The 72,089-nt window shown below is 41.9% G+C and overlaps 1 protein-coding gene and 3 non-coding genes across 4 annotated transcripts; 2 read left to right on the forward strand and 2 right to left on the reverse strand.

Annotated features, from left to right (window-relative positions):
* The first annotated feature begins 6,221 nt into the window (after nt 1-6,221).
* Nucleotides 6,222-29,176, forward strand: LOC133546679 (zinc finger protein 180-like). The gene is made up of 2 exons (XM_061892476.1): nt 6,222-6,746; nt 26,281-29,176. Exons 1-2 carry the CDS (start codon nt 6,572-6,574, stop codon nt 27,678-27,680), a joined length of 1,575 nt encoding a protein of 524 aa, XP_061748460.1. The 5' UTR covers nt 6,222-6,571; the 3' UTR covers nt 27,681-29,176.
* A 4,381-nt stretch (nt 29,177-33,557) lies between these two features.
* On the forward strand, nt 33,558-33,630 carry trnak-uuu (transfer RNA lysine (anticodon UUU)). The gene has a single exon. It is a non-coding gene; the product is annotated as a tRNA-Lys (tRNA).
* A 609-nt stretch (nt 33,631-34,239) lies between these two features.
* On the reverse strand, nt 34,240-34,312 carry trnaf-gaa (transfer RNA phenylalanine (anticodon GAA)). Its single transcript has one exon. It is a non-coding gene; the product is annotated as a tRNA-Phe (tRNA).
* An 824-nt stretch (nt 34,313-35,136) lies between these two features.
* trnay-gua (transfer RNA tyrosine (anticodon GUA)) lies at nt 35,137-35,223 on the reverse strand. The gene is given in 2 exon segments: nt 35,137-35,172; nt 35,187-35,223. It is a non-coding gene; the product is annotated as a tRNA-Tyr (tRNA).
* Nucleotides 35,224-72,089: the final 36,866 nt, after the last annotated feature.

A 72,089-nucleotide genomic window follows, 5' to 3' on the forward strand; every position in this document is an offset into this window, starting at 1 on the left:
CAAGATGCTTTCGACTGCCTGAAAGCATGTCTCTCCTTTCCACCAGTATTGGCCTACTAAGATGTCAAAGAGCCAGTCAGGCTGACCTGTGACGCGTCATGCTTTGGACTAGGAGCTGCCTCATGTAAAATGGAAGGCCAGTAGCCTCTGCATCCCGCGCCCTTACAGAAACAGAAACTCAATACGCTCAAATTGAGAAGGAGCTACTAGCTGTTGTGTTTGCATGCACCAAGTTCAGAGACTATGTGTATGGCAAGGCCACCATAGTAGAAACTGACCACCAACCGTTGGGGACTATCTTGAAGAAACCAATTCACAATGCCCCGGCCCGTCTTCAGCGGATGCTGCTACGCTTGCAAAGCTATGACATAAGCCTAATCTACAAAAAAGGAAAGCACATGTACTTGGCTGACACTCTTTCAAGAGCCCCTAATGCAACAGACAGTGAGAGCCCATCTGACAGTAGTTCTTTCGACGTCATGTCGGTGAGCTACATTTCTACAGCCCGCCTGGAAGAGCTCAAGAAGCACATGGAGGAGGTTGAAGTAATGCAGACTCAGTGTAGTTATCCAGCGTGGATGGCTTGCCAGAAAGACTCAGCTGCAGCCTGCCATTGAAGTTTTCTTCCCCTCCAGAGACGAACTCACTGTGGAAGATGGAATTGTCATGAAAAGGCAGAAAGCAGTCATTCCAACGTCACTACAAAAGAGTACATTAAGATTGTACACAAAGGTCACCCAGGCATTGAAGCAACCAAACGCAGAGCAAGAGGTATCATCTTTTGGCCATCAATGTCACGAGACATCACTAAAGAACTACTTTTTTGCACAGGGTGCAACAGCACAAAACCACATCAGCAGAAAGAACCACTTCATCTTCATCCAGTTCCAGACCTTCCGTGGTCACAGTTGCTACAGACATTTTTGAATGGCGGGGACAACACTACCAGGTGATAGTGGATTCCTATTCTGGATGGTTTGAAATTGACCTTCTACAAAACATCACAGCGATAGCTGTAATTTCCAAAATGAAAAGACATTTTTCATTGCACGGTACACCACACACACTGCTATCTGATAATGTAAGACAGTACAAGTGTGAGCAATTCAGGAAATTTGCTGAGGAGCGGGACTTCATCCACAACACCAGCAGCCTAGAGTTTTCCCGGTCGAATGGATTTGCGGAAAGAGCTGTCAGGAGTGCCAAGCAACTGATGGAGAAATCCCACCGGGACAAAACTGATGTCTTCCTAAACCTCCTTAACCTCAGAAACATTCCCCGAGATGCAGACCTTGGTTCCCCTGCCGAACATTTAATGTCAAGACAAACGCGTGCAGCTATCCCAGTGTGTACCAGACTACTACAGCCAACAGCAAAAGACTCAACACAAGTACACGCTCAACTAGTCGACGAGAGAACTACAGTGAAATGTCACTACGACAAATCAAGTCGCCCACTGACTCCCTTGGCAGAAGGGCAAGTGATCCGTATGCAGACTCCTGCTGGACATGACCGACTTGGAATAGTGGAAAAGTCGTGCGAAGAGCCATGTTCCTACATCATCCAGTCCGATGGGAGAAGATACAGGAGGAATCGTCGCCACATCGTCCCGGTTCAAGAACAACCACCAACACCGTTCCAGAACGGCGAAGCAGACTCTCAGGATGGTAGACATACCATGGTGGACTTGGTCCCCCCCACACCACTGAGAGAAAAGACAGTGATTAGGCAAACGGAAAGTAAATCACCAATTCGACCCAGATTCACTACGCGGACTGACACAGCTTACAAAACACATGCAGGTCGAGTTTGCAGACCCAATCCAAAGTATGTGCAGTAAGAAAAGAAAAATGCACGTGTGATTTATTTTGAGATAGTATTTTTCTAGCTGTTCTATAATTTGTTTAGATATTCCATAGAGATGGTGAATTGTTTGTACTCACCCTACACAGTTAAGAGATTTGATCTCAGTTACATATCAATCAATCAATCAATGTTTACTTATATAGCCCTAAATCACTAGTGTCTCAAAGGGCTGCACAAACCACAACACAAACCACTACGACATCCTCGGTAGGCCCACATAAGGGCAAGGAAAACTCACACCCAGTGGGACGTCGGGGACAATGATGACTATGAGAACCTTGGAGAGGACGAAAGCAATGGATGTCGAGCGGGTCTAACATGATACTGTGAAAGTTCAATCCATAATGGATCCAACACAGCAGCAAGAGTCCCGTTCACAGCAGGAAACCATCCCAAGCGGAGGCGGATCAGCAGCGCAGGGATGTCCCAAGCCGATACACAGGAGGGCGGTCCATCCTGGGTCCCGACTCTGGATGAGCGGTTCATCCTGGGTCTGGAGAGCCACTACGTCATCCATGGCCACCGGATCGGACCGGAATCCCTCCACAAGGGAGAGTGGGACATAGGAGAAAAAGAAAATAAACGGCAGATCAACTGGTCTAAAAAGGGAGTCTTTAAATTCCAGAGTATACAAATGAGTTTTAAGGTGAGACTTAAATGCTTCTACTGAGGTGGCATCTCAAACTGTTACCGGGAGGGCATTCCAGAGTACTGGAGCCCGAAATGAAAACGCTCTATAGCCCGCAGACTTTTTTTGGGCTTTGGGAATCACTAATAAGCCGGAGTCTTTCTAACGCAGATTTCTTGCCGGGACATATGGTACAATACAATCGGCAAGATAGGATGGAGGTAGACCGTGTAGTATTTTATACGTAAGTAGTAAAACCTTAAAGTCACATCTTAAGTGCACAGGAAGCCAGTGCAGGTGAGCCAGTATAGGTATATATGTATGTATATATGTATATAAAGGTATATATAGTATAGGTATATATGTATATATATATGTATATAAAGGTATATACAGTATAGGTATATATGTATGTATATATGTATATAAAGGTATATACAGTACAGGCGTAATGTGATCAAACTTTCTTGTTCTGGTCAAAAGTCTAGCAGCCGCATTTTGTACCAACTGTAATCTTTTAATGCTAGACATGGGGAGACCTGAAAATAATACGTTACAGTAGTCGAGGCGAGACGTAACAAACTCATGGATAATGATCTCAGCGTCTTTAGTGGACAGAATGGAGTGAATTTTAGCGATATTACGGACATGAAAGAAGGCCGTTTTAGTAACGCTTTTAATGTGTGCCTCAAAGGAGAGAGTTGGGTCGAAGATAATACCCAGATTCTTTACAGAGTCGCCTTGTTTAATTGTTTGGTTGTCAAATGTTAAAGTTGTATTATTAAAAAGAGGTCGGTGTCTAGCAGGACCGATAATCAGCATTTCCGTTTTTTTGGCGTTGAGTTGCAAAAAGTTAGCGGACATCCATTGTTTAATTTCATTAAGACACGCCTCCAGCTGACTACAATCCGGCGTGTTGGTCAGGTTTAGGGGCATGTGGATATTCATTTCACTTATCTTCTTTTGTTTTTTTTAAGGACGCTTAACTAAAAGGGAAGGATGTAGATGATTTGGTAAAATGACTGTTTTGTTGTTGTAATTCTAGAACACACCACCAGGGTGTGCACATCGAGGAGTCAGATACTACCACCCTCTCATGCAGTGCGTACTAGAGATGCGCGGATAGGCAATTATATCACCCGCAACCACATCACTAAAGTCGTCATCCACCCGCAATCCACCCGAACCAACATTTCATCAAAGCCACACCCACCCGCCCGTTGTTATATATCTAATATAGACGATGCAAGGCATTAGTGAGGTTAGAAAGTGTAACTCCCTCCAAATAGCACAGACACAATGGCTTTCTTGAACTGATTTATTAAAAGAATTATTTTCCATTCAAATTCACAGTGAAAACTGTAATAAATAAAGCAGGTTACAAACGTAAAAATAATAACATGCACAGCATGTGGATCAAACATTTTACTAAGTAAAAAACCAACAATTGACAAATACCTCGTTGGCCACACCCGGAAGTAGCTTCCTTACATCCGTCGACAGACCAAACGAGACACTTCAAAATAAAAGTATGCCCACATACTGTTTCAAAGAGTGCTGCTCGTTTTTCGTATGTGGGTAACAACATTTAACTATTTATAAATGGTTGATTTCTATAGGCTAGTAAGGTAAAGTGTTGTAGCTGACAAGTTTGGGCTACGTTGCTTCTGCAGCCTTCATCAGAGGTGTCACGTGATGTTAGCGTGACGTTGTCTGTGACGTGATGTATGGATTGTACCATCAAGAGTTGTCAGGTACAACACTTTACCTACTAGCCTATATAAACCAACCATTTATAAATACATGTCAGTAGGCTAAATGAACCTCTTCAACATAACATTTAACTATGTATAATGTAGCGGCTGGCTACGAGGTGTTAAACAATGACTTTGGCTGGGGGGCGGGACTTCCGGGAGAGATAGAGAAGTGACGTTATCGACAGGAAGTGAGAGTTTGCGTTGTCCAGGGAAAAGCGTTAGAGACATGAGAGCTGTTGTGTGGTTGTATTACATCTTGTGCAATAAAGACAAGACAAACGAAGAAGTTTTTTTGAGCCTACATTCCTGGGATTATTCCAATATATATTTCCGAATTGGTTCAACCGCCACCTGCCCGAATCTATTTAAAATCTATCTTTTCGTCATGTCACCCGCCCGACCCGCGGTTTATCCGCGGACTCCGCGGTTGTGACCGCAAACCGCGCATCTCTAGTGCGTACGTACAATTGCTGTCCTGCTGAAGACTTAATTAAAGCCAACTTATTCATGCAGCTCGACATAGTTCTTCCTACGAGTAACCACAAACAACAACACATGGCAACAAAAGTGGGTGACATCGTTATCACCAGGAAAGATGAGATCACCTACCTAGGTTCCATTCTAGAGGCTAATCATTCCTGTGATAAAATGGCAACCAAGGTCATCAAAAAGGTCAACCAAAGAACGAGATTCCTCTACAGAATGTCCTCTCTGGTCAACAAAAGCACCTTGAAGATTCTAGCGGGAACTCTCATTCAACCCTTTTTTGATTACGCTTGCACCTTCTGGTACTCCAGCACCTCCAAAACTCTCAAATCTAGACTCCGGACATCCCAGAACAAGCTAGTCCGGTCACTTTTAGACCTCCACCCCAGATCACACCTCACTCCAACCGACTTTTCCAAAGTGGGCTGGCTAAGGGTGGAGGACAAAGTAAAACAACTTGCACTGAGCCTAGTCTATAAAATCCGCGACACCTCCCTGATACCGAAGTACATGTCCAACTTCTTCCTTAACGTAAATGACCGCCATAACCACAACACCAGGGGGAGCTCCACAAACCACGTTAAACCCAGATTCCGATCTAACAAAGGTCTTAACTCGTTCTCTTTCTATGCCACATCAATGTGGAATGCACTCCCAACAGGTGTAAAAGTAAGTGCATCTCTATATTCCTTCAAAACCGCTCTAAAACAACACCTCCAGGCAACTTCAACCCTTTACTAATACCCTCCTCCATTCACTTCCCATGTCCCCGGATTATAAATAACCTAATGTAATTAATCAAATGTTCTTCTAATGTATATACTTGTTCTTATGCTATCTGAACTCACTATGTTCTCTGCTGGCTGTACATATCCTACTGTAAGACCTACACTGTTTCAATGTCCACATTTCTCTGTTGATGCAATTGTTGATGACTGAAGTACTGATATCAACCATAGCTCCTCATCCCACCCCCCGGATTGTAAATAATGTAAATAATTAATTGTATATACTATGATGATTAACCTGTGTGATGACTGTATTATGCTGATAGTATATATTTGTACCATGAATTGATTAACATGGACCCCGACTTAAACAAGTTGAAAACTTATTGGGGTGTTACCATTTAGTGGTCAATTGTATGGAATATGTACTGAACTGTGCAATCTACTAATAAAAGTATCAATCAATCAATCAATCAAAAATGATATTTCAAATATATAAACCGTATTTTACTTTAAATCATGTATGTATGAAAATAATTAACTAGTACTGTTTTTAATGCACTTATTGTGTTGTCTGTCTAATTGTAATAAATGCAGACGAGGCGTGTTCAACGTTGACTCACACAGCGTGCTCATAACCACATTCTAGCTGTCTGCATGGCGACATACGACACCACTTCACGGGGCTACCGCGCATGCTCGTCACCAGTGTTGCATGCTGGGTAGTGTAGTTCTGAATACTCCCTAGCCCAAAACATCACAACTATGACTCTTTGGCCCCGCCCCTACGGACGCATGCTTGGAAGACATGCGCTTTGCGGCAAAGTCCTCCTTTTCTCCACACACGCTTCTAAGCCTCGGCACATCTCCTCACATCGCTACTAACTACACTTTATTCATCCTCCGTGTCAGGATAAACTCCACTCGTCTCAGCCACATTTGGAGATTATTAGGCCCGCTTAGCTTGATAGTTGTTTGAGCGCGCTAGTTAGCTTAGCATGCTAGTTAGCTTAGCTTGTTCGCCGCTAACAAAGAGACGCGGATTTGATCAACACATCGCTTAGTTAAGATCAAGTGTGAGTGTAAAGTGTTGTGATTGTGTGAAAATGTGCGAAAGAACGATAGAAAAGTATGAGGAGGAACTTTGTTGTGTGAAAATGTGCGAAAGAACGATAGCAGAGTACAAAGAGGAACTTTCTCATACAAAAGAAGAGAACGAGAGACTACGTCAACTATTGGAGGCTGTTTTCAAGAAACCTCAAGTTGTGTTACACAGAACAGGTTTGTTTACTTCTTACTCTCACATTTTTACTAACTTTATATTTCATCATGAACATGACGTGTTTGCAGCAGTCATTTCCATTAAATCAGGGGTGTCCAAACTTTTTCCACAGAGGGCCGAACACGGAAAAATGTAAGCATGCGGGGACCATTTTGATATTTTTCATTTTCAAACCATAACAAAATATATGGATTTTTTTTTATCCTTAGGGCTCCTGGGGAGCATAGAGGGCCTCAGTCACTAAAATGTTAAAAAAAGGTCAAATTATTATTATTTTTTATTTATTTAATGCTTACAGTAAATCTCTATATCAACTTGAAGTTGATATAAAGTAAAACAAATAAGGTTTTGTGCCTTTTCATTCAAAGACAACCTTGTTTTTTATAGTAAAACTGAAATATGCAGTATTTAGATAAATAGTTAGTACTTTATTGATTCCTTCAGGAGAGTTCCTTTATTTAGCAATTAAAGCCCTCAAAGATCAATAATGCAGGACACCATTGATTTTAATTATTTAATATTTTTGAGTAATCACAGTGAAAAGTTAAATAAAATCCTACTAAATATATTTGAGATCCGAAAGGTTCCCCACTCATAAAGTGATGCATTTGTATGAGATTTTTTTTTTTACTTTTAACACTTAAATTTCAAGATAAACTTCCAATATATATTTCGATTTTAAGTTTGAACTATTATTTTGTTTATTTTATGCTCTTTTGTCCAAATTTTGATGTTTTTATATGACAACCACACAACATATGCAATATTTTTCGACATAAAACATTTTAAAGTGATTACTTTTAAGTAATAATTCATTATAACATAGATTTTTTTTGTCCTTTTTTTGAGCAATGGAAAAAAAACAAAATAAAGACACAAAAAAAAACTGCCTGCATGGCAGCTTTGTGTCAACATTGCCACGTTTTCTCATTATATTTCACTTCATTCCACTTTTTTTAAATCTTTTTTTGAATTTTTGCAATACTATCAATTTTGCAATTTTTGCATAATGTGTGGCGATTAGCTGCGGGTCGCAAATGGCTCCCGGGCCGCATTTTGGACACCCCTGCATTAGATAATGTCCAAATAGAGGTGGTTTGGCACACTTATAATTAAAAAAACAACAATAATATTGTTTTTCATCAGATATGTAGTAGTATTGTATATGTGGATGGGGGCCCTGCTTTGGTAATAATGTGTACCCCTTTCAGAGATCACATTTAGTTCCACTTCATACATTCACATGATGGACAATAAGATAAGTTGGTATAACGTGAACGGTTGTGGAACCTTTTTACTCGGGGGGGTGACGGGATCTCATTGGAAGCGCGATGTATGAGCAGACGCCGTTTGGGTATAACAAAATGGTGTCTGCCGATGTAGTTTACAATGTCACTACATCAGTAGTTGTCAAACTTTTTTCACCAAGTACCACCTCAGAAAATACTTGGATTTCCAAGTACCACCATCATGAACAGCATTAAAATATAGTAGCATAGTAGGCCTTAATTATTCATAAAAAACAAGGAAGTCACATTATTTAACAAGTATATTTAATAATTTTAAATACTGTTGCATTACACACAGTTTGAACATCAACACTATGTTTGCATGTAGGAATTGATTGATTGATACTTTTATTAGTAGATTGCACAGTTCGGTACATATTCCGTACAATTGAACACCCGAATAAGTTTTTCAACTTGTTTAAGTCGGGGTCCACGTTAATCAATTCATGTTAAAAAATGAATTGATTAGAAAATAAAAGACTGTACTTAAATATTACATAGTGCACACCAGATAGATTCCGGTGCGCACCAGATAGTTTCTAGGATGCAGCTTCCTCAGTTGACCTCTGACCTGGTCCACAGAGATGACTAATGTCTGGTGGAGGAGGAGGAGGAGGAGGAGTAGGGGGTTGCAACCATGGCTGGGGGGGAGAAGAAGAGGGGGTGGCTGTGATGAGGGTTGGGGAGGACACCCCCCACTTCAACCGGTTCTGGTTGAACCGGTTGAAGAAGTTCTTAATCTCATTGGCCCTCTCTATTGTCCCCTCTACTGCTCTGGTCTTTGTCTTGTGGCCTGTGATGGTTTTCACACCTTCCCAGACCTCCCTCACGTTGTTCTGCTCCAGCTTCTTCCTGTAGCTGTCCTTAGCCTTTTTTACGTGTCCTTTCACCTCCCGCTGTGCTGCTCTCATTGCCTCCCTGTCTCCACTCCTGAAGGCAGCTTTCTTCTTGTTGAGGACAGCTTGAACCTCCTGTGTTACCCAGGGTTTGTCATTAGGGTGGCACCGGACAGTCTTAGCAGGGCAGGTCAGAAGTTGAGGTAATCCGTAAGACAGTGAGTCAGCCCATCAATGTCCTCACCATGTGGAAACTGTGTACTATTTGTCTGTCACAAATTGACATCACACTAAGACGTTCAGTGACAGTTTTCCAATGTTTATCAGTGATGTTTCTTCAGTTATTTTGAATTTTTGTATATTATCAATCAATCAATGTTTATTCATCTAGCCCTAAATCACAAATGTCTCAAAGGGCTAAAAAGGCAGTAAAAACCTTTTAAACAAAGTGTTTGCTCGTGACATTTTCTGAAATTTGTAAGTATATTCTTGCTATCGTTTTCAGAATGTATAATATTGTGTTTCAGAGAAATTCTTTGACATTTTTGCCGATGACATCTATTAAACAAGACAGGGAGCAAAGTAATCAAACACAGACAGGATTCAATTTAGCTCATGAGGAGAAACGTCTGGGCTGCAACTTCGTACAGTTTCCCACCACGCTCTGACGAGGGAGTTCCACACGTCCTCGTCTATTTGGGCCTTTTCAGATTACATATCTGCAGATGTTTCTAAAGGGAGTGGAGTCGTAAACGGCTGTCACACTCGGTCATAAACAGTTAAAAGAAAAGGTGCCTTGAGCCGCGTCAGGTTTGCTCCCTCTCCGCTTTGTAGATCTCGGGTCAAGAAAAGGTCTTCCTGTGGCTGTCAACAGATCAAAGAAACCGACACCTCCATGTTGCATCCCATTGCAGACAGTGGAGTTTTACAAGCCTTTTGTTTGATAAGATGAAAGACAGCTTTGGTCTCGTCGCAGGGGACCTGAATTCAATGGAACACAAAGTTGTTTTATAACTTATATGCAATTATTCTGACAATTTGGTTATTATTGTTAATATTATCTGGAATCAATTATTGGTCGCAGTAAAGTGGCAACTTGGGTAGTTTTTAGCTCTAAAAGGGTATTTCAACAAGTAAACAGTACAGTAGGTAATAGCTTTATATGTATGTAATACCCATCAGGGTATTCCATTAGAATATGCCGAGAAAAGATGTGCATATATCAAAATATTACTTGAAATCCATTTTTGGCAGCAGTAAAGTGGTTGTTTTGGTATATTTTAGCTTTGTAAAGGGTATTTCTACAAGTATACAGTAGGTAATTGATTTATATATATGTCATGCCCATAAGAGTATTTAATAAAATATGCAGAGATGAGATGTGTCAGTATCAAACTATTACTTAAAATACATTTTTGGCAGCAGTAATGTGGCCATTTGGGTAGATATTTGCTCTAAAAATGGTATTTCAACAAGTAAACAGTACAGTAGGTACTTGATTTTGATATATGTAATGCTCATAAGGGTATTTTAGTAAACTATGCAGAGATGAGATTTGTCAGTATCAAAATATTACTTAAAATCAAATTTTGGCAGCAACAGAGTGGTTGTTTTGGTATATTTTAGCTTTGTAAAGGGTATTTCTACAAGTGTACAGTACAGTAGGTACTTGATTTATATATATATGTAATGTCCATAAGAGTATTCTAGTAAAATATGCAGAGATGAGATGTGTCAATATCAAAATATTACTTAAAATACATTTTTGGCAGCAACAAAGTGGCCATTTCGGCAGATATTTGCTCTAAAAAGGGTATTTCAACAAGTAAACAGTACAGTAGGTACTTGATATTGATATATGTAATGCTCATAAGGGTATTCTAGTAAAATGCGTGTGTGTAAATATGCTATGTGTAAATATCAAAATATTACGTCAAATCACTTTTTGATTCAAGATTGTTTATTGTCATATGCACAGTTAAACACACAGTTTGCCGTACAATGAAAATCTTACTTTGCTAGTCCACCCTTCAACAAGTCACACGGTACTTAGCTAAAAATATAAAATAAAAATAAAAATGTATATACAAGGCAGAGTAAGTAACATAACATTATTGCACATTCTGATTGACAGTCAACAGTATAAATATGGAGGTGACCTTGGGTCACAGCAGCAGTTAAAGTGTCTTTAGTGATCAACGGTGAAACGTGTCTACAGTGATGGTTCACAGTTCGGGGGTGGTCAAGGTAGCTATCTTTTGTTCAAAAAGACAAAAGTAAAAACGGGGAGTTGGAGGGAGCTAGCATTCAAAAGTTAGCATTCACAAGCCTGATGGCCTGTGGGTAGAAACTGTTTGTCAGTCTGGTAGTCCTGGATTTCAGGCTCCTGTATGGTCTGCCTGATGGTAGGAGGCTGAAGAGACTGTGTACTGTCCTTGATGATGTTGTGTGCTCTCCTGGTGGCCCTGGTAGACTACATGTCCTGTAGTGAGGGGAAGGCTGCTCCTGATATGTACTGAGCAGTTTTAATCACTCGCTGGAGTGCCTTCCTGGCCTTAGCAGTGCAGTTTCCATACCAGACCGTGATTGAGCTGGTAAGGACACTCTCAACCGTACTTCTATAGAGGTCGCTGAGAATTTTGGGTGGCATGCCAAATTTTCTCAGCCTTGTTAGGAAGTACAGTCGCTGCTGGGCTTTCTTTTTTGTTTGTTGGGTGTTGTGTCCCCAGGTGAGGTCCTCGCTGATGTGGGTCCCGAGGAATTTACAGGTTTTCACACTGTCCACCTTTGTCCCCCCTATGTACAGAGGAATGTACTGTGCACTCCTTCTCCATGGGTCAATAATCATCGCATTGGTCTTGTCTGTGTTCAAGGAGAGATTATTATCCTGACACCAGGCCACCAGTTCCGCTACCTCCCTTCTGTACACTGCCTCAGCTCCCCCGGTGATCAGTCCGACGACCGTAGTATCATCTGCTAACTTGATGATAGTGGTGTTGTTCTGGGAGGCCACACAGTCGTGTGTGAAGAGGGTGTACAATAGGGGGCTCAGCACGCAGCCTTGGGGGGTCCCAATGCTTAGAACCTTTGTGCCTGATGTCTTGTTGCCGATTTTGACTGACTGGGGCCGGTTTGTGAGAAAGTTCAGGACCCAGTCACAGAGAGTTGGTGTCAGACCAACAGTGAGGAGTTTAGCAGTGAGTTTTTGTGGGATGACCGTGTTAAAAGTAGAGCTGTAGTCGATGAATAATAGCCTGGCATAGGTGTCCTTGCCCTCTACGTGGGTGAGGGTGGTGTGGATGACGGGGTTGACTGCATCCTCAGTGGACCGGTTCTGCCGGTAGACAAACTGTAGAGCAGGGGTCACCAACTCGGTGACCGCGGGCACCGGTCGCCTGTAAGGACCAGATAAGTCGCCCGCTGGCCTTTTCGAAAAATAGCTCAAATAGCAGCACTTACCAGTGAGCTGCCTCTATTTTCAAAATTTTATTTATTTACTAGCAAGCTGGTCTCGCTTTGCTTGACCTTTTTAATTCTAAGAGAGACAAAACTCAAATAGAATTTAAAAAATCCAAGAAAATATGTTAAATCAATCATCAATCAATCAATGTTTATTTATATAGCCCCAAATCACAAATGTCTCAAAGGACTGCACAAATCATTACGACTACAACATCCTCGGAAGAACCCACAAAAGGGCAAGGAAAACTCACACCCAGTGGGCAGGGAGAATTCACATCCAGTGGGACGCCAGTGACAATGCTGACTATGAGAAACCTTGGAGAGGACCTCAGATGTGGGCAACCCCCCCCCCTCTAGGGGACCGAAAGCAATGGATGTCGAGCGGGTCTAACATGATACTGTGAAAGTTCAATCCATAGTGGCTCCAACACAGCAGTGAGAGTCCCGTCCACAGGAAACCATCTCAAGCGGATCAGCAGCGTAGAGATGTCCCCAACCGATACAGGCGAGCGGTCCATCCTGGGTCCCGACGAGCGGTCCATCCTGGGTCTCGACTCTGGACAGTCAGTACTTCATCCATGGTCATCGGACCGGACCCCCTCCACAAGGGAGGGGGGGACATAGGAGAAAGAAAAGAAGCGGCAGATCAACTGGTCTAAAAAGGAGGTCTATTTAAAGGCTAGAGTATACAGATGAGTTTTAAGATGAGACTTAAATGCTTCTACTGAGGTAGCATCTCGAACTGTTACCGGGAGGGCATTCCAGAGTACTGGAGCCCGAACGGAAAACGCTCTATAGCCCGCAGACTTTTTTTGAGCTCTAGGAATCACTAATAAGCCGGAGTCTTTTGAACGCAGATTTCTTGCCGGGACATACGGTACAATACAATCGGCAAGATAGGCTGGAGCTAGACCGTGTAGTATTTTATACGTAAGTAGTAAAACCTTAAAGTCACATCTTAAGTGCACAGGAAGCCAGTGCAGGTGAGCCAGTATAGGTATATATGTATGTATATATGTATATAAAGGTATATACAGTATAGGTATATATGTATGTATATATGTATATAAAGGTATATACAGTACAGGCGTAATATGATCAAACTTTCTTGTTCTTGTCAAAAGTCTAGCAGCCGCATTTTGTACCAACTGTAATCTTTTAATGCTAGACACGGGGAGGCCCCAAAATAATACGTTACAGTAATCGAGACGAGACGTAACAAACGCATGGATAATGATCTCGGCGTCTTTAGTGGACAAAATGGAGCGAATTTTAGCGATATTACGGAGATGAAAGAAGGCCGTTTTAGTAACGCTTTTAATGTGTGACTCAAAGGAGAAAGTTGGGTCGAAGATAATACCCAGATTTTTTACAGAGTCACCTTGTTTTATTATTTGGTTGTCAAATGTTAAAGTTGTATTATTAAATAGAGATCGGTGTCTAGCAGGACCGATAATCAGCATTTCCGTTTTTTTGGCATTAAGTTGCAAAAAGTTAGCGGACATCCATTGTTTAATTTCATTAAGACACGCTTCCAACTGACTACAGTCCGGCGTGTTGGTCAGCTTTAGGGGCATGTAGAGTTGGGTGTCATCAGCATAACAGTGAAAGCTAATACCGTATTTGCGTATGACGTCACCTAGCGGCAGCATGTAGATGCTGAAGAGTACAGGGCCAAGGACCGAACCCTGGGGAACTCCACACGTTACCTTAACATAGTCCGAGGTCACACTGTTATAGGAGACGCACTGCATCCTATCAGTAAGATAAGAGTTAAACCCTGACAGGGCTGAGTCTGACATACCAATTCGTATTTTGATACGCTCTAATAAAATATTATGATCGACGGTATCGAAAGCAGCGCTAAGATCGAGGAGCAGCAACATAGATGACGCATCAGAGTCCATCGTTAGCAATAGATCATTAGTCAATTTTGCGAGGGCTGTCTCAGTCGAGTGATTTGCCCTGAAACCGGATTGAAAGGTTTCACATAGATTTTTAAACGCTAAGTGTTCATTTAGCTGCTCTGCAACAATTTTTTCGAGGATTTTCGAAATAAAGGGAAGGTGAGACACCGGTCGGTAGTTTACCATGAGGTCAGGATCGAGGTTAGGTCTTTTAAGGAGAGGATGAATAACCGCTTTTTTGAATGCAACGGGAACAGTGCCCGAGGAAAGTGATAAGTTTATAATATTTAGCACTGATGGACCTAATAATACAAAAAGCTCCTTGATAAGTTTCCCAGGAAGTGGGTCAAGTAAACATGTTGTTTGTTTTATTCCATTTACACGTTGTAACAATCCTTCTAATGTTATTTCATCAAAACGAGAGAAACTATTTTGGATATTTGCAGTATCCGCCGTATATACAGTCGTATCTGTGTTTCTATAACCCCGTTGTAGCTGGGACGCATTGTCTTTAATCTCCTTTCTAATAAGTTCAATTTTCTTATTAAAGAACTTCATAAAGTCATCTGCCGAATGGGTGGAGCTACTGGAAGGAGTCCCTTGTTGGGTTAGCGATGCTACTGTACTAAACAAAAATTTTGGATCGTTTTTATTAATGCGGATGAGATTTGAGTAATAATTAGTTTTAGCTAAGGTAAGCATGCGTTTATAAGTTATTAAACTATCACTCCATGCTTGATGGTGCACCTCAAGTTTAGTCGTGCGCCATTTGCGTTCCAGCTTTCTACATAATAATTTCTGAGCTCTAGTTTCTTCAGTAAACCATGGCGTACGCCTTTTTGGAGCCTTTTTTAACTTCAGCGGTGCTATACTATCAATGGTTTCGCGCAGGGCGTTGTTAAAGTTGTTAGTGAGGTTATCAATAGAGCCCACATACTTTGGGAACGGTGCCATTACCGAGGGCAGTAGGTCCGCAAGAGTCGTCGTTGTGGCTGTATTAATGTTGCGGCTGCTATAGCAGTTATTATTATTAGCTTGCCGAACATGAGTCTGAACTTCGAATTTTATAAGGTAATGATCGGACATTACTTTAGTATACGGGAGTATCATAACTTTGGAGACGGTGATACCTCTGACAAGCACTAGGTCTATCGTATTACCGCTGCGATGCGTCGGTTCATTTATTATTTGTGTAAGACCACAGCTATCAATTATAGTCTGGAGCGCCACGCACGGTGGGTCCAATGGGGTATTCATATGGATATTAAAGTCCCCCATTATAATTATATTATCGGCGTGCGTCACTAGATCAGCAACAAACTCTGAGAATTCACTAATAAAGTCCGAATAGGGCCCTGGGGGGCGGTAGATAACGGCCAGGCACAGAGGCAGAGGTGTGGCAGACTTCATAGAAAGCACCTAAAACGATTTATATTTATTATTTAAGTTAGGACTAAAGTTAAAGTTTTCGTTGTATATTAGTGCGACACCCCCCTCCCCTTTTGAGGTGACGGGCAATATGCGCATTCGTATAGTTAGGAGGGGATGCCTCATTTATCGCAAAAAAGTCGTCTGGTTTAAGCCAGGTTTCGCTAAGACCGATGACGTTAAGGTTGTTGTCTCTAATGACCTCATTGACTAATAACGTTTTGGGAGACAAAGATCTGATGTTTAGAAAGCCCATATTATAGGTAGTGGGCTGTTTTAAGGAGTTGTTGATAAAATTATCCGTAGTAGCAATATTAATAATGTTGCGTTTATTATGCCCAGTGTACTTAAAATAATTACGACCATATCTAGGAATTGATATGACGGGAATTTTCAGATTGTCTACTTGGCGCTGCGATAAACTGAACGCATCATAATTTGCCACCTCAGTAGAACGCATGTTTAACTCTGACGTGGTCATAGACACAATAGAAAAAACATTTTGTGAGTTGTGTATTATTCTACGAAAATTGCTATGTGTACAGGGATCATCCAGCCTGGCGCTGGCTAGTTCTAACTTAACTGACTCCATACCCAGGCTAGCAGGCTCTGTAATTGCCTGTGACCGGGCTTGCTCTAGTGCAGTTAGTCAAATGTGGCTCAATGCGAAGTCTATGTTCCGAGACAAGAGGATAGCGCCTTCCTGGTTAGGGTGAAGGCCGTCTCTCCTCAGCAAGCCAGGTTTGCCCCAGAAAGAGGGCCAATTATCAATAAACGTAAATCCCTGTTGTCTGCAGAAGCTATCCAGCCACCTGTTAAGAGAGACTAATCTGCTATATCTCTCATCATTGCCTCTCCCAGGCAGGGGGCCAGAGACAATTACTCGATGCCTGGACATCTTTCTGGCGAGATTACAAGCCCTGGCTATGTTTCTCTTTGTAATCTCTGATTGTCTCATCCTAACGTCATTGGAGCCAACGTGTATTACTATATTCGCATAACTAGTGGTGCGGTTAGCCTGCCGTACGTGTTTACTAGACCTGTTGCGAGTTAGCTCCCTAAGATTAGCTTCAATGTCAGGTGCTCTGCCCCCGGGAATACACTTAATTGTGGCTGGTTTGCTAAGCTTTATGTTTCGGGTGATGGAGTCCCCTATGACTAAAGTGTGGTGCCCGGTAGACTGGGGTGTAGGACTAGCTAAAGGGCTAAATCTATTATGCGTCTCAACCGGTACACCGTAGCTTGTAGGCCGATTAGGGCTGCTACAAGCTGGGCTAGTTAGCTCGCTACAGCTAACGCTAGCAGATGTGTCCGCAACATCTAAAGTTACGAAATTACACTGCTCTAACTGGCGGACACGGCTCTCTAGCAAAGCCAACCTATCCATGAGTAAAGTGCACGAAGCGCAGGAAGCCATACTCACAGAAACTTTCCGTCGCCGAGTGGGGTGCCAGCTGTCTTCCGGAAGTTAAAGACTTGGTCTTCACTCGTTTAAATACATTCTTTTTTTTTTTTTTCTTTTTCGCTTCTTATAACTTTCAGAAAGACAATTTTAGAGAAAATATACAACCTTAAAATTGATTTTAGGATTTTTAAACACATACACCTTTTTACCTTTTAAATTCCTTCCTCTTCTTTCCTGACAATTTAAATAAATGTTCAAGTATTTTTTTTTAAATTGTAAATCATTTTGTATTGTATTGTGTTGTAAATATTCATGTTCGAAATAAACTAAAGAAAGAAAATAGGAATAATAAATACATTTTAATTTAATTCTTCATTTTAGCTTCTGTTTTTCCGACGAAGAATATTTGTGAAATATTTCTTCAAACTTATTATGATTAAAATTCAAAAAAATTATTCTGGCAAATCTAGAAAAACTTGAATCAAGTTTAAATCTTATTTCAAATTCTTTTGAATTTTTTTAAAATGTTTGTTCTGGAAAATCCAGAAGAAATAATGATTTGTCTTTGTTAGATATATAGCTTGGTCCAATTTGGTATATATTCTAACAAAGTGCAGATTGAATTTTAACCTATTCAAAACATGTCATCAAAACTCTAAAATTAATATTAATCAGGAACAATGACCAATGATGTTACATAAATTATTTTTTCAATTTTTTCAAAAATATTCAAATTAGCTTGTTTTTCTCTTCATTTCTTTCAGTTTGAATTTTGAATTTTAAAGAGTCGAAATTGAAGATAAACTATGTTTCAAAATGTAATTTTCATTTTTTTCGTGTTTTCTCCTCTTTTAAACCGTTCAATTAAGTGTTTTTTTCATCATTTATTCTCTACAAAAAAACCTTCCGTAAAAGGAAAAAAAATGTACAACGGAATGACAGACAGAAATACCCATTTTTTTATATATTCATAGATTTATTTATTAAAGGTAAATTGAGCAAATTGGCTATTTCTGGCAATTTATTTTAGTGTGTATCAAACTGGTAGCCCTTCGCATTAATCAGTACCCAAGAAGTAGCTCTTGGTTTCAAAAAGGTTGGTGACCCCTGCTGTAGAGGGTCCAGTGTGTCTGGGATGGTCTTCTTGATGTGTGACATGACTATCCTCTCGAAGCACTTCATCACTATTGGGGTGAGTGCAACAGACAGGTCACAGTGTTTTTCTTTGGCAGGGGCACGATGGTGGTGGTCTTGAAGCAGGTGGGCACAACAGCTTGTGTTAGTGACAAGTTGTATATGTCAGCAAGTACGTCAGCCAGCTCTGATGAACACACCCTGAGGGCCTGGCCAGAGGTGTTGTCTGGGCCGACTGTCTTCCGTGGGTTTGTTTTCTTCAGAACTGTACGTACCTCTGCTGTTGTCACAGTGAGCGGTGGGTCCTGCGTGGGCTCCGTGGTCAGAACCCCTCTCTGTTAGTTGGTGTTGAGGACCTCGAAGCGTGCGTAGAACTCATTCAGCTCATCTGGCAGTGATTGTTGGCTGTTTGTGACCCCCCTGCTCCCCTGCTTGTAGTCTGTGATGTGTTGCAGGCCTTGCCACATGCGCCGGGAATCTGTGTTGAAGTGGAATCCCTCCAGCTTTAGTCTGCATTGTCCCTTGGCCTCGCTGATGGATTTACACAGGTCATATCTGGCCTTCTTGTAGTCCTCAGCGTTGCCTGAGACAAATGCAGTGGAGCGGGAATGTAGCTTGGACCGAACATTAATCCAGGGTTTTTGGTTTGGGTATATCTTGTATTGTTTTTGGGGAACAATGTTTTCCACACACGTACTGATGTAGCCAGTTACACTGGAAGCATGTTCCTCCATGTTCACAGTACCATCCTCCCTCTGAGCAGCAGTTTTGAACATGTCCCAGTCTGTACTCCCAAAGCAGTCCTGAAGCACTAGTTCAGTGTCTTCATTCCAAACTTGAACAGTTTTACTCACTGGGGGGGGGCTTGCTTGAGACGCGGTCTGTACGCTGGATGTAGAAAAGCTGAGATGTGATCAGATAGTCCAAAGTGTGGTCTGGGTACAGCCTTGTAGGCTCCCCTCACGTTGCAGTACACCTGGTCCAGGGTGTTTATCTCCCTCGTAGTAAAGTTCACATATTGATGGTATTTTGGGAGGACACTCTTTAGGTGGTTCCCAGCTACCGTGAACGCAGCATCAGGGTGTGGGGTCTCTTGTTTACTGATGACGTCATGCAGCAGCTTTAGCGCTGTAGTGGAGTCCGCCCGTGGCGGGATGTAAACAGACAGTATAAACACTGCACTGAACTCCCTTGGCAGGTAAAAAGGTCTGCATTTCACCATCAACAACTCAATGTTGTCCGAGCAGTGTCTTTCAACCACCTGTACGTCCGAGCACCAGCGGTTACTCACGTAAACACAGACCCCGCCTCCGCCTTTCTTGAAGCCTTTGTCCGGCCTTCACGGTAAACTGAGTGCGTTGTTAGCTGGATAGCAGAGTCTGGGATGCTGTCCGAAAGCCAGGTTTCCGCGTAAATAAGAGCACAGCATTCTCTCAGTTCACGTTGGGATGTAGTCCTGGTTCTCAGCTCATCCAGCTTGTTGTCGAGTGAGCGCAAGTTAGCTAGCAGCAGGCTAGGTAGTGGTGGTTGTGTAGCTCTAGCCTTTAGCCTAGCATGTAGCCCCGCTGTCTTGTTGTTGTTGTTTTGTGGTTAGCTGGCTCTCGTCGTAGCAGAAAGTTGAAGTCCGTCAGACTATAAGTGAGCTCGTGGTGAGCTTTTCCGATGTCCAGAAGTGCATCTCTGTTTTATCTCACTGTTGCATGCAAAAACTTTGCATTTAGGATGCAAATTAGTACTACAAACCCCGTTTCCATATGAGTTGGGAAATTGTGTTAGATGTAAATATAAACGGAATACAATGATTTGCAAATCATTTTCAAGCCATATTCAGTTGAATATGCTACAAAGACAACATATTTGATGTTCAAACTGATAAACTTTTTTTTTTTTGCAAATAATCATTACCTTTAGAATTTGATGCCAGCAACACATGACAAAGAAGTTGGGAAAGGTGGCAATGAATACGGATTAAGTAGAGGAATGCTCATCAAACACTTATTTGGAACATCCCACAGGTGTGCAGGCTAATTGGGAACAGGTGGGTGCCATGATTGGGTATAAAAGCAGCTTCCGTGAAATGTTAAGTAATTCACAAACAAGGATTGGTAGAGTGTCATCATTTTGTAAGCAAATTGTCGAACAGTTTTAGAACAACATTTCTCAACAAGCTATTGCAAGGAATTTAGGGTTTTACCATCTACGGTCCGTAAAATCATCAAAAGGTTCAGAGAGTCTGGGGAAATCACTGCACATAAGCGATGATATTACGGACCTTTGATCCCTTAGGCCAGGGGTCAGGAACCTTTTTAGCTGAGAGAGCCATACAAGCCAAATATTTTAAAAAGTATTTCCGTGAGAGCCATATAATATTTTTTTTAAGACTGAATACAACTATTATTCTATCTTATTTCAATTATTGTGCAGAAATATTGGGAAATACATATCATATCAACATAATGCTTTTATTTCACAGAAACGAGCAATTTGTATAATTTTTAAAGTACGATATAGAGACCACACAAAACCACTTCATTAGGTCACAATTACTAAAACTAAAAGACATTGTAGAATTGAATAGTCTATTAATGCTGTTCAAAGCGAGAAATACAATTCTTCCAAAGGACGTACAAAAGTTGTGTGTTCACATCTGAAGATGAGAACCACAGAAGGCCGTATGACTTTAAACATCCAAGAGTGCCAACAAATTTGAAACAAATGTGCTTGTCTGTTGTTGCTGTGAAAGCATGATATTCTCTAAACAAAGACTTAAAAAGCTGTGAGAATACCTTTGTTTTTAAAAAGTTATAAAAAGAGAAAACTGGAATTATATCAAACTGAATTTTGATTTGATTGGACGTGTCATTGTGAAAATACTTAAAGGACAATTGAAAAGTATGTTGGAGTTCGGGTGTTGTTGGAGGGAACAGTTATAAAGTCATCGAAAATAATTGGTGTTAAAAAGGGGGGCAGATAAATATAAGAATATTATTCTTCCATCTGCTCCTTTCTGATCATGGAAATGTATAAGAAACAAAAAAAACAATGAAAGTGTCAATTGTACGTGGCTTGTATATATGCATTTTAATGAAAGGAATAACAATACATGATGATGATGCATTCATTTTTAAGTAAGTCCAACATTTTTTTGAGTATAATAAGTCTCTTATTATTTTTAATAACATTGTTATTCTGAAGCTAACCAACAATAAATAAAATACTTCTTACCATTAATGCGACTTCTTGAACAGGTGCGGTAGAAACCGGATGGATGGATTAAAATGCATGAAAATATTTTATATTTTGAACGTTATTTTTGACACTATGATTACCGGCAGAATTATTCATTACTTACCATGTTTAGCAATGTCAGCTAAGATTTATCTGAGAGCCAGGTGCAGTCATCAAAAGAGCCCCATCTGGCTCTAGAGCCATAGGTTCCCTACCCCTGCCTTAGGCGGTACTGCATCAAAAACTGACATCAGTGTGTAAAGGATATCACCACAGGGGCTCAGGAACACTTCATAAAACCACAGTCAGTAACTACAGTTGGTCGCTACATCTGTAAGTGCAAGTTAAAACTCTACTATGCAAAGCCAAACCCATTTACCAACAACACCCTGAAACACCGCCGGCTTGGCTGGGCCCGAGCTCATCTAAGATGGACTGATGCAAAGTGGAAAAGTGTTCTGTGGTCTGACGAGTCTTCATTTCAAATTATATTTGGAAACTGTGGATGTGGTGTACTCCGGAACAAAGAGGAAAATAACCATCCGGATTGTTATTGGCGCAAAGTTGAAAAGCCAGCATGTGTGATGGTATGGGGGTGTATTAGTGCCCAAGGCATGGGTAACTTACACATGTGTGATGGTATGGGGGTGTATTAGTGAACAAGACATGACTAACTTACACATGTGTGATGGTATGGGGGTGTATTAGTGCCCAAGGCATGGGTAACTTACACATGTGTGATGGTATGGGGGTGTATTAGTGCCCAAGGCATGGGTAACTTACACATGTGTGATGGTATGGGGGTGTATTAGTGCCCAAGGCATGGGTAACTTACACATGTGTGATGGTATGGGGGTGTATTAGTGCCCAAGGCATGGGTAACTTACACATGTGTGATGGTATGGGGGTGTATTAGTGCCCAAGGCATGGGTAACTTACACATGTGTGATGGTATGGGGGTGTATTAGTGTCCAAGGCATGGGTAACTTACACATGTGTGATGGTATGGGGGTGTATTAGTGCCCAAGGCATGGGTAACTTACACATGTGTGATGGTATGGGGGTGTATTAGTGCCCAAGGCATGGGTAACTTACACATGTGTGATGGTATGGGGGTGTATTAGTGCCCAAGGCATGGGTAACTTACACATGTGTGATGGTATGGGGGTGTATTAGTGCCCAAGGCATGGGTAACTTACACATGTGTGATGGTATGGGGGTGTATTAGTGAACAAGACATGGGTAACTTACACATGTGTGATGGTATGGGGGTGTATTAGTGCCCAATGCATGGGTAACTTACACATGTGTGATGGTATGGGGGTGTATTAGTGCCCAAGGCATGGGTAACTTACACATCTGTGATGGTATGGGGGTGTATTAGTGCCCAAGGCATGGGTAACTTACACATGTGTGATGGTATGGGGGTGTATTAGTGCCCAAGGCATGGGTAACTTACACATCTGTGATGGTATGAGGGTGTATTAGTGCCCAAGACATGGGTAACTTACACATGTGTGATGGTATGGGGGTGTATTAGTGCCCAAGGCATGGGTAACTTACACATGTGTGATGGTATGGGGGTGCATTAGTGCCCAAGGCATGGGTAACTTACACATGTGTGATGGTATGGGGGTGTATTAGTGCCCAAGACATGGGTAACTTACACATGTGTGATGGTATGGGGGTGTATTAGTGCCCAAGGCATGGGTAACTTACACATGTGTGATGGTATGGGGGTGTATTAGTGCCCAAGACATGGGTAACTTACACATGTGTGATGGTATGGGGGTGTATTAGTGCCCAAGGCATGGGTAACTTACACATGTGTGATGGTATGGGGGTGCATTAGTGCCCAAGGCATGGGTAACTTACACATGTGTGATGGTATGGGGGTGTATTAGTGCCCAAGACATGGGTAACTTACACATGTGTGATGGTATGGGGGTGTATTAGTGCCCAAGGCATGGGTAACTTACACATCTGTGAAGGCACCATTAATGCTGAATGGTCCATACAGGTTTTGGAGCAACATATGTTGTCATCCAAGCAACGTTATCATGGATGCCCCTGCTTATTTCAGCAAAACAATGCCAAGCCACGTGTTACAACAGCGTGGCTTTGTAGTGAAATAGTGCATGTACTAGACTGGCCTGCCTGCAGTCCAGACCTGTCTCCCATGGAAAATGTGTGGCGCATTATGAAGTGTAAAATACGACAACAAGACCCCGGACTGGGCTTCACGGTGGAAGAAGGGTTAGTGCGTCTGCCTCACAATACGAAGGTCCTGTAGTCTTGGGTTCAATCCCAGGCTCTGGATCTTTCTGTGTGGAGTTTGCATGTTCTCCCCGTGAATGCGTGGGTTCCCTCCGGGTACTCCGGCTTCCTCCCACTTCCAAAGACATGCACCTGGGGATAGGTTGATTGGCAACACTAAATGGTCCCTAGTGTGTGAATGTGAGTGTGAATGTTGTCTGTCTATCTGTGTTGGCCCTGCCATGAGGTGGAGACTTGTCCGGGATGTCCCACGCCTTCCACCCGATTGTGGCTGAGATGGGTGCCGGCGACCCCAAAAGGGAATAAGCGGTGGGAAATGGATGGATGGAAGACCCCGGACTGTTGAACGACTGAAGCTCTACATAAAACTAGAATGGGAAAGAATTCCACTTTCAAAGCTTCAACAATTAGTTTCCTCAGTTCCCAAACGTTTATTGAGTGTTGTTAAAAGAAAAGGTGATGTAACACAGTGGTGAACATGCCCTTTCCCAACTACTTTGGCACGTGTTGCAGCCATGAAATTCTAAGTTAATTATTATTTGCAACAAAAAAAAAAAGTTTATGAGTTTGAACATCAAATATTTTGTCTTTGTAGCATATTCAACTGAATAGGGCTTGAAAAGGATTTGCAAATCATTGTATTCTGTTTATATTTACATCTAACACAATTTCCCAACTCATATGGAAACGGGGTTTGCATAATAAATAAAAAACGTAAATGTTGTCAGGAGGACGACGCAAAGACGTCAGTCACGGGGGGGGGCGCCATCTTGAAAAAAAGTCATTGTTGATATAATATGCCTTATTTTTTTGATGAGTTCAGTGATTATTGACTAGATTATTACTTTGGGAAGGTGAGAGAAGAAGAGTTGTGGTCTTGTGAGTATTGTCTGCATTCACACACAATTCCTTGAACAATTGCCTCATCTACTTATTATTATTATTATTATTATTATTAAATGTATCTTACCATATTGCTGAAAGTTTTAACTTCCCCTTGGGGATTAATAAAGTACCGTATTTCCTTGAATTGCCGCCGGGGCGCTAATTAATGTAAAACCTCTTCTCACTCCGGCACTTACCAAAGGCATGCGGTGTATTTAGGCCTGCGCTTAAAAATTTGAGTGTGATGTAAGGATACATCATGAAAAGCACATTTAATAAAAAAAAGTTATTATGGTCTTACCTTTACTTATAAATGAAGTCCATGCACAGCTCCTTCTGATCAAAAGCATCGATAACTTGTTTAAAGAAGTCTTCCTTATCTTTTTTCAGTTTTAAAAGTCTCTCTGTCTCGATGGAGATCTTCCTTTATTACCTCCTTCTTCGATTGAGAGTCCGGTTAAGAAAATTGTTTTATTTTAGATATGTAATCCTCCATGTTAAAAGTGCAAGCGAGAGGAAAAAATAAACACACATTGCTCACTCATGCTGCTTGTTGTCACTTCTTCTGCAGCTCAGTAGTCGCAAGAAGGATCACAAGCGCCCTCTAACACAATGACTCATATTTGACACACACACCTATGGTATATTAATAAAACATAGCTGCTTACTATTTTTTTTAGCATATTCAATAGCTTGGACCTTAAATCCTACTGAATAGCTCTTAATCTTCTTCCCTTTATGCAATTTCAAATTATTGAAATCAGTCTCTTCCATTTTGAAAATGATGACAGGTGAAGTGTCACTCGTGACGTGACGAGTTTGACCCGGCAGAAATTCTAGGCATATGCTAATTACTTGGCGAAACAACTTTGACCCGGCGTTAATCCTGAGCCGGCGGTAATTCTAAGAACGCGCTAATTAGTTTGCAAAACGAGTTTGACCCGGCAGTAATTCTAGGCAGGCGCATACTATATACCCGGCGGCAATTCAAGGAAATACGGTCTGTCTGATTCTGATTTTGATAATGTGTGGACTGCATGAATGATGCCTTCTCAGTTCTCACTGTAACGCTATTTGAGTGTCTAGAAACGCTCTAAATTAATATAATCCAATATTACTATTATTAATAAGGTAAATAAGTTATCTTTTGAAGGTGTAGTCAGTAATCTGATTACTTCTTCCCAGTTTAACTGTGGTGACACTATCTAAATGAAAGCAAAACAGATGTCATCTTTCTTGGCCAACATGTTGACTGTGCTCATGCTTCTTTTATAACAGACATGTCTCTAAAGATGAATGTGAAAATTAAAGTAATTATTGTCCACCAGCAGGGGGAGCTCATCACTAGTACTACTGCGTGGGGGCTGGCATGTGGTACATTATTTCCTGTGTGTGTATGACTTATTCAGAGGGAGAACAGCACACTTTCACATATGGTGTCTACCATTAAGGATTGCAGGAATGACTTTTAGGATGTTTTTATATGAATAAGGTGGATTGAACGTTGGCCTGGAAAGGCATTCTGCTGAAGGTATTTTAATGTGTCAGCTGGAAGTACCCTGACTGCTGTGAGGGGAAACTGATGAGATTGTGAGATCATATGTTGGTGCAAGACAATGTCTCATGTGACTGAGCAAAGCTGGACTTTTATCAAGAATGTTTTGTTTTCTCTTGTCCCGCAGACATCGATGAAGAACATCTTCCTCATGAGCAGGAGGAGGAACCACAGTACCCCCACATACACGAGGAAGAAGAGGTACCACATTCCCAACACATCAAAGAGGCAGGAGAGGAGCCAAAGCCCCCCTACATTAAAGAGGAAGACGAGACGCCACAGACCCATAATGTTAAACTGACCCTTCACATTGAAGGGCTAGCGGAGGACCCACTGATCTTACACATCAAAAATGCAGAGGAGGACCCACTGACCCCTCACTTTAAGGAGCAAGAGAACCCACTGACCCCTCACATTAAAGAGGAAGAAGAGGACCAAGAGGCGCCGCACATTAAAGAGGAAGAGGAGGAAGAGGGCATCAGTCAGCCTAAATGGTTGGAGGAGTTCCCAGTGACTGGTGTCCCTGTGAAGAGTGAAGATGATGAGGTGAAAGGTGAAAGTGAGGAGAGGGGTGGGGGGGAGCCTCCAAGCAGCAGCTCAACACAACACATGACAACAGAAGCTGATGGAGACCACTGTGGAGGATCACAAGCAGACAAGCTCTTAGCTCCACTATCAGATAGTGAGGACACAACGTCACACTCTCCTGACACTGATGATGAAGACTCTAAAGATGATAAGACATGTCACACTGACAACACTCACTTCACATCTTCTCACTCTCACAAAACTTTTAAATACCATAGTCTTCTGAAAACACACATGAGAACACACACTGGAGAAAAACCTTTTTCTTGTTCACTCTGTGGTAAAGGTTTTGCACAAAGTCACCATTTGAAAAGACACATGAGAACACACACTGGTGAAAAAACTTTTTCCTGTTCAACCTGTGGTAAAGGTTTTACACAAAGTCAGGATGTGAAAAGACACAAGAGAACACACACTGGTGAAAAACCTTTTTCCTGTTCAACCTGTGGTAAAGGTTTTACACAAAGTCAGAGTTTGAAAGTACACAAGAGAACACACACTGGTGAAAAACCTTTTCCCTGTTCTACCTGTGGTAAAGGTTTTACACAAAGTCAACATTTGAAAGTACACATGAGAAGACACGCTAGTGAAAAACCTTTTTCTTGTTCAATCTGTGGTAAAGGTTTTACAAGAAGTCAACATTTGAAAGTACACATGAGAACACACACTGATGAAAAATCTTTTTCTTGTTCAATCTGTGGTAAAGGTTTTACACAAAGTCAACATTTGAAAAGACACACTAGAACACACACTGGAGAAAAATCACATTCCTGTTCAGTCTGCAACAGAAGCTTTTGTGAAAGATCAAGCCTTGTAAGACACATGAGAAGACACCCAGGAGAGAAAGTGTTGAGTTGCAGTGCGTGTGGTGAAAGATTGTCTTCTAAGTACCAGTGTAAGAAACACAAGTGTGCTGGTGAGAACAGCAGCAGCAAATGAAACTGCAGGATTTGAAATAAACTGTCCAGACTTTCATTTTGACTTTCTAACAACATCAGCACATATAACATGTGTGACATTGTTGTTTGTCTAACACAATCTTGTCAACATGCTTCTACATTTATAGATTAAGATAGTTTGAAATATGAAAGTATTACATATTTGTATTTGTAATTGTTAATAATCCCATAGATCTGGCCTGGCCAACCCGCGGCTCGCGAGCCTCATGCGGCTCTTTAACTAGTTTCATGCGGCTCTTCAGGAGCTGTCACATGACATGCGTCAAAAATGCTTGGCTGGCGCTGTCATTCACTCCCCCTACAGCTAGATGGCACACTGACCATTAAGCCTGTTTGAGTGACGTCAAACGAGAAAAGAGACAGATATACAACACTGGTTGCAAACATGCACAAAAGGTTTGTGACCCGGTTCTGTGATCTACAACTGAAAAGACCACAGATTACGATCCTCGTCGACCCATTTAATTCGGAGACAGACTGTTTGAAAGCCCTGCTCGTCACAGATGAGGCTGCGGCTGAGTTGGAGATGATCGACCTTTGTGAGGAGGATCAACTGAAAGCTGTTTTAAGGGAAGGGACCATTGAGTTCTGGAAAAGTGTGCCAATTGAAAAATACCCCAACATCAAACGAGCTGCGCTTAAGATACTGTCCATGTTTGGGTCAGCGTACGTCTGCGAGTCTGTGTTTTCTACCCTGAAACATGTGAAATCAAAGCATTGATCTGTTCTGACTTACACTCATTTGAAAGAATTGCTTAGAGTGGCAACAACAGAATACAAGCCAGATTTGAAGAGGATTGTTCAAGATAAGGAATGCCAGAAGTCTCACTAAGCAGCATAGTAAGAGAAAGATGTTATTGAAAATTATTCTATTATTGTTTATGGACTTGCTTGAACTGAGAGTTTGTGTGTGTGAGACAGTGCAAACAATGTTAACTGTTGAAAATTACTGATATCATGTTGGTGTGGTTATTTTCATTAGATCTGGCTGAGCAGAGGTCTGTGTATGCTTGCATACATTATTAAAAGATGATTTTCATGTGTACCCATGTGTATGATGTGGCTCTTAGCAGTAACACAGAAAAAAAAGTGGCTCTTAGTCTCTGACTAGTTGGCCACCCCTGCCATAGATTATCACCTTTATATGATATACATATGTACTGGTTCACATCTGAAACATCTTCTGGACCACTTCAGGAAGCATATTATTATTTACTTTATACATCATTTAAACAGTTGTCTTTTATACAATTTTAAAATGTGTGATTTTATGAATCATTTGTTGGGTCTCTTTAATTATCGTTATTACTCTGTATTATGATGATTGTGTTGTGATTATTTTATATGTATGTCCCCAGACCTTTACGTAATCTAAACGTGAGAGAAAAAGGCAGATTATTTTTGTGAAGGGATGGTTTTGTTTTTACAAACTTACATTTGTCGATATATTAAATAAATCCAGTATTGTGTTTGAAACATTTTTTTTATGTTTTTTTTTTTCTTTTTTAACATGCCCACAACAACATCAATATCAGTCAAAGTTTGGAGTGTCAGACAAAAGCCAATATTGTACATCATCCCACAGAGATTTACTTTGCATACATTCTTAAAATAAACTGTTTATTGTGTTTCCCAATCACAGATCGAACAAGTGTTGTCTGCAATTGCAAAACAACATCCAAAATATGACTTTAAGTGGTCAATTCCGACTTTTTTTCTTTCATTAACTCTTTTGCCTTAGAAAGAATGGAAACTTTTAAGTTATGAGTATTTTTCTTGTTCCAGGTTGTACTTCATGAAATAATCAAATAATAAAAATGTTATCAGTCAATAAGTACATCAGCGACCAAATGCCTTTTTCAAACCATTGCTGTTCGGAGATGGATTTGTTTCTCATTTTAATATAAGAACAATTCCATAGTGGAGTATTGTGTGTGATGAAGTTGTGTTTGTAAATTAGTTTCCAGTACAACAACACTTGCTGGTAGGGATGGGTACTGTTCACATTTCAACCGATTCGGAACAAATTCCAGTACCTCCAAATCAATACCAGTCCTCAACAGTACGACTTTTTGGTACTTTTGTGTGTGTTAATAATATTGATTGTTTGTGATAAATTTGTATTGCAAAATTTAAAAATAAGATTATTATTGATAACTGCAGTCCTTTCGTTACCCTTTGTTTTTTGTTTTTTTGTTTTCATATCATCATTTACATGTAGCTTTATTTACATTTGCAAGTCCAGTACGCTAGATGGCTGTAGTGTAAATTCATAATGTTTTTTGTTGCGCCCAAAAAAGTGTTAATACTGAATATATTGGATTTATTATGCACCAGCTGTCTGATTCTAACATTCATCTTAGTTATAGTTTTAATTAACTCATTTGGTGGGTGTTAACGTCATGAGAAATTGCTAATGCTAATCAGTAGCATGTCAATAGCAAAGCCAATGTATATTAGCATCAAGCTACCATGACTTCTATAGCGTTTTTTGAGTCCATTTCTTTGTTGGCATTGACAATTGCAACATTTATCTCAAGGTAGTTTGACTCAGACTGCTCTCAGTGCTGCTGGAGTGATCTCCAAATGCCAACCAGAGGTCAAATGAGTTCCAAGTTGGATATTCAACAGACATTCAACATCCAGCCAGGCTGACTGTTTGAAAACTCATGCCACGTCTGTCAGTCCCTGCTGACAAGTGCTTTACTTTAAGGGACCGTCAATAAAGTACTTGTCATTAGCTCACTAAGAACATTTCAATTGTCAGTAGCTTTAGTCATGTGACCTAGAACCTCAAACCTACTTTCATATTGTTTGTTCATCACTGCTGTAGTCGGCTCATGCCTTGAATTGTCCAGTTTTAAGTGATAAGCAGTAGAAAATGGATGGATGGATGTTTAGTGACAGAGTGGAAACTGTCAAACCTCAAGCCCGCCAAGTGCTTGAACCCAAGGCAGTTTTGGGAGAAAAGTTTACTGGTCAGATGAGACTTTGCCTCACCTCCAATCAGGAGTGAAAAGGCTGATCTTTGTACACAAGCAGCTTTTCCAACAAGACAACAATATTAAACACACATAAAAACTGTTTTCAAAGGGTTTCAGGCAGGTTTCTGGAATGTCCGTTCCGGAGACTGGACCTTAACCCTGCTAAACATTTGAGAACATTGCTTTGAACTGGCTCTGTGTCAAGAAAGCAACACATGTCAATCAAATCTACCAGTATTTCCAAGAACGGGGTCAAATATGCAAGTAAAATGTTGCCAGAAGCATCTTGCTTCATTTTTATTTATTTTTACGTGTTGTGAAGAAACCCTGAAGTGCTCTGTTATAAGAACATCAGACTTTCATTCTGACTTCCAGGATTCAAGTCCATAACATTTATGGACAGAATTTCGAGGCGCAGTCAAGGCGTTGAGGGGACCCGGTTTGGTGACTGCAGGATTATGTTTCTGTTTTTTGCAGATGATGTGGTCCTGATGGCTTCATCTGGCCAGGATCTTCAGCTCTCACTGGATCGGTTCGCAGCCTAATGTGAAGCGACTGGGATGAGAATCAGCACCTCCAAGTGTGAGTCCATGGTTCTTGCCCGGAAAAGGGTGGAGTGCCATCTGCGGGTTGGGGAGGAGACCCTGCCCCAAGTGGAGGAGTTCAAGTACCTCGGAGTCTTGTTTACGAGTGAGGGAAGAGTGGATGGTGAGATCGACAGGCGGATCGTAATGCGCACGCTGTATCGATGAAGAAGGAGCTGAGCCGAAAGGCAAAGCTCTAAATTTACCGGTCGATCTACGTTCCCATCCTCACCTATGGTCATGAGCTTTGGGTTGTGACCGAAAGGACAAGATCACGGGTACAAGCGGCCCAAATGAGTTTCCTCCACCTGGGTGGTGGGTCTCTCCCTTAGAGATAGGGTGAGAAGCTCTGTCATCCGAGGGGACCTCAAAGTAAAGCCACTGCTCCTCCACATGGAGAGGCGCCTGATGAGGTGGTTCGGGCATCTGGTCAGGATTTAGGGCACGTCCAACCGGTAGGAGGCCACGGGGAAGACCCAGGACACGTTGGGAAGACTATGTCTCCCGGCTGGCCTGGGAACGCCTTGGGTTCCCCCGGGAAGAGCTGGACAAAGTGACCGGGGAGAGGGAAGTCTGGGCTTCCCTGCTTAGGCTGCTGCGCCCGTGACCTGACCTCGGTTAAGTGGAAGAAGATGGATGGATTGATGGATGGATTAAGTAATGAACTTAAAAATTGTACTGATATGATCCAGTTTAAGAGGTTGTTCAGATTAATAGTGCTTATAAAGTACAAAGAAGAGGAATTATGAGAAAAACTTCAACATAATTGAAAATAAGATATTCTTCATCTCAGTACACTAATAATGACTGAATTAATGAATTACATATTACAAAACTGTTGTATTACTCATTCACGGATGTCATTTCACTATTTTACTACAAAAAAGGTCAGTAAATGAATGTATATATTTGTAAACGCTCTGAAGTGGGAAAGGGGTAGGATTAAATAAGCTTTGCTTCTTCCTACTCCTTTTCGGACATGATGTAATGTGAAATGGTATTAAAGTGTCTGATGTATTATGTTGTAAGTATGTTCATGTTCGGAATAAACACAAGAAAGAAATAAAAGAAAGAAAGTTTTGATCGATTGACTGAGTTTATAATACAATTTTACCAAGTGATAAAGTAACAGCACAAAGCACACATCAGTCATATTAAATGATGCATCAAGGACAATACTGTAATGACATCAAATAGATATTTTTAATTTCACCAGAGTACCTGGTTGGTTTCACATCTTGTTCAACCACTTACCAGAGGGAACAAGATACCTCTTTTTTCAAAAATCATCAAAAAAGTACAGGAAGGGTATGGTGCCATGACCCGGAGTCACACCAGGGTTACTACAGCCACAACACAGAGTACTAACCACTATACCAATCACAGCTGTAACAAACCATCCTGAATGATAATGTGTTTGCTTTCCCTGTTCATGTTCATAGACAGAATAGTCACATCTAGTTTGAATGCTAGTGACCAAGCCCCAACATGTTTTACTCTAACAAGAGGAAGGCGTGCTCAGGTAAGATTTGTTTTGTGTCACATTTTTCCTCATCCACTTTATTCTAAATGAATGTCCCGAGTATAACAACAGATACAACTTCCAGTTATCTATTCACAATAATAAAACATAAAAAAAATGCATGTTCCAGTTAGTAGATATTTATTTTAAATGCAAAAAAACACTCCCGAAGAAACAGCACTGAATTTTGTTTCAGTTCAATTAACAAAAAACAACGAGCTAGTCAGGAGTTGAACCTAGAATCTTCTGATCCGTAGTCAGACATGTTATCCATTGCACCACTAGCTCCGTGCCCTGTAATTTCGTACAGGTTGTATATTGTAAACATCTTAGGCAAAGGAACACACAGTTTACATGAGGCTTACTACCAAAACAGGGCTTTACTGACTGCTTATGTTGGACTTTAAAATCTAGTGACCTTCTATTTGTTGCAGCCTGGGCCTTCACCAGCTCTACCTGTTGCAGCTAACCTCCACTAAAAATTGAAACAAAATGCTTCTGGCAAAACTCTGGGGAGCATCCAAGTTAAATCCAGCTCAGAGTTGGCAACTTCGGGAGAGGAGCTTCTTTTTTGGTCAAAACCTTCTTTGTTGATGAGGATGTAAAACTGGCCTATCTGTCAAAAATGAGCTTTGTGTTCAAGCACTTGGGGAGCTTGAACTTTGACAGTTCCCAGCTTGTCACTGAACATGCTGACTAATTCACTTTCACCTGAGATTGCCAATATGGATGTTCTCTCAGATGTTGGACATATCAGCATATCAAGGTCCTGGGTAGCTCAGTCGGCAGAGCATCAGACTTTTAATCTGAGGGTCCAGGGTTCAAGTCCCTGTTCAAGTGGCTGATGCTGACCTCCATACAATTCTCAAAAAATGTCCCTTTACCCCCCTGCAGCAGTCCTTCGAATCTATATTTAATTTTAAACAGTTTTCAACAATGATTGTTTTTTTCTCTATTTCATTTGAAAAACTGAAATTCAAAAACATCCCTCACATCCACTTTAGTTCAGGTGGGAGAGCGTTAGTGTGATCATCTGAAGGTTTAACCACAATACCTTAAACACAAATTGTTAGACAGTGTATCTGTATGAAAAAGTTGTGGTTAATATTTTGCTGTAGGTGTGTTAGATGCACCTTCACCTCACACTGAGCTCAGCTTTATTACTCTCACTTTCAAGTTATACAGTCCAAGACAAACCCTTAAGGCAACAAATTTGTGTTTGAAACAGCCCGATGTAAGGCTCAGTTAAAGACCAAACATTGGCTTAAGGAACGATACACCGTTAAACCACGTAACGCTTGTCCAAATTAAAAAGAGAGGAAAGGTGTGTCACTACTGATACTAGGATTCCACCAGCAAGGTTGGCAGGTCAGGGAGACCATTTCAGTATTGTAAGAGCCACAGAAGGCTTTTTAGTAAGAAGATTTGATTTGGAAACTCACCGAGTTGTGCTGAAACCCGGGATTGAACCAGGGACCTTCAGATCTTCAGTTTGACGCTCTCCCAACTGAGCTATTTCAGCTATACAACATTTGCTTGGGTTTACACATTCAAATGTAACCAAGGTCTGCCCTATTGGTGACTTTTGAGGGGTGGAAGGAGGTCTTTCCAAGGGGTCTCAAAGTCTAGTATTGGTCAGCAGAACAGGTACTTGAATCCCGGAAGCTCAAAAAGAATGTCTTACACTCCATGACTGAGCATTTCAGGGTCTCTAAAAAATGTACCAAAATGCTTCTGAAGAATGTTTTACTACCGAGAATGTTATGATTGTTGCAAACATTTGGCAGATTTTTTAGAAATGTTCAAAAGTTCTTAGCTGGCTAATAATTAATTATTCAAGTGTAGATGAACCATGCTTGGAAGAAAGATAGTTTAAATGGTATAAGAACAGATACAACTACCAGTTATACATTCGCAATAATAAAGAGAAAACAAACACATGTTTCAGTTAGTAGATTTAAAAAAAAAGCAAAATAAACTCCCCCTAAAATTGTACAGAATACTGTTTCAGTTGAGTTAACAAACAACAGCAGGCTGGCCAGGAGTTGAACCTAGAATCTTCTAGTCCGTAGTGAGACACATAATCCATTGCATCACTATCCCTACAGAAAGAAACCTCTTACTGTAGGACAGGTTGTGTTTGGTAAATATCTTACGCCAAAACAACACACAGTTTACATCCTCAGGATGTAAGACATTATTTGGATTCTTATTTGAACCACATCACACAGAAATGTAATGTATGAATGAGTGAGAATGAGGGAGGGATGTTTTGGGTTGGTGCACTAATTGTAAGTGTATCTTGTGTTGTTTATCTTGATTTAATTATTTAAAAAAAAAGAGTAATCCTTCGAGCCGGATTTGAACCAGCGACCTAAGGATTTCAGCATGAGCAACTACAGTCCTCCGCTCTACCAACTGAGCTATCGAAGGTTAGCATCACCTCATACTAACTCTGATTTTTGAGTCACTTTAGTATCAAACAATCAAAGTTGACTTAGTTGACCTAAATCACAAGTGTCTCAAAGGGCTGCACAAGCCCCAACAACATCTTTGGCTCAGATCCCAAATCAGGGCAAGAAAAAACTCAACCCAATGGGATGACAATGAGAAACCTTGGAGGGGACCGCAGATGTAATTAAAAATATACCAAAATGAGGCCACATCATTGAAGAATGTTTTACTACCATAAATGTTAGGAATATTGCATACAATTAAACTTCATTTAACCTGCCTGAAACCCTTTGAAACCATCCTGTTTAAATACCCTGTTGTGTACCTTGTTCATTTCGCTGTCAATTGGACTTCAACAAAAGTAGCTGACTATTTGTATGGCGTCACATTAGTGCCAAAAATCCAAGCGCATAAAAACTGTTATCGCGTGCTGATTATCCACTTCGTGCGCGCGGTGCATTTTCGTTTTGGCACTTTGGGCGCGGGTATGCTTAGACGGCCCCTCCTTTCTGATTGGTCAGGCCAAAAAAGCTGAGCGTCAATCTGAAGTATAGCAGGGCGGGTCATGGTCAATATGTATCAAGATAATACAGCTCCTGTCGACAAACACATTCTAAATCATCCACATTTAGTGGAGTTGTGGAAAATGTCAATTGAATTTGATCTAAAAGTCTTTGAAGAAGGTCATGTCTCATCTGTTGAGAGAACATCACATAGTTAATGTGATTCATTTATTAATTTTCTTCCCTCTATCTACTTGAAGTTGACACCAGAGTCTACCCGAACCCACTTATCTATGCCTACTTCATATCAGGACCACATGATTAGCATTCTGTGGGTTCTTCCGAGGATGTCGTAGTCGTAGTGGTTTGTACAGTCCTTTGAGACATTTGTGATTTAGGGCTATATAAATAAACATTGATTGATATGGGCCTAATTATTCATGTTATGATTGCAATGACTATTTTAGTAGAATAATGAATGACAGGCTATCACTACAATTAATGAATATGGTTTTAATATTACTATAAAAAGTATTTACGTTTCTGCAAACAACTCAAATTATGGAAAATGAGATATCAGCCCAGATCAGTACAGATGGCAGAGTTTAAAATATGTATTTAAAAAACAACCAAAAAAGCTAGCTCCCTACATTAGGCAAATTAATGAATGATATGATATGAATAAACACTCCATGTTTCTTCATTTTACCTCGGACAGCTGGTCCCCATCATTTTATTGGTGTCAATGGTACATGTACTATTTAAATATACAATACTCTGACATTTATAACAAATCGAACTGTTTGGAAATGAGTTGAAGTGGAGAATCAGCGCGGGACAACAGTTTTTATGTGCTTGGATTTTTGGCACTAATGTGACGCCATACATGTACTATTTAAATAACCATAACTTTCTCAATTTTCAACTAATTTCGATTTGTTATAAATGTCTGAGTATTGTATGTATGTGTATAATTAAATAGTACATGTACCATTGACATCAATAAAATGATGGGGGCCAGCAGTCCGAGGTAAGATGGAGAAACATGGAGTGTTTATTCATATCTATGATGAAAGGTCCATGGCAGTTCCCTGGGATTAAAAAGAAAGGAAATCAGGTTTTCATGGCTGAACAAGTAAGTCTTTAATACTATTATTCTCAGATTGAATTTGCCTAATGTATGGAGCTAGCTTTTGTTGTTGTTTTTTTTAAATACATATTTTTAACTCTGCCATCTATACTGATCTGGGCTGATATCTCATTTTCCATAGTTTGAGTTGTTTGCAGAAACGTAAATACTTTTTATAGTAATATTAAAACCATATTACTTAGTTGTAGTGATAACCTGTCATTCATTATTCTACTAAAATAGTCATTGCAATCATAACATCAATAATTAGGCCCATATGCTAATCATGTGGTCCTGATAAGAAGTAGGCATAGATAAGTGGCTTCAGGTAGACTCGGGTGTAAACTTAAAGTAGACAGAGGAAAGAAAATTAATAGTCCCCCATTGTGGCATACATTCAATATTTACATATACAAATATTAAATGAATAACAATATTTTTTTTAAACAGACAAGTGAGGAAAGAAAACACATTTGAAAATATAATTTCCATCATTGACTGACATGTGTGGACTGCTTGTATGAAAAGAGAGATATTGATCTTGACTCTTCATTAACTATGTGATGTTCTCTCAACAGATGAGACATTACCTTCTTTAAAGACTTTTAGATCAAATTCAATTGGCATTTTCCACAACTCCACTAATTTGGACTTTTCTAATGTGTTTGTCGACAGGAGCTGTATCATCTTGATACATATTGACCATGACCCGCCCTGCTATACGTCTGATTGGCCTGCAGCTATTTTCGCCTGACCAATCAGAAAGGAGGGGCGGTCTAAACATAATCGCCCCCAAAGTGCCAAAACCAAGACGGCGCACAAAGACACCGGGCGCAAGCAAAAAGACGCCACGCGCGCGCACAAAGGCACCAGACGCGCGCAAATGGGTGTCGCGCGCGTGTACGAAGTGGAGAATCAGCGCGCGATAACAGTTTTTATGCGCTTGGATTTTTGGCACTAATGTGACGCCATAGATTTGTCTCAACTGACCATTAAACTTGTGTCCCCAAGGCATTTGGCTCCAACTTCGGGAGAGTAGCTTCTTTTTTGGTCAAAACCTTCTTTACTTGATGAGGATGTAAAAGTGTCTTAATTGTCATTAATGAGGTTTGTGTTCAAGCAATTGGTGAGTTGAGCTTTGACAGTTCCCAGCTTGTCACTGAACATCCTAACTAATTCATGTCCACCTGAGGTTGCCAATATGGCTGTTCTCTTAGATGTTGGGCAAATCAGGTTTGAAGAGGGACTGGGTAGCTCAGACAGCAGAGCATCACACTTTTAATCTGAGGGTCCAGGGTTCAAGTCCTTGTTCCAGCAACTGATGCTAGCCTCTTTACATTTCTGCAAAAACTTCACTTAGCAGTCCTGTAACCTGTATTTAGTGTGAGTAGTTTTCAAAAGCAGCCAACAAGAGGCCTTACAACCACTTTAGCTCAGGTGGCAGAGCATTAAACTGATCATCTGAAGGTTAAGACGCAAAGTGTTAAAGTGAAGTTGTTAGACAGTGTATGAAAGTTGTGCTTCATCTCTTGCTGTAAGTGTGTTGGATGCACCCTCACGTCACACTGAGCCCCGCTTTACTACTCTCACTTTCAACTCATACATGTTTGTTTACTTTGGACTGTAAGTGTGTTGGATGCACCCTCACGTCACACTGAGCCCCGCTTTACTACTCTCACTTTCAACTCATACATGTTTGTTTACTTTGGACTGTAAGTGCGTTGGATGCACCCTCACGTCACACTGAGCCCCGCTTTACTACTCTCACTTTCAACTCATACATGTTTGTTTACTTTGGACTGTAAGTGTGTTGGATGCACCCTCACGTCACACTGAGCCCAGCTTTACTACTCTCACTTTCAACTCATACATGTTTGTTTACTTTGGACTGTAAGTGTGTTGGATGCACCCTCACGTCACACTGAGCCCCGCTTTACTACTCTCACTTTCAACTCATACATGTTTGTTTACTTTGGACTGTAAGTGTGTTGGATGCACCCTCACGTCACACTGAGCCCCGCTTTACTACTCTCACTTTCAACTCATACATGTTTGTTTACTTTGGACTGTAAGTGTGTTGGATGCACCCTCACGTCACACTGAGCCCCGCTTTACTACTCTCACTTTCAACTCATACATGTTTGTTTACTTTGGACTGTAAGTGTGTTGGATGCACCCTCACGTCACACTGAGCCCAGCTTTTACTACTCTCACTTTCAACTCATACATGTTTGTTTACTTTGGACTGTAAGTGTGTTGGATGCACCCTCACGTCACACTGAGCCCAGCTTTACTACTCTCACTTTCAACTCATACATGTTTGTTTACTTTGGACTGTAAGTGTGTTGGATGCACCCTCACGTCACACTGAGCCCCGCTTTACTACTCTCACTTTCAACTCATACATGTTTGTTTACTTTGGACTGTAAGTGTGTTGGATGCACCCTCACGTCACACTGAGCCCCGCTTTACTACTCTCACTTTCAACTCATACATGTTGTTTACTTTGGACTGTAAGTGTGTTGGATGCACCCTCACGTCACACTGAGCCCCGCTTTACTACTCTCACTTTCAGCTCATACATGTTTGTTTACTTTGGACTGTAAGTGTGTTGGATGCACCCTCACGTCACACTGAGCCCCCGCTTTACTACTCTCACTTTCAACTCATACATGTTTGTTTACTTTGGACTGTAAGTGTGTTGGATGCACCCTCACGTCACACTGAGCCCCGCTTTACTACTCTCACTTTCAGCTCATACATGTTTGTTTACTTTGGACTGTAAGTGTGTTGGATGCACCCTCACGTCACACTGAGCCCCGCTTTACTACTCTCACTTTCAACTCATACATGTTTGTTTACTTTGGACTGTAAGTGTGTTGGATGCACCCTCACGTCACACTGAGCCCCGCTTTACTACTCTCACTTTCAACTCATACATGTTTGTTTACTTTGGACTGTAAGTGTGTTGGATGCACCCTCACGTCACACTGAGCCCCGCTTTACTACTCTCACTTTCAACTCATACATGTTTGTTTACTTTGGACTGTAAGTGTGTTGGATGCACCCTCACGTCACACTGAGCCCCGCTTTGCTACTCTCACTTTCAACTCATACATGTTTGTTTACTTTGGACTGTAAGTGTGTTGGATGCACCCTCACGTCACACTGAGCCCAGCTTTACTACTCTCACTTTCAACTCATACATGTTTGTTTACTTTGGACTGTAAGTGTGTTGGATGCACCCTCACGTCACACTGAGCCCCGCTTTACTACTCTCACTTTCAGCTCATACATGTTTGTTTACTTTGGACTGTAAGTGTGTTGGATGCACCCTCACGTCACACTGAGCCCCGCTTTACTACTCTCACTTTCAGCTCATACATGTTTGTTTACTTTGGACTGTAAGTGTGTTGATGCACCCTCACGTCACACTGAGCCCCGCTTTACTACTCTCACTTTCAACTCATACATGTTTGTTTACTTTGGACTGTAAGTGTGTTGGATGCACCCTCACGTCCACACTGAGCCCAGCTTTACTACTCTCACTTTCAACTCATACATGTTTGTTTACTTTGGACTGTAAGTGTGTTGGATGCACCCTCACGTCACACTGAGCCCCGCTTTACTACTCTCACTTTCAACTCATACATGTTTTGTTTACTTTGGACTGTAAGTGTGTTGGATGCACCCTCACGTCACACTGAGCCCCGCTTTACTACTCTCACTTTCAACTCATACATGTTTGTTTACTTTGGACTGTAAGTGTGTTGGATGCACCCTCACGTCACACTGAGCCCCGCTTTACTACTCTCACTTTCAACTCATACATGTTTGTTTACTTTGGACTGTAAGTGTGTTGGATGCACCCTCACGTCACACTGAGCCCCGCTTTACTACTCTCACTTTCAACTCATACATGTTTGTTTACTTTGGACTGTAAGTGTGTTGGATGCACCCTCACGTCACACTGAGCCCCGCTTTACTACTCTCACTTTCAACTCATACATGTTTGTTTACTTTGGACTGTAAGTGTGTTGGATGCACCCTCATGTCACACTGAGCCCCGCTTTACTACTCTCACTTTCAACTCATACATGTTTGTTTACTTTGGACTGTAAGTGTGTTGGATGCACCCTCACGTCACACTGAGCCCCGCTTTACTACTCTCACTTTCAACTCATACATGTTTGTTTACTTTGGACTGTAAGTGTGTTGGATGCACCCTCACGTCACACTGAGCCCCGCTTTACTACTCTCACTTTCAACTCATACATGTTTGTTTACTTTGGACTGTAAGTGTGTTGGATGCACCCTCACGTCACACTGAGCCCCGCTTTACTACTCTCACTTTCAACTCATACATGTTTGTTTACTTTGGACTGTAAGTGTGTTGGATGCACCCTCACGTCACACTGAGCCCAGCTTTACTACTCTCACTTTCAACTCATACATGTTTGTTTACTTTGGACTGTAAGTGTGTTGGATGCACCCTCACGTCACACTGAGCCCCGCTTTACTACTCTCACTTTCAACTCATACATGTTTGTTTACTTTGGACTGTAAGTGTGTTGGATGCACCCTCACGTCACACTGAGCCCCGCTTTACTACTCTCACTTTCAACTCATACATGTTTGTTTACTTTGGACTGTAAGTGTGTTGGATGCACCCTCACGTCACACTGAGCCCAGCTTTACTACTCTCACTTTCAACTCATACATGTTTGTTTACTTTGGACTGTAAGTGTGTTGGATGCACCCTCACGTCACACTGAGCCCCGCTTTACTACTCTCACTTTCAGCTCATACATGTTTGTTTACTTTGGACTGTAAGTGTGTTGGATGCACCCTCACGTCACACTGAGCCCCGCTTTACTACTCTCACTTTCATCTCATACATGTTTGTTTACTTTGGACTGTAAGTGTGTTGGATGCACCCTCACGTCACACTGAGCCCCGCTTTACTACTCTCACTTTCAACTCATACATGTTTGTTTACTTTGGACTGTAAGTGTGTTGGATGCACCCTCACGTCACACTGAGCCCAGCTTTACTACTCTCACTTTCAACTCATACATGTTTGTTTACTTTGGACTGTAAGTGTGTTGGATGCACCCTCACGTCACACTGAGCCCCCGCTTTACTACTCTCACTTTCAACTCATACATGTTTGTTTACTTTGGACTGTAAGTGTGTTGGATGCACCCTCACGTCACACTGAGCCCAGCTTTACTACTCTCACTTTCAACTCATACATGTTTGTTTACTTTGGACTGTAAGTGTGTTGGATGCACCCTCACGTCACACTGAGCCCCGCTTTACTACTCTCACTTTCAACTCATACATGTTTGTTTACTTTGGACTGTAAGTGTGTTGGATGCACCCTCACGTCACACTGAGCCCCGCTTTACTACTCTCACTTTCAACTCATACATGTTTGTTTACTTTGGACTGTAAGTGTGTTGGATGCACCCTCACGTCACACTGAGCCCCGCTTTACTACTCTCACTTTCAACTCATACATGTTTGTTTACTTTGGACTGTAAGTGTGTTGGATGCACCCTCACGTCACACTGAGCCCCGCTTTACTACTCTCACTTTCAACTCATACATGTTTGTTTACTTTGGACTGTAAGTGTGTTGGATGCACCCTCACGTCACACTGAGCCCCGCTTTACTACTCTCACTTTCAACTCATACATGTTTGTTTACTTTGGACTGTAAGTGTGTTGGATGCACCCTCACGTCACACTGAGCCCCGCTTTACTACTCTCACTTTCAACTCATACATGTTTGTTTACTTTGGACTGTAAGTGTGTTGGATGCACCCTCACGTCACACTGAGCCCCGCTTTACTACTCTCACTTTCAGCTCATACATGTTTGTTTACTTTGGACTGTAAGTGTGTTGGATGCACCCTCACGTCACACTGAGCCCCGCTTTACTACTCTCACTTTCAACTCATACATGTTTGTTTACTTTGGACTGTAAGTGTGTTGGATGCACCCTCACGTCACACTGAGCCCCGCTTTACTACTCTCACTTCAACTCATACATGTTTGTTTACTTTGGACTGTAAGTGTGTTGGATGCACCCTCACGTCACACTGAGCCCCGCTTTACTACTCTCACTTTCAACTCATACATGTTTGTTTACTTTGGACTGTAAGTGTGTTGGATGCACCCTCACGTCACACTGAGCCCCGCTTTGCTACTCTCACTTTCAACTCATACATGTTTGTTTACTTTGGACTGTAAGTGTGTTGGATGCACCCTCACGTCACACTGAGCCCCGCTTTACTACTCTCACTTTCAGCTCATACATGTTTGTTTACTTTGGACTGTAAGTGTGTTGGATGCACCTCTCACGTCACACTGAGCCCCGCTTTACTACTCTCACTTTCAGCTCATACATGTTTGTTTACTTTGGACTGTAAGTGTGTTGGATGCAACCCTCACGTCACACTGAGCCCCGCTTTACTACTCTCACTTTCAACTCATACATGTTTGTTTACTTTGGACTGTAAGTGTGTTGGATGCACCCTCACGTCACACTGAGCCCCGCTTTACTACTCTCACTTTCAACTCATACATGTTTGTTTACTTTGGACTGTAAGTGTGTTGGATGCAACCTCACGTCACACTGAGCCCCGCTTTACTACTCTCACTTTCAACTCATACATGTTTGTTTACTTTGGACTGTAAGTGTGTTGGATGCACCCTCACGTCACACTGAGCCCCCGCTTTACTACTCTCACTTTCAACTCATACATGTTTGTTTACTTTGGACTGTAAGTGTGTTGGATGCACCCTCACGTCACACTGAGCCCAAGCTTTACTACTCTCACTTTCAACTCATACATGTTTGTTTACTTTGGACTGTAAGTGTGTTGGATGCACCCTCACGTCACACCGAGCCCCGCTTTACTACTCTCACTTTCAACTCATACATGTTTGTTTACTTTGGACTGTAAGTGTGTTGGATGCACCCTCATGTCACACTGAGCCCCGCTTTACTACTCTCACTTTCAACTCATACATGTTTGTTTACTTTGGACTGTAAGTGTGTTGGATGCACCCTCATGTCACACTGAGCCCCGCTTTACTACTCTCACTTTCAAACTCATAACATGTTTGTTTACTTTGGACTGTAAGTGTGTTGGATGCACCCTCACGTCACACTGAGCCCCGCTTTACTACTCTCACTTTCAACTCATACATGTTTGTTTACTTTGGACTGTAAGTGTGTTGGATGCACCCTCACGTCACACTGAGCCCCGCTTTACTACTCTCACTTTCAACTCATACATGTTTGTTTACTTTGGACTGTAAGTGTGTTGGATGCACCCTCACGTCACACTGAGCCCCGCTTTACTACTCTCACTTTCAACTCATACATGTTTGTTTACTTTGGACTGTAAGTGTGTTGGATGCACCCTCACGTCACACTGAGCCCCCGCTTTACTACTCTCACTTTCAACTCATACATGTTTGTTTACTTTGGACTGTAAGTGTGTTGGATGCACCCTCACGTCACACTGAGCCCCCGCTTTACTACTCTCACTTTCAACTCATACATGTTTGTTTACTTTGGACTGTAAGTGTGTTGGATGCACCCTCACGTCACACTGAGCCCCGCTTTACTACTCTCACTTTCAACTCATACATGTTTGTTTACTTTGGACTGTAAGTGTGTTGGATGCACCCTCACGTCACACTGAGCCCAGCTTTACTACTCTCACTTTCAACTCATACATGTTTGTTTACTTTGGACTGTAAGTGTGTTGGATGCACCCTCACGTCACACTGAGCCCAGCTTTACTACTCTCACTTTCAACTCGTACATGTTTGTTTACTTTGGACTGTAAGTGTGTTGGATGCACCCTCACGTCACACTGAGCCCCGCTTTACTACTCTCACTTTCAACTCATACATGTTTGTTTACTTTGGACTGTAAGTGTGTTGGATGCACCCTCACGTCACACTGAGCCCCGCTTTACTACTCTCACTTTCAGCTCATACATGTTTGTTTACTTTGGACTGTAAGTGTGTTGGATGCACCCTCACGTCACACTGAGCCCCGCTTTACTACTCTCACTTTCAACTCATACATGTTTGTTTACTTTGGACTGTAAGTGTGTTGGATGCAACCTCACGTCACACTGAGCCCCGCTTTACTACTCTCACTTTCAACTCATACATGTTTGTTTACTTTGGACTGTAAGTGTGTTGGATGCACCCTCACGTCACACTGAGCCCCGCTTTACTACTCTCACTTTCAACTCATACATGTTTGTTTACTTTGGACTGTAAGTGTGTTGGATGCACCCTCACGTCAGACTGAGCCCCGCTTTACTACTCTCACTTTCAACTCATACATGTTTGTTTACTTTGGACTGTAAGTGTGTTGGATGCACCCTCACGTCACACTGAGCCCCGCTTTACTACTCTCACTTTCAACTCATACATGTTTGTTTACTTTGGACTGTAAGTGTGTTGGATGCACCCTCACGTCACACTGAGCCCCCGCTTTACTACTCTCACTTTCAGCTCATACATGTTTGTTTACTTTGGACTGTAAGTGTGTTGGATGCACCCTCACGTCACACTGAGCCCCGCTTTACTACTCTCACTTTCAACTCATACATGTTTGTTTACTTTGGACTGTAAGTGCGTTGGATGCACCCTCACGTCACACTGAGCCCCGCTTTACTACTCTCACTTTCAACTCATACATGTTTGTTTACTTTGGACTGTAAGTGCGTTGGATGCACCCTCACGTCACACTGAGCCCCGCTTTACTACTCGTCACTTTCAACTCATACATGTTTGTTTACTTTGGACTGTAAGTGTGTTGGATGCACCCTCACGTCACACTGAGCCCCGCTTTACTACTCTCACTTTCAACTCATACATGTTTGTTTACTTTGGACTGTAAGTGTGTTGGATGCACCCTCACGTCACACCGAGCCCCGCTTTACTACTCTCACTTTCAACTCATACATGTTTGTTTACTTTGGACTGTAAGTGTGTTGGATGCACCCTCATGTCACACTGAGCCCCGCTTTACTACTCTCACTTTCAACTCATACATGTTTGTTTACTTTGGACTGTAAGTGTGTTGGATGCACCCTCACGTCACACTGAGCCCCGCTTTACTACTCTCACTTTCAACTCATACATGTTTGTTTACTTTGGACTGTAAGTGTGTTGGATGCACCCCTCACGTCACACTGAGCCCCGCTTTACTACTCTCACTTTCAACTCATACATGTTTGTTTACTTTGGACTGTAAGTGTGTTGGATGCACCCTCACGTCACACTGAGCCCAGCTTTACTACTCTCACTTTCAACTCATACATGTTTGTTTACTTTGGACTGTAAGTGTGTTGGATGCACCCTCACGTCACACTGAGCCCAGCTTTACTACTCTCACTTTCAGCTCATACATGTTTGTTTACTTTGGACTGTAAGTGTGTTGGATGCACCCTCACGTCACACTGAGCCCCGCTTTACTACTCTCACTTTCAACTCATACATGTTTGTTTACTTTGGACTGTAAGTGTGTTGGATGCACCCTCACGTCACACTGAGCCCCGCTTTACTACTCTCACTTTCAACTCATACATGTTTGTTTACTTTGGACTGTAAGTGCGTTGGATGCACCCTCACGTCACACTGAGCCCCGCTTTACTACTCTCACTTTCAACTCATACATGTTTGTTTACTTTGGACTGTAAGTGTGTTGGATGCACCCTCACGTCACACTGAGCCCCGCTTTACTACTCTCACTTTCAACTCATACATGTTTGTTTACTTTGGACTGTAAGTGTGTTGGATGCACCCTCACGTCACACTGAGCCCCGCTTTACTACTCTCACTTTCAACTCATACATGTTTGTTTACTTTGGACTGTAAGTGTGTTGGATGCACCCTCACGTCACACTGAGCCCCGCTTTACTACTCTCACTTTCAACTCATACATGTTTGTTTACTTTGGACTGTAAGTGTGTTGGATGCACCCTCACGTCACACTGAGCCCCGCTTTACTACTCTCACTTTCAACTCATACATGTTTGTTTACTTTGGACTGTAAGTGCGTTGGATGCACCCTCACGTCACACTGAGCCCCGCTTTACTACTCTCACTTTCAACTCATACATGTTTGTTTACTTTGGACTGTAAGTGTGTTGGATGCACCCTCACGTCACACTGAGCCCCGCTTTACTACTCTCACTTTCAACTCATACATGTTTGTTTACTTTGGACTGTAAGTGTGTTGGATGCACCCTCACGTCACACTGAGCCCCGCTTTACTACTCTCACTTTCAACTCATACATGTTTGTTTACTTTGGACTGTAAGTGTGTTGGATGCACCCTCACGTCACACTGAGCCCCGCTTTACTACTCTCACTTTCAACTCATACATGTTTGTTTACTTTGGACTGTAAGTGTGTTGGATGCACCCTCACGTCACACTGAGCCCAGCTTTACTACTCTCACTTTCAACTCATACATGTTTGTTTACTTTGGACTGTAAGTGTGTTGGATGCACCCTCACGTCACACTGAGCCCCGCTTTACTACTCTCACTTTCAACTCATACATGTTTGTTTACTTTGGACTGTAAGTGTGTTGGATGCACCCTCACGTCACACTGAGCCCCGCTTTACTACTCTCACTTTCAACTCATACATGTTTGTTTACTTTGGACTGTAAGTGTGTTGGATGCACCCTCACGTCACACTGAGCCCCGCTTTACTACTCTCACTTTCAACTCATACATGTTTGTTTACTTTGGACTGTAAGTGCGTTGGATGCACCCTCACGTCACACTGAGCCCCGCTTTACTACTCTCACTTTCAACTCATACATGTTTGTTTACTTTGGACTGTAAGTGTGTTGGATGCACCCTCACGTCACACCGAGCCCCGCTTTACTACTCTCACTTTCAACTCATACATGTTTGTTTACTTTGGACTGTAAGTGCGTTGGATGCACCCTCACGTCACACTGAGCCCCGCTTTACTACTCTCACTTTCAACTCATACATGTTTGTTTACTTTGGACTGTAAGTGTGTTGGATGCACCCTCACGTCACACCGAGCCCCGCTTTACTACTCTCACTTTCAACTCATACATGTTTGTTTACTTTGGACTGTAAGTGTGTTGGATGCACCCTCATGTCACACTGAGCCCCGCTTTACTACTCTCACTTTCAACTCATACATGTTTGTTTACTTTGGACTGTAAGTGTGTTGGATGCACCCTCATGTCACACTGAGCCCCGCTTTACTACTCTCACTTTCAACTCATACATGTTTGTTTACTTTGGACTGTAAGTGTGTTGGATGCACCCTCACGTCACACTGAGCCCCGCTTTACTACTCTCACTTTCAACTCATACATGTTTGTTTACTTTGGACTGTAAGTGTGTTGGATGCACCCTCACGTCACACTGAGCCCCGCTTTACTACTCTCACTTTCAACTCATACATGTTTGTTTACTTTGGACTGTAAGTGTGTTGGATGCACCCTCACGTCACACTGAGCCCCGCTCTTACTACTCTCACTTTCAACTCATACATGTTTGTTTACTTTGGACTGTAAGTGTGTTGGATGCACCCTCACGTCACACTGAGCCCCGCTTTACTACTCTCACTTTCAACTCATACATGTTTGTTTACTTTGGACTGTAAGTGTGTTGGATGCACCCTCACGTCACACTGAGCCCCGCTTTACTACTCTCACTTTCAACTCATACATGTTTGTTTACTTTGGACTGTAAGTGTGTTGGATGCACCCTCACGTCACACTGAGCCCAGCTTTACTACTCTCACTTTCAACTCGTACATGTTTGTTTACTTTGGACTGTAAGTGTGTTGGATGCACCCTCACGTCACACTGAGCCCCGCTTTACTACTCTCACTTTCAACTCATACATGTTTGTTTACTTTGGACTGTAAGTGTGTTGGATGCAACCTCACGTCACACTGAGCCCCGCTTTACTACTCTCACTTTCAACTCATACATGTTTGTTTACTTTGGACTGTAAGTGTGTTGGATGCACCCTCACGTCACACTGAGCCCCGCTTTACTACTCTCACTTTCAACTCATACATGTTTGTTTACTTTGGACTGTAAGTGTGTTGGATGCACCCTCACGTCAGACTGAGCCCCGCTTTACTACTCTCACTTTCAACTCATACATGTTTGTTTACTTTGGACTGTAAGTGTGTTGGATGCACCCTCACGTCACACTGAGCCCCGCTTTACTACTCTCACTTTCAACTCATACATGTTTGTTTACTTTGGACTGTAAGTGTGTTGGATGCACCCTCACGTCACACTGAGCCCCGCTTTACTACTCTCACTTTCAACTCATACATGTTTGTTTACTTTGGACTGTAAGTGTGTTGGATGCACCCTCACGTCACACTGAGCCCCGCTTTACTACTCTCACTTTCAGCTCATACATGTTTGTTTACTTTGGACTGTAAGTGTGTTGGATGCACCCTCACGTCACACTGAGCCCCGCTTTACTACTCTCACTTTCAGCTCATACATGTTTGTTTACTTTGGACTGTAAGTGTGTTGGATGCACCCTCACGTCACACTGAGCCCCGCTTTACTACTCTCACTTTCAACTCATACATGTTTGTTTACTTGGACTGTAAGTGCGTTGGATGCACCCTCACGTCACACTGAGCCCCGCTTTACTACTCTCACTTTCAACTCATACATGTTTGTTTACTTTGGACTGTAAGTGCGTTGGATGCACCCTCACGTCACACTGAGCCCCGCTTTACTACTCTCACTTTCAACTCATACATGTTTGTTTACTTTGGACTGTAAGTGTGTTGGATGCACCCTCACGTCACACTGAGCCCCGCTTTACTACTCTCACTTTCAACTCATACATGTTTGTTTACTTTGGACTGTAAGTGTGTTGGATGCACCCTCACGTCACACCGAGCCCCGCTTTACTACTCTCACTTTCAACTCATACATGTTTGTTTACTTTGGACTGTAAGTGTGATGGATGCACCCTCACGTCACACCGAGCCCCGCTTTTACTACTCTCACTTTCAACTCATACATGTTTGTTTACTTTGGACTGTAAGTGTGTTGGATGCAACCTCACGTCACACTGAGCCCCGCTTTACTACTCTCACTTTCAACTCATACATGTTTGTTTACTTTGGACTGTAAGTGTGTTGGATGCACCTCACGTCAGACTGAGCCCCGCTTTACTACTCTCACTTTCAACTCATACATGTTTGTTTACTTTGGACTGTAAGTGTGTTGGATGCACCCTCACGTCACACTGAGCCCCGCTTTACTACTCTCACTTTCAACTCATACATGTTTGTTTACTTTGGACTGTAAGTGTGTTGGATGCACCCTCACGTCACACTGAGCCCCGCTTTACTACTCTCACTTTCAACTCATACATGTTTGTTTACTTTGGACTGTAAGTGTGTTGGATGCACCCTCACGTCACACTGAGCCCCGCTTTACTACTCTCACTTTCAACTCATACATGTTTGTTTACTTTGGACTGTAAGTGTGTTGGATGCACCCTCACGTCACACTGAGCCCCGCTTTACTACTCTCACTTTCAGCTCATACATGTTTGTTTACTTTGGACTGTAAGTGTGTTGGATGCACCCTCACGTCACACTGAGCCCCGCTTTACTACTCTCACTTTCAGCTCATACATGTTTGTTTACTTTGGACTGTAAGTGTGTTGGATGCACCCTCACGTCACCTCACGTCACACTGAGCCCACGCTTTACTACTCTCACTTTCAACTCATACATGTTTGTTTACTTTGGACTGTAAGTGTGTTGGATGCACCCTCACGTCACACTGAGCCCAGCTTTACTACTCTCACTTTCAACTCATACATGTTTGTTTACTTTGGACTGTAAGTGTGTTGGATGCACCCTCACGTCACACTGAGCCCCGCTTTACTACTCTCACTTTCAACTCATACATGTTTGTTTACTTTGGACTGTAAGTGTGTTGGATGCACCCTCACGTCACACTGAGCCCCGCTTTACTACTCTCACTTTCAACTCATACATGTTTGTTTACTTTGGACTGTAAGTGTGTTGGATGCACCCTCACGTCACACTGAGCCCAGCTTTACTACTCTCACTTTCAACTCATACATGTTTGTTTACTTTGGACTGTAAGTGTGTTGGATGCACCCTCACGTCACACTGAGCCCCGCTTTACTACTCTCACTTTCAACTCATACATGTTTGTTTACTTTGGACTGTAAGTGTGTTGGATGCACCCTCACGTCACACTGAGCCCCCGCTTTACTACTCTCACTTTCAACTCATACATGTTTGTTTACTTTGGACTGTAAGTGTGTTGGATGCACCCTCACGTCACACTGAGCCCCGCTTTACTACTCTCACTTTCAACTCATACATGTTTGTTTACTTTGGACTGTAAGTGTGTTGGATGCACCCTCACGTCACACTGAGCCCAGCTTTACTACTCTCACTTTCAACTCATACATGTTTGTTTACTTTGGACTGTAAGTGTGTTGGATGCACCCTCACGTCACACTGAGCCCCGCTTTACTACTCTCACTTTCAACTCATACATGTTTGTTTACTTTGGACTGTAAGTGTGTTGGATGCACCCTCACGTCACACTGAGCCCCGCTTTACTACTCTCACTTTCAACTCATACATGTTTGTTTACTTTGGACTGTAAGTGTGTTGGATGCACCCTCACGTCACACTGAGCCCCGCTTTACTACTCTCACTTTCAACTCATACATGTTTGTTTACTTTGGACTGTAAGTGTGTTGGATGCACCCTCACGTCACACTGAGCCCCGCTTTACTACTCTCACTTTCAACTCATACATGTTTGTTTACTTTGGACTGTAAGTGTGTTGGATGCACCCTCACGTCACACTGAGCCCAGCTTTACTACTCTCACTTTCAACTCATACATGTTTGTTTACTTTGGACTGTAAGTGTGTTGGATGCACCCTCACGTCACACTGAGCCCCGCTTTACTACTCTCACTTTCAACTCATACATGTTTGTTTACTTTGGACTGTAAGTGTGTTGGATGCACCCTCACGTCACACTGAGCCCCAGCTTTACTACTCTCACTTTCAACTCATACATGTTTGTTTACTTTGGACTGTAAGTGTGTTGGATGCACCCTCACGTCACACTGAGCCCCGCTTTACTACTCTCACTTTCAACTCATACATGTTTGTTTACTTTGGACTGTAAGTGTGTTGGATGCACCCTCACGTCACACTGAGCCCCGCTTTACTACTCTCACTTTCAACTCATACATGTTTGTTTACTTTGGACTGTAAGTGTGTTGGATGCACCCTCACGTCACACTGAGCCCCGCTTTACTACTCTCACTTTCAACTCATACATGTTTGTTTACTTTGGACTGTAAGTTGTGTTGGATGCACCCTCACGTCACACTGAGCCCCGCTTTACTACTCTCACTTTCAACTCATACATGTTTGTTTACTTTGGACTGTAAGTGTGTTGGATGCACCCTCACGTCACACTGAGCCCAGCTTTACTACTCTCACTTTCAACTCATACATGTTTGTTTACTTTGGACTGTAAGTGTGTTGGATGCACCCTCACGTCACACTGAGCCCCGCTTTACTACTCTCACTTTCAACTCATACATGTTTGTTTACTTTGGACTGTAAGTGTGTTGGATGCACCCTCACGTCACACTGAGCCCAGCTTTACTACTCTCACTTTCAACTCATACATGTTTGTTTACTTTGGACTGTAAGTGTGTTGGATGCACCCTCACGTCACACTGAGCCCAGCTTTACTACTCTCACTTTCAACTCATACATGTTTGTTTACTTTGGACTGTAAGTGTGTTGGATGCACCCTCACGTCACACTGAGCCCCGCTTTACTACTCTCACTTTCAACTCATACATGTTTGTTTACTTTGGGACTGTAAGTGTGTTGGATGCACCCTCACGTCACACTGAGCCCAGCTTTACTACTCTCACTTTCAACTCATACATGTTTGTTTACTTTGGACTGTTAGTGTGTTGGATGCACCCTCACGTCACACTGAGCCCCGCTTTACTACTCTCACTTTCAACTCATACATGTTTGTTTACTTTGGACTGTAAGTGTGTTGGATGCACCCTCACGTCACACTGAGCCCCCGCTTTACTACTCTCACTTTCAACTCATACATGTTTGTTTACTTTGGACTGTAAGTGTGTTGGATGCACCCTCACGTCACACTGAGCCCCGCTTTACTACTCTCACTTTCAACTCATACATGTTTGTTTACTTTGGACTGTAAGTGTGTTGGATGCACCCTCACGTCACACTGAGCCCAGCTTTACTACTCTCACTTTCAACTCATACATGTTTGTTTACTTTGGACTGTAAGTGTGTTGGATGCACCCTCACGTCACACTGAGCCCCGCTTTACTACTCTCACTTTCAACTCATACATGTTTGTTTACTTTGGACTGTAAGTGTGTTGGATGCACCCTCACGTCACACTGAGCCCCGCTTTACTACTCTCACTTTCAACTCATACATGTTTGTTTACTTTGGACTGTAAGTGTGTTGGATGCACCCTCACGTCACACTGAGCCCCGCTTTACTACTCTCACTTTCAACTCATACATGTTTGTTTACTTTGGACTGTAAGTGTGTTGATGCACCCTCACGTCACACTGAGCCCAGCTTTACTACTCTCACTTTCAACTCATACATGTTTGTTTACTTTGGACTGTAAGTGTGTTGGATGCACCCTCACGTCACACTGAGCCCCGCTTTACTACTCTCACTTTCAACTCATACATGTTTGTTTACTTTGGACTGTAAGTGTGTTGGATGCACCCTCACGTCACACTGAGCCCCGCTTTACTACTCTCACTTTCAACTCATACATGTTTGTTTACTTTGGACTGTAAGTGTGTTGGATGCACCCTCACGTCACACTGAGCCCCAGCTTTACTACTCTCACTTTCAACTCATACATGTTTGTTTACTTTGGACTGTAAGTGTGTTGGATGCACCCTCACGTCACACTGAGCCCCGCTTTACTACTCTCACTTTCAACTCATACATGTTTGTTTACTTTGGACTGTAAGTGTGTTGGATGCACCCTCACGTCACACTGAGCCCAGCTTTACTACTCTCACTTTCAACTCATACATGTTTGTTTTACTTTGTGACTGTAAGTGTGTTGGATGCACCCTCACGTCACACTGAGCCCCGCTTTACTACTCTCACTTTCAACTCATACATGTTTGTTTACTTTGGACTGTAAGTGTGTTGGATGCACCCTCACGTCACACTGAGCCCCGCTTTACTACTCTCACTTTTCAACTCATACATGTTTGTTTACTTTGGACTGTAAGTGTGTTGGATGCACCCTCACGTCACACTGAGCCCCGCTTTACTACTCTCACTTTCAACTCATACATGTTTGTTTACTTTGGGACTGTAAGTGTGTTGGATGCACCCTCACGTCACACTGAGCCCCGCTTTACTACTCTCACTTTCAACTCATACATGTTTGTTTACTTTGGACTGTAAGTGTGTTGGATGCACCCTCACGTCACACTGAGCCCCGCTTTACTACTCTCACTTTCAACTCATACATGTTTGTTTACTTTGGACTGTAAGTGTGTTGGATGCACCCTCACGTCACACTGAGCCCAGCTTTACTACTCTCACTTTCAACTCATACATGTTTGTTTACTTTGGACTGTTAGTGTGTTGGATGCACCCTCACGTCACACTGAGCCCAGCTTTACTACTCTCACTTTCAACTCATACATGTTTGTTTACTTTGGACTGTAAGTGTGTTGGATGCACCCTCACGTCACACTGAGCCCCGCTTTACTACTCTCACTTTCAACTCATACATGTTTGTTTACTTTGGACTGTAAGTGTGTTGGATGCACCCTCACGTCACACTGAGCCCCGCTTTACTACTCTCACTTTCAACTCATACATGTTTGTTTACTTTGGACTGTTAGTGTGTTGGATGCACCCCTCACGTCACACTGAGCCCCGCTTTACTACTCTCACTTTCAACTCATACATGTTTGTTTACTTTGGACTGTAAGTGTGTTGGATGCACCCTGCACGTCACACTGAGCCCCCGCTTTACTACTCTCACTTTCAACTCATACATGTTTGTTTACTTTGGACTGTAAGTGTGTTGGATGCACCCTCACACGTCACACTGAGCCCCGCTTTACTACTCTCACTTTCAACTCATACATGTTTGTTTACTTTGGACTGTAAGTGTGTTGGATGCACCCTGCGACGTCACACTGAGCCCCGCTTTACTACTCTCACTTTCAACTCATACATGTTTGTTTACTTTGGACTGTAAGTGTGTTGGATGCACCCTCACGTCACACTGAGCCCGCTTTACTACTCTCACTTTCAACTCATACATGTTTGTTTACTTTGGACTGTAAGTGTGTTGGATGCACCCTCGACGTCACACTGAGCCCCGCTTTACTACTCTCACTTTCAACTCATACATGTTTGTTTACTTTGGACTGTAAGTGTGTTGGATGCACCCTCACGTCACACTGAGCCCCGCTTTACTACTCTCACTTTCAACTCATACATGTTTGTTTACTTTGGACTGTAAGTGTGTTGGATGCACCCTCACGTCACACTGAGCCCAGCTTTACTACTCTCACTTTCAACTCATACATGTTTGTTTACTTTGGACTGTAAGTGTGTTGGATGCACCCTCACGTCACACTGAGCCCCGCTTTACTACTCTCACTTTCAACTCATACATGTTTGTTTACTTTGGACTGTTAGTGTGTTGGATGCACCCTCACGTCACACTGAGCCCCCGCTTTACTACTCTCACTTTCAACTCATACATGTTTGTTTACTTTGGACTTTAAGTGTGTTGGATGCACCCTCACGTCACACTGAGCCCAGCTTTACTACTCTCACTTTCAACTCATACATGTTTGTTTACTTTGGACTGTAAGTGTGTTGGATGCACCCTGACGTCACACTGAGCCCCGCTTTACTACTCTCACTTTCAACTCATACATGTTTGTTTACTTTGGACTGTAAGTGTGTTGGATGCTACCCTCACGTCACACTGAGCCCCGCTTTACTACTCTCACTTTCAACTCATACATGTTTGTTTACTTTGGACTGTAAGTGTGTTGGATGCACCCTCACGTCACACTGAGCCCCGCTTTACTACTCTCACTTTCAACTCATACATGTTTGTTTACTTTGGACTGTAAGTGTGTTGGATGCACCCTCACGTCACACTGAGCCCAGCTTTACTACTCTCACTTTCAACTCTTACATGTTTGTTTACTTTGGACTGTAAGTGTGTTGGATGCACCCTCACGTCACACTGAGCCCCCGCTTTACTACTCTCACTTTCAACTCATACATGTTTGTTTACTTTGGACTGTAAGTATGTTGGATGCACCCTCACGTCACACTGAGCCCCGCTTTACTACTCTCACTTTCAACTCATACATGTTTGTTTACTTTGGACTGTAAGTGTGTTGGATGCACCCTCACGTCACTCTGAGCCCAGCTTTACTACTCTCACTTTCAACTCATACATGTTTGTTTACTTTGGACTGTAAGTATGTTGGATGCACCCTCACGTCACACTGAGCCCCGCTTTACTACTCTCACTTTCAACTCATACATGTTTGTTTACTTTGGACTGTAAGTGTGTTGGATGCACCCTCACGTCACACTGAGCCCCGCTTTACTACTCTCACTTTCAACTCATACATGTTTGTTTACTTTGGACTGTAAGTGTGTTGGATGCACCCTCACGTCACACTGAGCCCCGCTTTACTACTCTCACTTTCAACTCATACATGTTTGTTTACTTTGGACTGTAAGTGTGTTGGATGCACCCTCACGTCACACTGAGCCCCGCTTTACTACTCTCACTTTCAACTCATACATGTTTGTTTACTTTGGACTGTAAGTGTGTTGGATGCACCCTCACGTCACACTGAGCCCAGCTTTACTACTCTCACTTTCAACTCATACATGTTTGTTTACTTTGGACTGTAAGTGTGTTGGATGCACCCTCACGTCACACTGAGCCCCGCTTTACTACTCTCACTTTCAACTCATACATGTTTGTTTACTTTGGACTGTAAGTGTGTTGGATGCACCCTCACGTCACACTGAGCCCCGCTTTAACTACTCTCACTTTCAACTCATACATGTTTGTTTACTTTGGACTGTAAGTGTGTTGGATGCACCCTCACGTCACACTGAGCCCCCGCTTTACTACTCTCACTTTCAACTCATACATGTTTGTTTACTTTGGACTGTAAGTGTGTTGGATGCACCCTCACGTCACACTGAGCCCCAGCTTTACTACTCTCACTTTCAACTCATACATGTTTGTTTACTTTGGACTGTAAGTGTGTTGGATGCACCCTCACGTCACACTGAGCCCAGCTTTACTACTCTCACTTTCAACTCATACATGTTTGTTTACTTTGGACCGGCTTTGAGATTGATTGCAAGGTTTGCAGTATCACCAACAGTGACCCACGCGCCATCAAGGCACTTCAGTGCTAGCAGTGGCGTAAACGTCCAAAGAGTTGGAGAGGCTGAGAAAAAGAGCAGTGATTATTGTATCACACGCACCTTGCTCATTGCAGAAAGGTCCTGTCAAGCAGCTTGTCACATTTAACAATCTGATGTTGAGGTTATTTGCTCAGTTTACGGCCAGACTACACTGAGCATGCCGGATCTGGTCAGCTCTGAGAATGTAAGCCCGGTCAGGCCTGCTTAGTATTTGGATGGGAGAGTGAGCGGGAATACCATGTGCTTTACGCCTTTGGCAATGCACCCTTTTGCTTTTCTCTACAACGCTTACAGGAACTTGCCATACTTGTCAATACAGCTACATATTGCTCGTCCAAACAAAACCTTGCTCTTCTGACAGAAAAACATGATACAACCTGCCTATCATGTGATTCTACCATGTTGGCAAAATACAAACACACAATATATTGACATATATAACACATAAAACATGGAATTAGAAGTGAACAGTACCCATCCCTACCAGCAAGTGTTGTTGTACTGGAAACTAATTTACAAACACAACTTCATCACACACAATACTCCACTGTGGAATTGTTCTTATATTAAAATGAGAAACAAATCCATCTTTGTACAGCAATGGTTTGAAAAAGGCATTTGGTCGCTGATGCACTTATTGAATGATAAAACTATTTTATTACTTGAATGTTTCATTAAGTACGACCTGCAAACAGACACAATATTTTAAACAATTATAAAGGCTTTTGTTCAAAATATTGTAATTCCTGTAAATCTTTTTTTTTTTACTTCTTTACTATTTCTTCTTTACTGTATTTTCTTTGGAACAAAAAAAAAATAGAAAATACCCATAATTTGAAAGTTTCCATTCTTCCAAACGCCAAAGGGTTAATTTAAGAAAAAAAGCCCCAGATTGATAACTTTAAATAATCTTTAAGATGTTGTTTTGCAATTGAAGACAACACTTGTTCATTCTGTGAAACACTATATTTTATGAATGAAATGAATGAAATCCCTGTGAGACGATGTACTACAATATCGGCTTTTCCCTGACATTCCAAACTTTGATTGATATTAATATTGTTTTGGGGATGTTGAAAAAGAAAAAAAAAAAAAAAAAGTCTAAAACACAATAAGGGATCTTTCTGTGTGGAGTTTGCACGTTCTCCCCCGTGACTGCATGGGTTCCCTCCGGGTACTCCGGCTTCCGCCCACCGCCAAAGACATGCACCTGGGGATAGGCCCCTCCCACCTCCAAAGACATGCACCTGGGGATAGGTTGATTGGCAACACTAAATGGTCCCTAGTGTGTGAATGTGAGTGTGAATGTTGTCTGTCTGTCTGTGTTGGCCCTGCGATGAGGTGGCGACTTATCCAGGTTGTACACTGCCTTCCGCCTGATTGTAGCTGAGATAGGCACCAGCGCCCCCCGTGATCCCAAAAGCGAAACGTGGTAGAAAATGGATGGATGGATGTTTTTAATTCACAAATGTATGTTTGAAAAACAAAACCATCCTTCCACAAACAATTCAGACGTTTTCTCTCACTTTTTATTGCATAAAGGTCTGGGGACATACATTTAAAATAATCACAACACAATTATCATAATACAAAAGAGAGTAATAAAGATAATAATAAAATGGATTACAGATTCCCAAACAAATGATTCATAAAATCACACATTTTAAAATTGTATAAAAGACAACTGTTTAAATGATGTATAAAGTAAATAATAATATGCTTCCTGAAGTGGTCCAGAAGATGTTTCAGATGTGAACCAGTACATATGTATATCATATAAAGGTGATAATCTATGGGATTATTAACAATTACAAGTACAAATAAGTAATAATTTTGTATTTCAAACTATGTAATCTATAAATGTAAAGATCATATTAAACAGATTGTTAGACAAACAACAATGTCACACATGTTATATGTGCTGATGTTGTTAGAAAGTCAAAATGAAAGTCTGGACAGTTTATTTCAAATCCTGCAGTTTCATTTGCTGCTGCTGTTCTCACCAGCACACTTGTGTTTCTTACACTGGTACTTAGAAGACAATCTTTCACCACACACACTGCAACTCAACACTTTCTCTCCTGGGTGTTTTCTCATGTGTGCTACAAGGTTTGGTCGTCGACAAAAGATTCTGTTGCAGATTGAACAGGAATGTGATTTTTTACCAGTGTGTGTTTTCATGTGTCTTTTTCACATCTGTACTTCTTGTAAAACCTTTACCACAGATCGAACAGGAAAAAGCTTTTTCACCAGTGTGTGTTCTCATGTGTCTTTTCACATCCTGACTTTGTGCAAAACTACCACAGGTTGAACAGAAAAAAGGCTTTTCACCAGTGTGTGTTCTCATGTGTACTTTCAATTTCTGACTTTCTGTAAAACCTTTACCACAGGTTGAACATGAAAAAGGTTTTTCACCAGTGTGTGTTCTCATGTGTACTTTCAAATGTTGACTTTCTGTAAATCCTTTACCACAAATTGAACAGGTAAAAAGGTTTTCTCCAGTGTGTGTTTTCATGTGCCTTTTCAAATTCTGACTTTGTGCAAAACCTTTACCACAGAGTGAACAGATAAAAGTTTTTTCTCCAGTGTGTGTTCTCATGTGTACTTTCAGACGACAATGGTATTTAAAAGTGTTGTGAGAGTGAGAAGATGTGAAGTGAGTGTTGTCAGTGTGACATGTCTTATCATCTTTAGAGTCTTCATCATCAGTGTCAGGAGAGTGTGACGTTGTGTCCTCACTATCTGATAGTGGAGCTAAGAGCTTGTCTGCTTGTGATCCTCCACAGTGGTCTCCATCAGCTTCTGTTGTCATGTGTTGTGTTGAGCTGCTGCTTGGAGGCTCCCCCCCTCCCCTCTCCTCACTTTCACCTTTCACCTCATCATCTTCACTCTTCACAGGGACACCAGTCACTGGGAACTCCTCCAACCATTTAGGCTGACTGATGCCCTCTTCCTCCTCTTCCTCTTTAATGTGCGGCGGCTCTTGGTCCTCCTCTTCCTCTTTAATGTGCGGCGGCTCTTGGTCCTCCTCTTCCTCTTTAATGTGCGGCGCCTCTTGGTCCTCCTCTTCCTCTTTAAAGTAGGGGGTCAGTGGGTCCTCCTCTTCCTTTTTAATGTGAGCGGTCAGCAGGTTCTCTTGCTCCTTAAAGTGAGGGGTCAGTGGGTCCACCTCTTCATTTTTGATGTGTAAGATCAGTGGGTCCTCCGCTTGCCCTTTAATGTGAAGGGTCAGTTTAACATTATGGGTCTGTGGCGTCTTGCCTTCCTCTTTAATGTGGGGGGGATGTGGCTCCTCTCCTCCCTCTTTGCTGTGCTGGGAATGTGGTACCTCTTCTTTCTCGCGTATGTTGGGGGACTGTGGTTCCTTCTCCTGCTCATGGGGTAGAGGTTCTTCTTCAACGTCTGCGGGACAGGAGAAAACAAACATTCTTTAGAAAAGTCCAGCTTTGCTCAAATCAAACCAAATCAACTTTACTTATAAAGCACATTTAATATTTACCACAAAATGCTGTACAATAGGCAGGTTAAAAGACAACACAAGGGAAACTAGCAAACACACCACAACACAAACAAAGCACGATAGATAATAAATAAATAAATAAAACATAGAAACAGGTTCACAGCAGGTGCATAATGGGCTGCCATAGCAAAATGGAGATCACAGAATGTTAAAGGCCATGGAATAAAAGTGTGTTTTTAAGAGTGATTTAAAAACAGGAAGAGAGGAGGCCTGTCTAACACTCAAAGTTAAGTTGTTCCAGAGCTTGCGAGTAGCAGCGGCGAAAGCTCTGTCACCGCTTAGCTTCAGCCTTGTGTCAGGGACCGTCAACAGCAGCTGACGTTACTGCCCCCCCCCCCCCCCATGATCTAAGGGATCAGGAGGGGGTGGGGGGGCGTGTTCAGCAAGGCCGAAGGAGGTCGGAGATGTATGTTGGAGCGATGTTGTTTAGACATTTGAAAACAAATAGTAGTTCTACTAATTGATTCGGTAGAGCCCAGGGAGCCAGTGAAGGGACGCTAGTATGGGGGTGATGTGCTCACGCCTGTGGGTCTGTGTTAGCAGACGAGCAGCAGAGTTCTGCACGAGCTGCAGGCAGGCGAGGGAGGCCTGGCTAATGCCTACATACAGGGCGTTGCAGTCGTCAAGACGAGTCGAGATAAATCCCTACGTACAGTAGTTGTAAGTGCCGAGGGGAGGGAGAGCGACTTGGACTAAACAACATAAAATCACAGGACCAACACAGATAGACAGACAACATTCACACTCACATTCACACACTAGGGCCAATTTAGTGTTGCCAATCAACCTATCCCCAGGTGCATTTCTTTGGAAGTAGGAGGAAGCCGGAGTACCCGGAGGGAACCCACACATTCACGGGGAGGACATGCAAACTCCACACAAAAAGATCCCGAGCCCGGGATTGAACCCTGACTACTCAGGGCCTTCATATTGTGAGGCAGACGCACTAACCCCTCTTCCATCCTCTAAACTCTGCTGGTACTATTCCAGAAGAGAGGCTACTATTGATAATGTTAAGGACGCTTGATCCAATAGTAGCAAGTACCTCCTTAAACACGCGAGGTGGGAGGGCATCTGCAGGAGAACCAGAGGGCTTCATATGACTAACCGTGTCCTTTAGAAAGGAAAAGGACACCGGCTCAAACTGATGGAAAACAGAAGAAAAGTGCAGAGGAATAGAAAGGTCCTAGGAAAGCTGAAATAAACTGGCTCTAGTTGATACAATTTAGTCAGTGAAAAAGTGGACAGAATTTTCACAGAATTCTGAAGAAGCATCAAAACCAACAGATTTGGGAGCGTCAATGACAATGCTAATGGTCTTGAACAGAACTCTGGGGTTGTTACAGTTAGAAGCTATAATCTCAGATAGATATTTATTCATCTTTGCTGGAGGACAACATGCTCTCTTTAAAAATGGCAAAAGACACATGCAGCCTGTCTTTTTTCCATTGTTCTCTCTGCTCTCCTACATTCGCGCCTGGCCGCACGAGTGACGTCATTCAACCAGGGCTCAGGTGTGGGTTTGGCGCGGCGGAACTTGAAAGGAGGGATAGTATCCAGTGTTTGTAAACAAATAGAGTTGAACCCAGAAACCAACTCTTCAGTATTCAGACACACAGAGGCTGCAGAATTATCATCACAAAGATTCTAAAAAATGGAAGAGAAAACAGAGCAGGAGACCAAGAATTAAACATGCGAGAGCGTTGAGGCGGAGCGCACAATGTAACGGACACTGAGTGGGAATATCAAACAGGATCGGCATATGATCAGAGAACACAGCGTCGCAAACCATACGAGAGCACTAAATGGAGTTTATGCCTGCGTTCATGTGTGGAACCACACACAGACTGTACAAAGTTAAATGAGTCAATTACATTCAGGAAGCTCCTGGAAAGCGACTCGTCTGGGCTTAGGTGTGAATATTAAAATCACCAGCAATAAGGACAAGATTATATTTAGGCAGGATTTCAGCCCAAATTTCAGAAAAGTCAGTTATAAAGTCTTTGGGGTACTTGGGTGGTCGATGGACGACGGCACACAGGACGACATCAGAAAGACCCAGTTCAAACATGCACAGTTCCAAGCTTGAAAAGGAGGATTGCAGGCGTATCAGACGGCATTTAAATTCATTTTTAAAAACCACTGCTAATCCTCCTCCTTTTCGACCAGACGACCGCGGAGAATAAACGTAGGAACACTCTGGAAGCAGAAGTTCATTAAGAGGGGCGGACTCACCGGCTCTCAGCCATGTTTCCGTCACACAGAATTGGTCAAGTCTGCGGGAAGTTCAGGATAATCGTTTTGTTTGTCAAAGATTTTGCGTTCACAAGACTGAACCTGGCAGGGGCCACCACGTCCAAGGCCGCAGCTATTCCAGGTGGGGCCCGACAGACAGCCCGCAGGTGGCGGGAATCCACCCCGCGCCTCTGGGGGCGGGGACAGCAGGAGCAACGGCGGCAAGTCTCATCCTCCAAACCAACGATATAGGAACAAGCCAGGAACCGATGGGATCCAGCGAGCATGGGTGCAGGAGGAGACCGGATACCGCACCATTCCTCCTTCGGGAAGCCATGGGAAGCCGGGCCAGGAGTGCCCTAAATTTCACCAGCTGGCCGCCACGTTTACCACGGCGCCGGAGACACTGCCGCTGGGGGAGAGGAACCAGGGGGCGGGAAAGGAAGGCAGGAATCCATGCAGGTGAAAAAGCTGACTTGGACCTCAGCAATTACACAGTCGATGCTTGTCCTGGACTGTGGTGCCGGGGAACCACACAGTGATGGAGGAGGTGAGGATGGACTCGATGATGGCTGAATAAAACTGCACCAGCATCTTGGTCGGCACCTTAAGTTACCTCAGCTGCCGCAGGAAGTACATCCTTTGTTGGGCCTTCTTCGTCATACACAAGCAGTGAGCTGACAGAGACGAAAATAGACGCAAACAACACAAAAACGAACAGAGCTGACAGCGAGACACAGCAGGCCAAAGCACATACTAGCGCCATCTTTGAAATACCTAAAACTCATTATTATATCAACGATCAGAGACAGAAACTCTTCATTTAACATAATGTCCTTGTTTGATGCTTCAAAACAGCTCAATTAACACATAAAAAGGAAAAGTGAAATAACAGACGGACAGGGCTTTGCTGTTTGTAACACACACACACACACAGCAAAATGCGCTAATGTTAAAAGCTAATTAGCCTTCACCTCAAGCCAGGACTGCGAGCGAGCTGAGCTGCTGTTTGTTTCTAGAACGTCAACGGGCTCATAGTGATGTTACTAGTACAAACCCTGTTTCCATATGAGTTGGGAAATTGTGTTAGATGTAAATATAAACGGAATACAACGATTTGCAAATCCTTTTCAACCCATACTCAATTGAATGCACTACAAAGACAAGATATTTGATGTTCAAAGTCATAAACTTTATTTTTTTTACAAATAATAATTAACTTACAATACCATGGCTGCAACACGTGACAAAGTAGTTGGGAAAGGGCATGTTCACCACTGTGTTACATCACCTTTTCTTTTAACAACACTCAATAAACATTTGGGAACTGAGGAAACAAATTTTTGAAGCTTTGAAAGTGGATCATTTTTTACCATTCTTGTTTTATGGAGAGCTTCAGTCGTTCAACAGTCCGGGGTCTCCACTGTCGTATTTTACGCTTCATAATGCGCCACACATTTTCCATGGGAGACAGGTCTTGACTGCAGGCAGGCTAGGAAAGTACCCGCACTCTTTTTTTACGAAGCCACACTGTTGTAACACTTGTCTTGCTGAAATAAGCAGGGGCGTCCATGATAACGTTGCTTGGATGACAACATATGGTGCTCCAAAACCTGTATGGACCTTTCAGCATTAATGGTGCCTTCACAGATGTGTAAGTTACCCATGCCTTGGGCACTAGTACACCCCCATACCATCACACATGCTGGCTTTTCAACTTTGCGCCTACAACAATCCGAATGGTTATTTTCCTCTTTGCTCTGGAGGACACCACGTCCTCTGTTTCCAAATATAATTTGAAATGTAGTTACTGACAGTGGTTTTATGAAGTATTCCTGAGCCCATGTGGTGATATCCTTTACACACTGATGTCGCTTTTTGATGCAGTAACGCCTGAGGGGTCAAAAGTCCGTAATATCATCGCTTACGTGCAGTGATTTCTCCAGATTCTCTAAACTTTTTGATGATTTTACGGACCGTAGATGGCAAAATCCCTAAATTCCTTGCAATAGGTCGTTGAGAAATGTTGTTCTAAAACTGTTCGACAATATGCATACAAATTGGTGACCCTCAGCCCATTGTTGTTTGTGAATTACTTAGCATTTCATGGAAGCTGCTTTTATACCCAACCATGGCACCCACCTGTTCCCAATTAGCCTGCACACCTGTGGGATGTTCCACATAAGTGTTTGATGAGCATTCCTCAACTTTATCAGTATTTATTGCCACCGTTCCCAACTTCTTTGCTTCTTTGTCACATGTTGCTGGCATCAAATTCTAAAGTTAATGATTTGCAAAAAAAAAAAAAAAAAAGGTTTATCAGTTTGAACATCAAATATGTTGTCTTTGTAGCATATTCAACTGAATATGGCTTGAAAATGATTTGCAAATCATTGTATTCCGTTTATATTTACATCTAACACAATTCCCCAACTCATATGGAAACGGGGTTTGTAGTTGACTGGGAGGTGTTTACTATAATTTGGGGAGAGTCCGCTGGCTGATGCTTACCTGCTAAACACCTACCTGCTCATGACACACACTGCTGATTGGCTGTTACTGCTCTGTCTGTAACCAATCAGATGGTTGTGTGGGTGGGACAATGCTGGGTGCTGTGTAGAGTACTGATGGAAACAGGCAGAACGAAGCGGCGCAGCTTGTTAAGACTTTAGATTAATATGTTCGTGTGGAAACTCGTTCGTTACACATCCGAACCGAACCGAAACCCCCATACCGAAACGGTTCAATACAAATACACGTATACACAAATACATCCCCAATCTTCACTACTAAACCTTTGAAATATGCTGACATATGTGCTGTTAAAGGTAAATAAACAGTAGCCATATTGAATGTTTGCCTTCATTTGACCACGTGAGGTAAGGAGGACGGCCTCTAGGTCACATGGTTACACCCCAGCAATTACACTGTTGATGATTGAAGAGCATTCATTTTTAAATGGTGGTGTTAAAAAGCAAGTTTATCTCCATCTTTAGTGATAAATGTGTCCCCCGGATGAACATGTGTCACAAACATTGTATTAGATGATATGTGGATGTTGTGCTTACTTGGACTGTGATGAAGCTGTGAGGACTCAGGTGGTTTGTCTTCATGCTCTTCAGTCTTCACAGAGACAACAGTCAGTGGAAACTTGCTGACATCAGCCTCCTCCTGCCCTACAGGAAAATCTCCCCTCTCTTCCGCTTTAAAATAGGGGGGCTGTGGATACTCCTTGTCCCCTTTAAAATGTGAGGGCTGTGGATACTCTAAAGTGAAACTGTCCCCCTGCAGATGAGGGAGACATTCTTCTTGGTGTCCAATCAGCTGATGGATGTCTACAGGACACAAACAAATCACATTTTAACTCCTACATGCTATGAAATAATGTGCTGTGGCTATTGAAAATGTTATTAATCAAGTGTTCCACTGGGAACGTTTTCGATTAATCGAGTAACTGGATAAAACATAGTGTTGCTTGGTTAAAAACAAATTTAAGCAACTATAAGACACTTCACTTAATAATGAACGGTCAATTAGTCTGAGATGGTATGAGATCAAGATGTCATCTTTAGATCAGGCTTGGTTTTTCCACAATCACTGCCACGTTAAAAAGTTAAAGTACCAATGATTGTCACACACACACTAGGTGTGGGGAGATTATTCTCTGCATTTGGCCCATTACCCTTGATCAACCCTTGGGAGGTGAAGTGAGCAGTGAGCAGCAGCGGTGGCCGCGCCCAGGAATCTGTTTTATGGGGATTTAACCCCCAATTCCAAACCCAATTCCAACCCTTGATGCTGAGTCCCAAGCAGGAAAGTAATGGGTCCAATTTTTATAGTCTTTGGTATGACTCAGTTGGGGTTTGAAATCACAACCTACCCATCTCAGGGCAGACACTCTAACCACTAGAACACTGAGTAGGTGGATGTAGTAGGTGTTGTAGTAGGTTAATGGCTGCACCAATATGAAGGAACTAATAGCTTTGACACACATATGGGGCGGCATAGCTCGGTTGGTAGAGTGGCCGTGCCAGCAACTTGAGAGTTGCAGGTTCAATTCCCGCTTGTGCCATCCTAGTTACTGCTGTTGTGTCCTTGGGCAAGACACTTTACCCACCTGCTCCCAGTGCCACCCACACTGGTTTAAATGTAACTTAGATATTGGGTGTCACTATGTAAAGCGCTTTGAGTCACTTGAGAAAAGCGCTATATAAATATAATTCACATAATTCACAACATATATAACTTGTCAAACCTGCCAGCTAGCAGGCTAGGTTTACAGAGTCAGTCACCATGGTAACTGACTCTGACTTTGTCTTACCTTTCTTATTTTTGGAGGTAAAACTCTTGAGCTTTCCATACTCAGGACTTTGCACTTAACCTGCTCTCTGGAATATTCCCCCGGTGACTGTGTGAGTTTTGTGTAAACATGTTGATACACATTGTTACAAACATCAACCTCTCATAAATATTGTGTGTCTGACAAATTCTCCTTCTTATGAACAGTGTAAAACCATCAGTGCATCATCCTCACATGACAATTATTCTTCCTGTAGACAATCTATTTAAGAATAGTGTTAATAATGAAATATAAAGTTAGTAAAGATGTGAGAGTAAGAAGTAAACAAACCTGTTCTGTGTAACACAACTTGATGTTTTTCATGTTGTCGCTCCTTCTCTTTTGTTGGACAAAGTTCCTCCTCGTACTCTGCTATGGTTCTTTGGCACATTTTCACACAATCACAACACTTTACGCTCACACTTGATCTCTACTTAGTGATGTGTTTTGATCACTTCCGCCTCTCTTTGTTAGCAGCTAACAAGCTAAGCTAACTAGCAGGCTAAGCTAGCTCGAGAAGCATGAAAGTGCGCTCAGACTAATATAACCGGATGCAAACAGTTATTAACGATGTTTACCCTATTTACAAGAGTCTAATAAAGGACATATATGTGTACATGGAGGCACAGATTAAGAACATTGAACTGTGACGACTGCAATAACGTCTTCACCGTCAGACGCCATCTTGCTTTGTCCTCGCCGTGTTTGGTTCGCGCGCAGTGTTGTCAGATCTCGCGAGAGAAACAAGTAACCAGCTCTTTTCCAAATCTCGCGAGAGGAATAAGTACAACCAGCTTTCCACTCCCGGTTTACTTCTTGTGAAAATAAAAGTAAACTTGTCCATTTCAAATCAACCAAAAAAAAAAAAAAAAAAAAAAACCTATTTCCATAAAAATATTTAAATATTTGAAAATGTTTTGAAACAACAGTAGCATCAGGAAAGAAAAACAAGAAACAAAATAGATATTACACTCATGGTATTCTTTTTGTCTTTGATGGTAATCGTTTTTATAATGTATTTTAGAATGTGGGAGGTTTTCATGTACTTTTAAAATTTCCTTTGTCGTTATTTATATTATATCTATCTATATACCTATATATCGATATATATATATATATATATATATATATATATATATACATATATATATATATATATATATATATATATATATATATATATATATTAGGACTGGGCAACAATTTAAAATTTTAATCAAAGTTAATCGCACTATTTCTCCGATTAATCGCGATTAACTGCGTTGTATACGCAAAGCCCAATAATGAATCCAAAAGTAGTGTGTAGTGCACCTTTATTGGAATTTTCTCTCACATGAAGAAAAGGGCCAAAACACTTGTTGTGCAAACACAATTTAAATCAGTCCTTGTTAAACAGTAGCAGTTAAATAGCATATTTTATGAAAATCAACTCAAAAATTTTAAATACAAACATTTAAGCTTATTGCCACTGCCAGGGTATTAAAGTTATCCTGTTTGTTATGGAAAATAAATATAATCTACATACAAATCTCTGAGCCACAATCATAACATCTGAACAGGCAATTTCTGAGGTAACAGCAGAAACATTTTTTTTTATCAGGGTCTTGTGTTTAAAAAACCTATATTATAGGTAGTGGGCTCTTTTAGGGAATGTTTGATCAAATTATCCGTAGTAACAATATTAATAATGTTGTGTTTATTCTGCGTAGTGCACTTAAAATAATTATGACCATATCTAGGAATTGATATGATGGGAATTTTCCGATTGTTTGCTTGGTGCTTTGATAAACTGAACGCATCATATACATGGTACTATATTGTGATGTTATGAGCCAGGGAAAAAAAGAACTACCCTACCCAGCATGCAACAGGAGTGACGAGCATGCGCGGTAGCCCGGTATAGGTTGTGTCACCATGACGGCATCTTGTATGTTGTGATATGCAGACTCTGAAAGCAAACGTTAAGAACTCAGCCAACAATTCCTGGTCTGCATTATTCATAAATAGACAGACAACACATATACTCCGCTGCTTCACAGGCCGCTGGATGTAGCCGGCAAAGTATTCCCATGCTAGCTAGCCGGTCTAGCAAGCACGCGTCATTCAGTCCAAAACGGCCCGATCTATCCACATTCAGAATTGTCTGGCGGTCGTAAGTGATCCCCGAGTGACCACGCTGTAAGCCAGCCATGAAATTTGCAGAATTGTCCGGTATTTTTGCCAAATGTTCCATCTTTACCAAGAGCCCATCGACGCCGAAGTACATCCGGGAGTTGCCATCTTGTTAAGAAAAGGCGTTAACAAAATAAAAGCATGTAAACAACATACGCCCATTTGCCCACCCCTAATATATATATATATATATATATATATATATATATATATATATATATATATATATATATATATATATAAATATATATATATATATATATATATATATATATATAGTTTTTTTATATAAATAGTTGGCAGCAGAGGCTCCATGTATTACCTGAAGAAACATTTGACTTCTGACCTTTCCACATTATTTCTCTCATCTTTACTGCTGGAGTTCAGCTCACTGAGGATGTAAGCTCTGTTTTTTGTATTTTAATTATCTTTAATTATTCATAAACAGGCTAAAAACAAACCATTATTATGACTACTTCCTCATTTGTTTCACTTTCTACTAATTAAAACTATTCCAGCATGAAAACATTCAGGATGTTAATTCAAACAATATTACACATCCCCAAACGTACCATTTTACTATTGTATTAATATCATACATTATTACATTGAATATTCACATGTTAATGAAAATGTTTATTTCCACTCAGGGATTAATAAAGTATTTCTGATTCTGATTCTGATAATTACATCACTCTCATAAAGCCTTCAAAGCTGAATATGTTTTTACCATAGCTCAGCTTCACAATGTTGGAATATTGACTGCGGATATTGATATTCTTCTATTGTTTACAATATTACACTTTACTCTCTTTCTTTGCTCAAATGAACAGGATGAAAGTGTCTTTAATTGTCACTACTATCTATATATAATTATGTATATAATAATCTTCCATTCTTCACCTTCATTACCGCTTGATTTAACTCTCATCTTATTTTATCCAGAGAGAACTTGACCGTAAAAAGATGGCTTAACATCAATAAACTGTCACTAAACTTCAATAATCCAATCAATCCACTTTATTTATATAGCACATTTAAACAACAATAACATTTCCAAAGTGCTGCACAGCCATGTTAAAAACAATATTATGCTCCACCAATGACTGAATAAAACAAAAATAAATACAAATAAAACCAATAAAAACAATACAAAAACAAATATGATTAAAAACTATTTTAAAGGGTAAAATCAATTTAAACTGTAAAATAAAAATCAAAGTGTATAAAAAACACAGAGGACAACAGAGGACAGAGGACCACACAACTCACGTAGTGTTAAAAGCCAAAGAATAAAAGTGGGTGTTAAGACGAGACTTGAAAGAGTCCACTGTGGAAGCAGTTTGAACATGGAGGGGCAGAGTGTTCCAGAGCTTAGGGCCGACCACAGAGAAGGTCCTGTCTCCCCTGGTCTTAAGTCTGGTCTTGGGCACCACGAGCTGGAACTGGCTCTCGGACCTCAGAGCGCGCGCAGGAATGTAAATTTGGATGAAGTCCGAGATATATTGAGGTGCCAGTCCATGTAAAGATTTAAAAACAAACAGCAATGTTTTAAAATCAATTCTAAACTGAACAGGGAGCCAGTGCAAACTCTGAAGAATTGGGGTTATATGCTGGCGTTTCCTGGCCCCTGTTAAAAGTCCTGCTGCCGCGTTCTGGACTAACTGCAACCGGGAGAGAGCTGTTTGGCTAATGCCAGCATAAAGTGCATTGCAGTAGTCCAGGCCACTTGAAATAAAAGCATGCACCACTTCTTCAAGAAGGTTAAAAGATAAAAACGGCTTTACGTTTACTAAAAGACGAAGGTGATAAAAACACGATTTTAAAACGCCATTGACTTGTTTGTCTAGTTTAAAATGGCTGTCTATAGTGACACCAAGGCTGGTGACTTTGGGACGCACATCATTTTGCAATGGTCCCAAGTCAGTGAGGGCCGGACCAAAAACTAAAATTTCCGTTTTTCCCTCATTCATTATTAAAAAATTCTGGGCTAACCAAGCCTTGACGTCACATAGACAGTTAAGGAGGGGTGTCAGGGGGCCGTGGCTTTTTGAAATTGGCATATAAATTTGGCAGTCTTCTGCATAAAAGTGATAAAACACTCCATGTTTCTTAAAAATATCTCCAAGAGGGAGGAGATAAAGAGCGAACAGGATGGGGCCTAAAATAGATCCCTGGGGGACACCACAGTAAAGCGGGGCAGAAGAGGAGGTGGCGTCCCCCAGCCTGACAGAGAAGGACCTCTCAGACAGGTAAGATCTGAACCACTGTGACGCAGTCCCCCTGACACCCACACAGTCTCTCAGGCGCTCTAAAAGAATTGTGT

This window comes from Nerophis ophidion, unplaced genomic scaffold (assembly GCF_033978795.1).
Source record: "Nerophis ophidion isolate RoL-2023_Sa unplaced genomic scaffold, RoL_Noph_v1.0 HiC_scaffold_36, whole genome shotgun sequence".
In the NCBI taxonomy this organism is placed as follows: Eukaryota; Metazoa; Chordata; class Actinopteri; order Syngnathiformes; family Syngnathidae; genus Nerophis; species Nerophis ophidion.

Bases quoted from the DNA above. Each gene is read 5' to 3' on its own strand.
- LOC133546679 (XM_061892476.1), top strand. From the start codon at position 6,572: ATGTGCGAAAGAACGATAGAAAAGTATGAGGAGGAACTTTGTTGTGTG. The intron at 6,747-26,280 runs GTTTGTTTACTT...CTTGTCCCGCAG, and splicing joins AGTTGTGTTACACAGAACAG to ACATCGATGAAGAACATCTT.